Source organism: Mobula birostris, chromosome 7 (genome assembly GCF_030028105.1).
Source record: "Mobula birostris isolate sMobBir1 chromosome 7, sMobBir1.hap1, whole genome shotgun sequence".
NCBI lineage: Eukaryota > Metazoa > Chordata > Chondrichthyes > Myliobatiformes > Myliobatidae > Mobula > Mobula birostris.
This window is the reverse complement of record NC_092376.1, coordinates 56,723,511-56,795,599: the sequence shown is the minus strand read 5'-3', so window position 1 is coordinate 56,795,599 and position 72,089 is coordinate 56,723,511.

Genomic DNA, 72,089 nt, shown 5'->3' with positions numbered 1-72,089 from the left:
ATGGGTGAAATTAACAAGCAATAAGTACATCCATGGGTTCATAAACAGTGAGTACTGGGTGATAATAATAATAAATATTTTTTAAAAAGTAGAATTGGCGCATTTGATTGCACAACAGTTAACTGGATGATGTATACTGAACAAATTGAGCAGTGTTTTCAAGCAAGTGAAATAGCCAATCAAAAGGAGAGACAATTTTGCTAAGTGCAAAGCACGGAAAAGCATACAGTTTACTTAAAAGTTTAACTGTTCCCTCCAACCCAGCCCAAATGGGCTTTTCTAATATGGTGAATGTAATGTAAGACATTTAGAACCAAAACCATTGTTGTCTGCAGAACACTTTAGGTTTGATAAGCAGAATCAAAAGGAAGGGGAGTCCATTTCACCATGCATGGCTGAATTGAAGAAATTGTCTGAGAATTGTTAGTTCAGTGGTGGGCTTAATGAAACACTGAGAGATCTTTTAGTATGTGGAATCTTACAGGAAAGCATTCAAAAACAACTCCTAACTGAAGAACAATTCACATTATAAAGAGCAGTTGAAATCGCTGCAAGAATGGAAGCAGCAGAGACACAACAGACTTACAGTCAGGAATGAAAGTGACCGTGAAAAAATTGCAACGTCTAGACAGAAAACTGCTTGTCCGAACAAAGTCTGTTACCATTGTGGCAGGGCTCACATACACCAGACCAATGCAGGAACAAAGGCGAAACTTGCAGAAAATGTAACAAAGTAGGATATATACAAAGAGCTTGTCAAGCAGACAAAAATAAATGGACTTCACAAGGAAGAGAAAATGATAAAAAGTCAAGCTGTCGTTTCAAAAAGTGCACTAATCTACATGCTGTTAATGAAAAATCTGATAATGATGAGAGTGATACAGAACTGAGTGGCCTTGAGATTTACAAAGTGAAAACTAAGAAGAGATAAGCAATATGGCTTACACCAGAGGTGAACACCAAATTAATTAAAATGGGATTAGATACTGGCTCAGCTGTTTCAACCATCCACAAAATGAGTTTGAACAGCATTTTAAAGATAGTGAACTGAAGCCTGCAGATATCCAACTAAGAACTCATACTGGAGAAAAGATAACTCCTGTGGGATTGACATTCGTAACAGTGAAACAACCAACAAGCCACATTGGATTTGCGTGTGATAAAAGCAGGAGGGCCAGCATTGTGGAGTCCTGTTTGATCGAGACAACTACAACCGGATTGGAGATCCATCCACAATTTGCATGCTACATCCCCTGCAATAGAGTCAACTGAAAGCAAATTTTAAAAAGTACTGGATGATGCCATAGCAGTGTTCAAGGATGGCGCTGGAACACTCAACTATATCAAGGGTAAAATAGTGTTAAGTTAAAATGCAACACCCAAGCTTTACAAAACCCATCTGTTTCCTTATACTATCTGTGATAACGTAGCCGGTGAGTCAGATCACATGGAGGATGAAGGAATTTTTTTCCAAGGTTGAGTGGAACACATGTGCAATGCTAGTGGTCCCAGGAGCCATGAAGGGTGGGTCTGCCAGGATCTGTGGTGATTTTAATGTCACCATCAACCCAGTACTGAAAGTAAAACAATACTCTCTGCCCAGGATAGCTTTGTGAAATATTCTGGAGGAAACACTTGAACCAGTGGACTTAGCTGAGGCTTACTTACAGATGGAGATGAAAGAAAAGTCCAAAGTGTTTCTCACCATAAACACTCACAAATTGGTTAATCACTATAATAGCTTATTTTTGAAGTGGCACCTGCAGAAAGCAATACAACAGGTGCTGCAAGGCTGCCCATGCATCCAGTGTTATCTGGTGACATTATTGTTACTGGTGAGCATGGCAAGGTACATCTACAAAATTTCAAGATAATCTTTAAAAGATTGGAAGGTTATGAGCTCAGAACATGGCGCTACAAGTGTGAATTCCTTAACCTAAGCATCACTCACTGTGGTCGCTCCATTGACACACAAGTTTACACAACTACCCTGAGCAAATTCAAGCAGTGATGGATGCCCAAAGGCCGAAGGATGTATCACAGTTGGTCGATTTTAGGATTTGTCAAACCTGGCTACTGTGCTTTACCCCTTGAACTCGTTATTACAGATCGGGAGGAAATGACAATGAACAAAGCAGAGTGAGGTGCTTTCTAAAAGGTCAAGGAGATGGTGGTGTCAGACACTGTACTCACACATTACGATTCACTTTATCCAGAGAAGCTTGCCTGTGATGCCTCGCCTTTAAGTATAGGTACAGTCATACCAAATTTTATGAATGATGGAAGTGAACACCCCAAATACTTTGCATCATGTTCCCTTACCGCTGCAGAGGATAATTATGCATAGCTTGATAGAGAGGCCTTGAGTCTAGTTTGGGTGTAAAACATTTCAACCAGTACTTGTATGGGAGAGCATTAACCCTCATTACTGATCATCCACCATTAGTGTCCATTTTCAATCCACAGAAAGGTGCTCCACTAACAAAAGCACCATGAATACAGAGATGGTCTCAGTTTCTTGGAGGACACAATTACAAGATCAAATTCAAGAGGATGATTCATCATGGAAATTCTTATGGATTGTCCCATTTACCCTTTGCAAAGGAAATACCTGAAAAAAATCACAAAGAAGACACTTCCTTGACACATTCTCCCTAATGCAAATTAAAAGTCTTGCTATTAGGGCAGAGATGATCCAAAGGGAAATCAGGGAAGACCTACATTGTCTCAGGTCTACATGGCCACTCAAAATGTCTGGAATGTGCTACAGAAATTCTAGCTGCCCTTTTTTTACCAGTGTTCAGAATGAACTTGCCCTTGATGGGATATGCCTATGTGGGGATTGTGAATTGTTGTACAATCCAAGCTGACAGCTAAGGTGTTGGAGGAGTCACATGCCAGTCATCTAGGCATTGTCAAAATGAAAGCAATGGCTTGAAGCTTTGTCTGGTGTCCTGGGATAGATCAGCAGGTCAAACAGCTTGCTATGCAATGTTTAGGATGCCAGCATGTCACGTCCAGAAGATGCCTAGAGTAGGATCTCTCCATTCCTGGGAATGGCCTGCATTGCCCTGGAATAGGATTCATGTGCATTTTGCCGGACCATACATGGGTACAAATTTCTTGGTAGTAGTGGAAGCAGCTACAAAGTAGCCAAAGTATTCCCAGTGGCCTCTGCTGCAGCCTTGCCCTTGTTGATGTGTTGAGAACCCTCTTCTCAAGAACTGGTGTTGCATAATACTTTGTCAATGACAATGGACCACAATTTGTTGTTCAACAGTTTCAGTCACTCCTGAAAATGAATGGAATAACACATATTACATCTGTACTCTACCACCCTGATATAAATGGTTCGGTGGAAACTATCCCGGCTTCTGTGTTTTTCTTTCAATTATGTTTTGAATTTACAAAACATAACAGTTAGCTCCCTTCCAGACAGGATATTATTGACCACACATATGGCTATCACAAAACCAAAAGATAATCAGACATAAGTGTTACTTAATTGGAAACCTTACCCTGGCTATCATTGCACAAACAAACAGCCATCTATAATTTGCACCAATTTCACTGGTCTTTTCGCATGAGACACCTATTCTTTCTCTCATTCTTCTACGTTGGAGAGACTGCTTCTTTTCTCCAACATGCCTGCAGAAAAGGTCTTGAGGTCACTAACAACAATGTTGAAGCAAAGTTACTGATGAACTTTTGGCTCTCTGCAATGTGTCCCTGACACACTGGGTCATATTTTGTGTTGTGCTGTGCACTGCTGATCATGATTGTGCAATGTGAAGAGGAGAGATACAGAAAGAGCAAGGAGCATCAATGTATGAGAAAGAAGTGGATGAAAGTGAAGGAGGACCAAAAGTAGGGAGGGGCTGACAATACTTAGAAGCTAGAGTAGCTAGGGAACAATTGAGCTGTCCAACCAAATGGAAAAATAGGTGAAAAGTTTATTTTTAAACTGAGCAGTCATATTTTTAACTCATGGTACTTTACTTAGCAGTGGGATTTCTCACTTCAGTGCTCCTAGAACATGTTCCCCTAGTAATTTTAGCTGATCTGGTGGGAAGAAAGAATGACTTTAAATAATATATGCAAAAATTGTAGAATTACTTGACAGAGGTGGACTATACACATCTATATATACGTCATTCTACAAATGTACAGTAAAGAGCTGCATTACTGCATGGTACGGAATCTGCTCAGTGGTGGACAGGGAGGCTCTGCAAGAAGGTAAACTGCCGAATGCATCACAAACACCAGCCTACCTGCGATCATAGAGATATATATACAGAGAGGGGCCAGAAACATCATGAAGGATCCCATCCGTACTTCCTCCCATCAGGGAGGAAGCTACATAACATCCACGCTAGGACCACCAGCCTCAAAACAGTTACTTTTCCCAACCAGTAAAGCTGATCAACACCTTCACCCAGTAACCCACCCCTCCACACACCCTGCCACCACTACTTTATCATTTCCTGTCAGCCACCTTATGTACAGACGTTCCTGTGTCTAGCGTCACTTTGTGGACATACAATCAATCTACATACATAAGCTATCATATGTATTTATATTTATTGTGTTTTCTTTTATTATTGTATTCTTTATCTATGTTTTTTGTACTGCGTCACATCCGTAGTAACAATTATTTTGTTCTCCTTTACACTTGTGTGCTGAAAATGACATTAAACAATCTTGAATATTGAAAAACTGTTATTTTAGTGAATAATGGGAACAAATGTCCATCTCTTTAGCAAGAGATTTAAGGTTTGAGAAGGAAATAGAAGGTAGAATCAGAGTTCAATCTGGTATAGAAAGATATATAGATTGATGGCAAGATTGGATTAAGAATGAGGAAGAAAAGTCATAAATAAATCTAAGATAGATTTTAATATGTTTATTTAAATGTTTAAAAATTTTATCCATACATCAAAGAGTCTCAAAAATTAAGTAGCTCCTTTTCTGGGCCAGAATGGTTAATTGCCATTGCATTAATAATTATTGTATCATTAAAAGGTTGCTCACACAGTTAAATACTAGAAATAGCATTTTACAGGAATATTTAATTTGAGTTAAGTGTGTAACTCCAAGAAGATCTTAAAAACAACTAGTAAATTAAGTCAAGCAGCTAGCCAACATCCAGATGGCATAAAATGACTTGTAGGTTGTTCCAACTTGTAACTTGCTTGTTGATGTAATTGTATGCATTGTAATCTTGCAACTATTTTTCTAGCCCATTTAGATTCATTGACTTTTGAAAATAATATTGGATAGACATGTTAATTCAAGAGTGTATGTGTCCATTAAAAGGGTAAATATGAGACTGCAAAAGTACAGAGTGAAAAATTGACTTGTGTTAGATATGGAAATATTTTTAAGAAATCAATGTAAAGCATGCTTTACGCAAGAGAAAATGATTTGAACTATCCTTAATGAAAGAGGTAAGGTTCAGAAAGGCAAAGTAAATTTGAAAGGTGGAGATAAGGGTTAGAGCAAAAGCTTGAAGAAGGTAGGTGCATCCAAGTGATGAGGGGGTCATGGGCATATGAAATGGTGCCAGAAGCTACCCAGTTTCTGATGTTATTCTGTGTTCAACTTACAGCAAACTATTTCCCACCATCCCTCTTCTCTTACCTCCTGATCTACCCAACTCTTCTTACACTATCACCTGGTTCTGTCTCTTTATCTGCCCACACTTATACACACCTCTGGTTCTTCTCATCTTCCTTCATCTTCCACCTGTTGCTTTCCTGACTGCTGGCACTATTCACACCAGGAGCATCGATACAATTTATCAGTAGCTTCTTCTCATATCAAACTGGCAGGTAACACTTTCTTTCTTTATTGGAAGGCGTGCAAGTCAGCATTACAACTGATGGGCTAGTCAGACGGAAGGGGCAAATAGATTAGCATCTTACCAGTTTACCACAGGTGCAGTGGTGAGGAGATGGGAAAACAGTAATCGATAATGATCTTTGTGATGACAAAGAGGCCATGGTCCAGCCTGGAGTAGCAATCAGTTGGAATTGATTCCACTCCATTAATGTGCAACTTGTCTTCAGCCACGGGAAGATACTTTCTTGGTGCGTGCAAGGGTAATTCTCATGATTGCTTCATCCTGTGGCACATCATTGGCATGTATTATTTAGTCATCCAAGCAGAGAATAGCACAGCAGTACAATTAATACAGCAGCTATCTCACAGTTTCAGCAGCCTGCATTCAGCAACCCAAGGTGCTCCCTGTGTGGAGTCTGCATGCTCTCCCTGTGATTACATCCAGGAGCTATTATTTCTTCCCATATGCTAATGAAATTTGAAATAGTAGGTTAACTGGCCACCATAAAATGCCTCTTAAGTATCGGTGAATAGCAAATTATGATATGGGATTGATGCGAATGTGCAAATAAAACAGGAGTAATACCTGATTAGTGCAACTGGGTTGCTTAATGGTTAGTGTTTCTGGCCTGTATTTCTCTATCATTCCACTCAAAGATGGAGCCACTGTATCTGGCTAATTGGGAATAAAGGATGTTTGATGAAAATATGGCTGCCCCACTAAGATCTGAAATAGCAAGACACAGGCTCATAACAGTCAGAACCATTTGTCCAGCAGGAATGTTATGCCATGAAATTGTTTAATGGTGTTTTAAGAGTTGGAGAAAACCTTTCATGCAGAGTTTGCTGATGCTGCAATGTTATGAGCATACTTTATGACAGCGTTGAGCAACATACATGAGCTAATGGAACTCTGCATGGAGGGAAATAAACAGTTGATATTTTGGTCCATGGCCCTTCATCAAGACTGCAGAGATGCTATGTGACCTGCTGAGTTCCTCCAGAATTTTGTGTGTGTTGCTCAAGATTTCCAATATCTGTAGAATCTCTTGTGTTTCTATGACAATCTTGATGTACATGTTACATTCTTAACTACAGGTTGCAGCACCTGTCTTGCCAAACCCAGCAAAGAATGCATTTATTTATTTGTTTCTTCCCCACCATTGACTACATTTACATGGAGTGCCACTGCAAAAAAGCATCCATCATCAAAAACCCACCATCCAGGTTATGCCTCCTTCTGTCTACTACCATTGGGCAGGAGATTCAGAAACCTTACATTCCACAACACAATGTTCAGGAGCAGTTATTACTCTACAAACATTAGACTCCTGAACTGGAATGGATAACTTCACTGAAATGATTCTACCACCTACAGACTCACATCCAAGCACCGTTTACCACTAATGTCCTCAATATTACATTTTTTTATTTGTGCAGTTTGTCTTCTTTTGCACATTGGTTGCTTAACAGTCTTTGTCTGTTTATGTATAGATTTTCATAATTTCTGTTGTATTTCTTTTTTCCAGTAAATGCCTGCAAGAAAATGAATCTCAAGGTAGTATACAATAAACCCATTTCCTAATGAGCTTGGGTGAGACTAGAATTAGAAATCATAGGTTGGGGGTGAAAGGTGAAATATTTGAGGGGAACCTCTTCACTCAGGGGTTGGTGAGAGTGTGGAACGAGCTGTCATGGCCTCCTTGGAGATATTTATTGTTCTCACACTGGTGAACGTTGCACGGGCGAATGAAGGTCCTGTGCAACATTAATACCTAACATAGAACTTTCAAGGTACAAGTTGGTAAGATTTGCTCATGTGCATGATTACTTTTCACTTTTCAATCACAGCTCTTATCCAAGTAATTAGATTTTGCAAAGTCGAATTCTGACACCAGGAAGCCTTGAAGCCCCATCCCACCATCATTCATTATGATATTCTGGATACATGCAGGGCCAGCTCTTCAGAATCTATTCGCTGGGTGATGGTCTAAGTCCACCTGATTTATTTTTGCCCCCTTGTTTTAATGGATAAAAAGAGACGTGGTGAGAGTATTATCTTATGCTGAACAACAGTAGTGAATGTTTGTGCTAATAATGAGGGGGAAGCATGAAACATCTTCATGGTGAGGTTCAGTGTCGGTGGTGACTGTATAAGTGGAGATGTAAGAAAATGATATGCTGCAGTAAAAATACCGAGGTCTTTAATTTAAGGGTGGCATCAGTATCTATCTGAATGTGCCCTTGTACTCAACTTTACTGAGGGTAATATAAGGGATAATTATCTATCCATTTTCTTCAATATATCAACTCCAAAGTCCATCAAATGTAGGTAGAGGTCTTTAAATACCAGAGCTGAAACTGAGCATATGCATCATCATCACACCCACACTCCCTAATTATTCAGGAAACCTAGAATGAATATGACATGAAGTGCCTGAGATAAAACAGATTTACAAACTGTGCTGCTGGGTAAAAATGGCCTACTGGAGAGCCCTTTCCAGCACTATCAGTCCCACACTACCTACCCCCACATTTCATAACTCTCAATGCTCAGAGCACAGATAGACACTGAAATGCAAACTTTAATATGTACTTAATAGAGGAAAAGAGAGCAAGCCAAGATGTAAAAATGTTTATATAAGTCTGGCCTTTAATTTTGAGGATATTTTTAATCATTTTATTATGTAAACCAATAAATCAGTAATCTGTTTATACATTTGGAGAGTGCAATACTAGATCTCCTATTAGGGAATGAGATAGGGCAGGTGATAGAAGTTTGTGTAGGGGAACACTTGGCATCTGGTGATCATAATGCCATTATTTTCAAGGTAATTATGGAAAAGGATAGGTCTGGCCCTCAGGATGAGATTCTAAATTGGAGAAAGGCCAATATTGATGGTATCAGAAAGCATTTGGCTAGTGTGGATTGGGACAGGTTCCTTAATGATAAAAGTGTCCTTGGTAACTGGGAGGCCATCAGAAGTGAAATTTTGAGAGCACAGAATTTGTATTTTCCTGTCAGAATAAATGGCAAGGATAACAAGTTTAGTGAAACTTGGTTTTCAAGAGATATTAAGGCCCGGGCTAAGAGAAAGAAGAGGTGCATAGCAGGTACAGGCAGGTAGGAGTAAATGAGGTACTTGATGAGCACATGAAATACAAGAGGACACTTAAAAGTAAATCAAGAGGGCTAAAAGAAGGCTTGAGGTTGCTCTGGGAGACAAGATAAAAGAGAATCCTTCGAGCTTCTACAGATGCATTAAGAGCAAGAGGATAGTAAGGGACAAAATAGGCCTTCTGGAAGATCAGGGTGGTAATCTATGTGTGAAGCTGAAAGGGAAGGGGGAGATCCTAGATGAATTTATTTGAATCTGTATTTACTCAGGAGATGGACATAATTCCTATAGATGAGATGTAGCAGTGAGGTAATGGACTCTAAAAAGATCAACGAGGAGGAGGTGTATACTCACAACACGCTGGAGGAACTCAGCAGGTCGGGCAGCATCCGTGGAAAAGATCGATCGACATTTCGTCGACCGATCTTTTCCACTGATGCTGCCCAACCTGCTGAGTTCCTCTAGCGTGTTGTGTGTTGCTTTAACCCCAGCATTTGCAGATTATTTTGTGTTGAGGAGGTGTATACTGTCTTGAGGCAAATTAGGGTGGATAAATTAGCAGGACCTGAGAAGATGTTCCCTTGACCACGTTGGAGGCTAGTGCAGAAATTTCAGGGGCCCTAGCAGAAATATTTAACACATCTTTATGCAGGGGTAAGGTGTCAGAGAATTGGAGGATAACCAATGTTGTTCCACTGTTTAAGAAAGGTTCTAAAAATAAAACAGGAAATTATAGACTGGTGAGTCTGACATCAATAGTTGGAAAGTTATTGGAAAGTATTCTAAGGAACCAGATGTATAAGTATTTGGATGGACAGGGTCTGATTAGGAATAGTCAGCATGGCGTTGTGTATGACGAGTTGTGTCTAACTAATCTTATAGAGTTTTTTCAAGGAAGATACCAGAAAATTTGATGAAGGGAAGGCAGTGGATGCTTTCTACAAAGACCTTAGGAAGGTTTTAGACAAAATCCCGCATGGGAGGTTGGTCAAGAAAGTTCAGTCACTTGGCATTCAAGATGAGGCAGTAAATTGGATTAGATATTGGCTTCATGGGACAGGTCAGAGAGTGGCAGTAGATGGTTGCGTCTCTGACTGGAGGCTTGCGACTAGTGGTGTACTGCAGGAATCAGTGCTAGGTCTGTTGGTTTTTGTCATCTGTATCAATGATCTGGATAATAATGTGATAAAATGGATCAGAAAATTTGCAGATGACACCACATTTGGTGTGGTGTGGTGGACGATGAGAAAGACTATCAAAGCTTCCAGCAGGATCTGGACCAGCTGAAAAAACGGGGTGAAAATGGTAAAAGGAATTTAATGCAGAATGTGTGAGGTGCAGAACCAAGGTAGGTCTTACACGGTGAGTGGTAGGGCACCGAGGAGTGTGGTAGAACAGAGCCATCTGGGAATACAGATCCAGAATTCCTTGAACGTGGCATCACAGGTAGAGAGGGTCATAAAAAAAACCTTTTGGCACATTGACCTTCAGAAGTCAATGTATTGAGCCTAATTTGGAGTGTTGTGTGCAGTTTTGGATACCTACCTCCAGGAAAGATGTAAATAAGATTGAAAGCGTACAGAGAAAATTTACAAGGATGTTGCCAGAACTTGAAGACCTGAGTTATATGGAAAGATCGAATTGGTTAGAACTTTATTTCCTAGAACATGGAAAATTGAGGGGGAGATTTAATAGAAGTATACAACATTATCAGTGGTATAGATAAGATAAATACAAGCAGGCTTTTTCCACTGAAATTGGATGAGGCTACAACTAGAGGTCATGAATTAAAGGTGAAAGGTGAAATGCTTAAGGGGATCAGGAGGGAGATCTTCTCATTCAGAGGCTGGTGAGTTGTGAAATGAACTGCCAGTGCAAGTGGTGGATGGAGGTTCTATTTCAACATTTAAGAGAAATTTGGATAGGTATATGGATGGGAGGGGCATGGAGAGCTGTGGCCAGATGCAGGCAGATGAGGCTAGGCAGATTAATAGTTTGGCACAGAATAGATGGGCAGAAGGGCCTGTACTATGACTCTATGAACAAAAATTAATTTATGCAGTAAATCTAGTTAGCATTCATTAAGCATAGTAAAGAGATAAAAGTTATGGTTGTGTCTACAATAATTTTGTTAGTAAAAGATTTTCTAACAGATTCCTTAAGGTTGTTACAGCCAGGTGTGGTAGTGGCGATAAATACCCACCACCTATTAAATACTCCCATTAGCATGCATCTCAAATTGCCTCTGACAACCTGGCCTTCACCAGTGGCTTAGCTACTAATCCTGAAGGAACAGTTTCTACTGACAGGAGAAAGGGAAAAGGCAGGTTACTGGCTCCTTAAATCCAGTCGCTTCAGGCAGAGGGGGCTCACCAGCCATAGTTGGCAGCTCAGCTAGGAGAAGGAAAACTCTGATCTTAAACCTCCACTGCTTTGCAGCTATGCCCACTCATGGGGAAGGCTCTAGGAGTAAACCCCTCAAAAAGATCCAGAGCTGGAGTCCCTAAGGCAGTCCTACATTGAGTTCAACACAGACTGGCAATTCCTACGACGGTGCTGATGCCAAACTGTATCACTCTCTGCTGTTCCTTTGGATTCATCAGCTCCATGGAGAGGGTGAGCCTGCTGCATGGGCAAAAACTTGCTCTCCATGTCTTACTGCTCTGGCTTGCATATCACACCGACAGCGGAGATGCAACATCCATGGTCGACCACGACCAATGGGGGGCTTCAAGAAGATCTTATTTTGTGTCAAAGGAGCTTGATTAAGGATTTATAATGAGATTGAGTTCAAAAAAGCTGAACCTTCTCAGCCATTGACTCGATAACAAGCTACATAAGGTCATTTCTGTCAGGTCGAGCAGGTCAAAGGAGTCTCAGAAGAAAGATTCTAAATTGGTTCAGCTAATAGGGTATAGTTTCTAACCCTGTCTCAATGAAAACTCCACAGAGGACTGAGCAGAAGACTTCAAGAAGGCAAAAGTGACCTCAGCAAACTTGCAAAGCAATGGTGTCCAAGGGCAGAGTATACTTATCTATATTGTCAATTGGTAGAAGATCCATAGAAATGCAGTGTCTAAATACAGTGCACTGAACAAGCATTTTGCCAGATGGAGTGAACATGTCACCAGTCTTGTTGTGTCTCAGATTCAAAATACACCTTCTGCTGTTTGCTGTTTGCTCCTTCCTTCATCATAGCTTGCCAAGTCACGACCTGGAACATTTACACAGCAACTACAAAAAAAAATGAGGACAGGGAATATAACCATCTTAATCTCTTCCAGTCAGATAAAATACTAACTCAAAATGCATAGCATCATTTGAAACAAGAATGACAGCTGAAATACTGTCAAGAAGAGAACTGAACACGGCCCCAAGAAATGTAAATGGAATAGCTCAAAGAAAGCATCATTTTTTTTTTGCATTCTGCATCGCTCATGAGTGAGTTTACTAAATGATAAACAGGCTTCTGTTTTAGAAGCAGCAGACAATTTCAGAAATTATTTAAGTGCAGAAAAAGTTATGGATTAATAAATTTACTTTTATTAAGCACAATTATCAAAATACATCTTATTTGCAATATCATAAAATGTACATATTAAAATCATTGTAAATGAATATAGCCACAGAGTAGATTGATATTCTTAAACTTTAATATATTAATACCAGGAATTGGCAAAGGGAAAATACCATCCACTGAGATTTTTTTTAAAGCATCATTGCTTTCACTGGATTTCGTAACATCTGGCTTTTTTTTTATCAGTGTTATAAGTCCATCAGTGTTTATCAGTGTAATTAGCATTCTTTTCAATCCTGGAGGTAGATCGAGAGGGATCGGCAATTTTAAAACTCAGTGCCGGCAAAGTATAAAGGAATACACAGCTGGCACTGAATTTTTAAAGTGCTGACACCTCCTGATCGAATATTCAGCTCTGAAAAGGATGATGGTTCTCATTAACCCTGTGGAGTACTCACTGACAGACCTGTCACTGTTGAAATGAGGGGCCCTTTACCGATCTCAGTGTAAAATATTGTATCTCTCTAGAACAGTTGAAAAAGGATTAAAACTAAGATTTCCTCCATCAGGTAGGAGTAGGCTTAAGTAAAAAGCCTAATTTGTTTAGACTCCTTATATGAAAAATACAATAATAAGGTTAAGATTTTTATGTTATATATTAATCCAAAGAATTTGTCGGACGTTTTAAAACTGTTTTTAACAAATAGTGAAATCTGACCCTATGTAGGTGTTAGTTTTGAACTGATCAGTATCCGCCTGCACTTCTAATCTCAGAATGTTCTTCCCCTTTGAGGAAAGAGAAGGGTGAGAGCAACATGGGCAAAACCCTAAAGGACCATTGAATGCACAATCATTGATTAAGATACTATTGGTTGTAATATCCTGATATGCTAAGATGGAGAGAAATTACTTAGCTTGGATCAGTCCTTTCTAATTAATTCAGTGCTTATTGGGACCATAAACTGAAAGCTAATAATTTTGGTGAGACCTGAAATAAAGCCAGAAGCTTGAATTCCTGCCATCAGCCCTTCATGATGAATAGGGCTAATGAATACAAGTGAGTGGTAGGAATCTGTGACCAGCTGCATCAAGGCAGGTAATACAGCTCAGATTTAATTGGGAGCAGGTATTGGTAGGCTGTATTACTTTAATTGGTAAGGAGGATTTCTAAATGGAAAGGACAAAGTATAATGGCCAAATTGTGCTGTACAATAGCACTTGGGCTGGGATTGTATGCATTCGTTAATCTGCTGAGGAATGAGGCAATTCTGAGCAATTTTCTCAGTGAAACCAACTCCAGAGAGCTTGTCCCTTTTGTTCTCCCTTGGGAAAATGCAAGATTGAAACAGAAAATACCTCTATGGAGGCAATCATTTGCCACGTGTGGAAAGCGGATACAGCTGTAAACTATGAAAAAGGGATCTTTGTAATACAATAAAGGATGGAAAAGGAGATAAAGCCAGGGATAAGAGTGGGCCTGTCACTGCTTTAGTGAAGGTATAAAGTGATGACATTTACAGTGACAATTGAGACTGTATAAAGAACTCAGTACAATTTAAAGACAGAAATTTGATATTCAAAAGACAGCCTGCCATAATTAAAAGTGGACTTAAACTGTTAAGCAAGTCATTAATGACAGAAGGGTTGTAGGAACCTCTTAAAAAGTTAATGATGCAGTTGCTATTACACTAGGAACCATATTTTCTGTTGCAATCAACTACACCTCATTATTAGATGATAGCATAACTGTATACTTAAATAACATGTTGGTTTGTAAATAAGAGTGGTCTTTAAATGCCAGACCATTAATCCCAAGGGATCATTTAAGAAGCTTACACTGTGATGAAATCAACATGGTAATAGTTTTTATTTAAATCTCAGAAATAATGCATTGAGCTGAATCTAAATATATTGAATTTCTTAAAGTGATGTCATTTTACTTAATTTGCAAATGTATGAAAAATGATTTTTTATTTAAGTTTATATCCACTACTGAGATGCCTACAACTGAAAAATTATATTGTAAAAAAAACATGATTTTCTTAATTCCATCTGTATTACTTAAGCCTTTTTAATATACAGTACTAGAATGTTAATATTGCTTAGACTTATAACAAAATTGATTTTTCTGCTGCAATTATAATATCACAATAGTAAATATACAATTGATGGCTATGAAAAGTAAATGGCACAAAAATGAATCTGTTTTTTCTAGGGCCCAAATGCAGCTACGTAGGGACAACATGCAGTCGAAAACAGCAATATCTAGGACCAGTAAAAACTGGTCCTCAGTTCTCAGAAAATGTACCCAAAAGAAACCAAATGCAACACTTTTGTCTTACTAATCTTCAGTTACACAACAAGAGGTCGCAACCGAGGCGGCGGTGGAATCAGGAAAGCGACCACTTAGCCCCCAGTGCCAGCCCCAGACACAAGATAATTATTTTTTAGAAAGGGCTATTGAAATTCCAATGAACATATTCAGGGAATCTCACACCTGCCTTAAGTCAAGAAGCTTAAAAAGAAAATCCTCTATTTTGACATGACATGTGCATTACTAAATTGGTCCTCCTCATACATCAAAATTCGATACGGTTTATATTTTACTTTCCAGAAAGAATTGAGTAGATTCAGTATCTCACCTGCAGCTCCCGGACACTGGTAATCATCTCTTCTCTGATTTTCTTTCTCCATACCCACACAACCACCCCCCCCCCCGTCCGCCAATGCACCAACATAAAGATCACCAACCCCTATCAGAACATTGCACAGTGCCTAAACTGCCATCATGTGATATTTTTTAAATTCCCATTGGACCTTGAAGTTGCAAGTGTTTCACTTAATCTAAAGATAATGTGGTCTGAGGTATACTTAGGAGAGTGGGCTATAGCTTTGGCAAGGGTACAGCATGTCAGTATCATCTGTGTTGTAATAGTGTTCATGGTAGTCAATACCATGGTTCAATAATTCTATAATCTTCTTTACTTTGTGGTGATGTAGGTTGGAAATCTAAAAGGGTTCCATATCTTGAAGATTCAAAATCAACAAATCAGAAAGAGAATCTCAAAAAGGAACAGAAAGCAGTTGCTGAAACAACTTTCCCAGGATCACCAGGTGGGTTTCAAATGTTGGTAAATGCTAAAATGTGAAATGGATACCTCTGCTAACAGCTAAGTTCACATTTTCAAAACAATCCTGCCTGATGCACAGCAGAGTCTTGGTGTGTTAAATGAGATTCAGCTAAAGTTCTGAATCATTTTCAATCTACAAATGGCAGATTACATGATTACAAACTAATTATCTTTTTCTTGTGCATTAAACCAATACACATCAAATCTGATCATTTTCTCTACTGTTAAAATTCTATTAAGTAATGAAATATATGACTTTTTAAATTATACTCAGAAACAAAAAAAGCATGTTATCCTACAGAGACAATGAATTGTCACATCCTTATTGTGAAAATGTAATTTGATATTTTCTTTTAACGATTTAAAGTCTACAAGATTTTAAGAATTGCCCTAAATCTTGAAAATGATACAATAATTTTGTACAAACAATTCAAATCGCACAACAATTTTAGAAATAATTTTGTTTTAATGTACAAGTTTAAGTAACATGAATCAGTGGATTTATAACTAACCAGTATATTTACTTATTTTTCCTAGTTAATCTTTGTAAATTAATACGAAAGTAATGCAGCATTCTGAGAAAAATGACATTAACATGAAATCTTAACCATTTTTGAGCAGGTATCCTGTGATATACAAAGTTTTGAAAGCATTTTATGCTTTGTAAGAAGTCAACCTCAAAGTATGTAATAATAATTAAACAAATGATCACATGGCAATTTTAGCTGAGCACCAACACAAATCATGCAGTGTAGTATAGGTAAGCTTTTATGTGTAAGGTCTCCACACACTCAGGATATCCAAAGGAAAGGTTACACTTTTTTTCCCAAGGAAGTTTGTGTATTTAATTTTGAATCCACCTTCAATGAAGGGCATATGATAGAACTAGCATTTTTTGTCATGGGGAAAACCGGTTACTCAATTTTATAATGAGAATGCAATTTGTCATTTGAGATTGAAGTTCTGGAGTTATTATAATTGTTCAACCCTTTTGTTTTTATTTTGTAAGACAAATAATATCAGTAACTGTATTAATAATATTGACTGCCATATCCTTTTGTTAGTCTTGATGAAAGAAATGAAGTGTGTCCTGGGGTGGGTCACAAATTATGGACCAAGTTAAAATGAAATGTATGACACTGAAAAACAAACAATTTACGGAGCAAAGTGCACTTAAATCTCAGTGCAAACAGATCAAAACAACATTTTTTATCATTGAAATATTTCACTAAATATTTCCAAAATTGCAGGGGCAAGTTGACAAATGCCTGATACCAGAGGGCATGTATTTAAGGTGGGTTGGTGTAATTTCAAAGGAGATCTGAGGGGGCAAAAATTATCCACAGAGACTGGTGGGTGCCTGGAATGAACTGCGTGGGGTGGTTATAGAGGCAAATACATGGGAGGCTTCTAAGAGACATTCAGATAGACTCATGAATCTGAGGAAAATGGAAGGATATGGTCATTGTGTAGGCAGAGGGGATTAGTTTAGTTAGACACTTGATTACTAATTTAATTGGTTCGGCAATTACTAATTGTGAGCCGAAGGGCCTGTTCCTGTGCTATACTGTTCGATGTTCTATATTCTATGTAATTAATCTTCACCAATCTAATTGGCTCATGGAATCACAGAAGACAAGCATTATATGCATTTTTCTTTGAATGTTGAATAAATATAAGCAGCTGGATAAGCAGTTTTAATTTTGTTGCTTCATAAATCTATGAACATTTTCTTAGGAGGAGCAATAGAAAAGTGCCTTCTTATTTTTAAATAAAGGTTATTATGTGAGTTAATATAAAGGGATTTCAATGAATGAATATTGTGAATGTAAGAATAATCATTGGCACAAATAATTTTATTTAAGACTAACAATGATCTTGGAGGTAAATTCTAAATTAGAGTTTGTTGGTATAATTTTGGTCAAGAAACACATGTGGCAGTTTTAAGTAGAAGGACTCCTGTGTTTCAAACAGCTTTGAAGCCCAAAAGGGAAGGTGCTGTCTGTGACGTTCAAATTCTCCACTTTCTGTGCTGGCACTTGAGGGCTAGTCATGATTCCACCAACTACTTAAAATTCTTCCAAAACTTCCTTTCCTTTGAGATAAATCCACTACTGATAGTAAGTGCCTCCAGTAAAGTTGAAATTCATCCCCACTGGTTCCTGTGTTACTGCACTGAGGGAATGGAACTGTGGAGATAGACTGATATTTTGTAAGTTTTTTTCCATAATTATCTTTTATTGTTTGGGGACTGTATCATGCAGACCTCTCTTTCAAGAGATTAAATGGATTTGGGTACAATCCAAGGTGAAGTGATTTTTCATAGTCTCTGGATGCAGCAATTTTAATGGTTATTTGTGTTTTTGCTATTTCCTGTTTCCTATTTTTCTTCTAAAAAATGCATGATAGTAAAGAGCAAAGGGTAGTATTATTTATTAGAACTTCTTCAAAAATTGTTTTGTGTACCTTCAAATGTGACAGCAAGCAGTGTTCATGAAAACTGGCTCAAAGGGGGAAAAATGACATATGAAAACAAACTACTGAAATAAGACCTGGATCAGTGCTGGTGTACAAATGCTTTTGTGGGACTGTGTGTGTGCAAATGTGAATCTATGGATATGTGATCTGAAGGTTGAGATGACAGGCAGCAAAATTCATCCCAGGACTTTGTGTTTTATTATTGGCTTCTATGGGTGCTGATTCAGTTCTGATAAGGCATCTAATGTGCACGCTTGCTTTTGTGGTGTGAGTCACGCTGGATGTCAAATTGATGAAGAAGGCATTATCACATGTGCAGCAAATGGCAGTCTTATACAATAACTGCACAGATTTACCATTAGTACTATTATTTTGAAGTTTCATCTTCCAGCCGACACTGTTTCCATAAGCTGCCATGTTGAGCACATGGACAGCAACTGGAATGAGATCCTACTAATGCTGTTTAAAGGACTCACAACTACATGCAGGTAAGTTACTAATTACTTCTATGGGTATTGTTATTGCTTTGCAGAGCTTGATGCTTTTTAGATCTGAAGTTGACAGAGTGTTTTTCCAGGTGGTTGAGAACTTTGTCTTGAATTCAAGGATTATGTTCAGATTAGTTGCTTCCATACATTTGTAATAATGTAGATGTGGTAATGTATAAAGTACTATACATCTCCTTGGAGTAAGACATATTTGGGACGCAATGGGCTATGGTGCATTGATTCATGTCTAAGGCTGGTATTCCAGATTATCTAGAATTTGGAGATGGATGTGTATGCGATTTATTGAACTTTCCAGTCTGCTGCACTGGGGCCCGTGGACTTGTCTCATCCCATTGTCCTGCACAGTTACCACCTCTCATTGCCTTTGTAGAGGACATCTGCAGGGCTTCCTGGTCACTGTGGATAGATAATTTCTCTCCTTCCCTGAGGTTTGCAATTTGCATATCCAGCAGCCATAAGTTGAACCTGACCTTGGTGCTGCCTGTGTCGAATTCGCATATTCTTCCTGAGACTGGGGCTACGTCTACACTATGCCGGATAATTTTGAAAATGCCAGTTGTGAGTAAAAACGACAGGCGTCCACACTAAGCGTTTTTCAAAATATCTCTGTCCACATTAGACGGATATTTGGGCGAATCTCCTCTTACTGGGCATGCACAGGGGGCAGTTACAGAGTAGAAAAACTTAAAGGGAATTACTCTTGGTTCTCGTTCAGGAGGACTTAAAACTAAAAAAAACAAATACTGGAGTGTATGGAGGCAACCGACAGGGAGTTCACGGACAGTATGACCCGGCTGACAACAAACATTGAAATACTGACTAACTCTGTTGCATTAATAAAGCACCTTGTTAAATGTATAAAACATGTCTGCATCTGTGTTATCTTGTATTTCCATACAATGTTACATTAAGCTGTTACACATCTATTGTCAGAGAGGTACTTGCATAAATAGCTAAACCACCTTCATACAAGCAAGGACAGAAAACAGGGCGAAGTGAGAATACTTATTTATTCAGTAAGCTATGGGTCAAAGTATTTGGTGAGTACATTTCTAACTCTTCCGGCTTCAGTCTCAATGCCGTCTGTTCTGAAATTGTTAGGTTCTACAAAGCACAGAATCAAATATCGCTGTGATGATTGTACTCTCTAGTATCAATTGTTTGGCGACAATAAAGTAGAAATAAGAAGAAGAAGAAGAAGAAAACAATGAAATGCCGCGCTGTCGCCATCTGTTCCGGCAAGTCATGACAGCGGTTTTAAAAATCTCCGGTTACCCCATAGACGCTACAATGGATATTAGGCGTTTTCAGATTTATTCACTCTAGAGACCATTTCTGAAAATCTCCGTTTTGGGGGGATGAAAACGCCGTTTTAGTGTGGACAGTGGGTCAAAACAAAGAGAAAAAGCTTCATTTTCAAAATTATCCGGCGTACTGTGGGCGTAGCCTGGATGGGCTTCCTCCCACATCTCAATGATGTACTAATGGATAAGTGATTACTGTAATCTAACCCTATTTAAAGGTGCATAGCAAAAGAAAGCAGAGGAATTGATCAGTAAAGTGAGAACAAAGGTTGCAGGGTTAGAGGGGAAACAGTTGGGAAAGACTCCTGCCATTGCTCTGTTGCAAGCTGGCATTGACTGTATGATGAAAATTGCCTCTTTCTATGTCATAATAATTGAGAAAACTTAGCATTCAAAATTGGAAAAATGTTTATATTTGAACATGATGCCCATTTCCTAGATCAACTCCTATTGTCAAATGTCTGCCAACATCAGCATCAAAAACAAATCGCCCCTCCTTTCAGTTGTGCACAGGTACTGTAGCCTAGCTTTTAGTAGTATCAGCCACTGAGATGTTGGGCTGCTGTTGAGGCATGAACAATGAACAGAAAAACAATAAAATTTCAGATGCTAAAGATCTGAACCAAAACCTGGAAATACTCAGTACTCGGATGACAGGAACAATCTTAATCTTTCAGGTCAATTATCTTTCACTAGAACAATGAGCACCACAGTTAAACGTAGAACTTAGAGCAGAACAGGCACTTTGGATCACAATGTTGTGCTGAACCAATTAAATTAGTAATCAAATGGCCAATCAAACTAATCTCTTCCACCTACATAATGTCCATATCCATCTATTTTCCTCACAGTCATGTGTCTTTTAAAAGTTCCTATGTGTTTGCTTCTACCACTACCTCAGGCAGAACATTCCAGGCACCCAGCACTCTCTGTGTAAAGAAACTTATCCCACTCTCACCTTAAGTGCATGCCCTCTAGTATAGACATTTCAACCTTGTCAAAGATGCTGTCTGCCTACTTTACTTATGCCTCTCATATCTTATAAACCTCTATCAGATCTCAGCTTCCACTGTTCCAGAGAAAACAATTCAAGTTTGTCCAACCTCTTGTTGTAGCATATGTCCCCTAATGAAGGTAAATTTCTTCTGCAACCTCATCAAAACCTCAGCATCCTTCCTATAGTGGAGCAATCAGAACTGAAGGTAACACTGCATATGTAGCTTAACTAGAATTTTATAAAGCTGCAACATAAACTTTTGACTTTTGAACTCACTATCTTGACTAATAAAGATAAGCATGCCATATGCCTTCTTAAGAACCTGTGTGGCCACTTTCAGGGAACTATGAACATGGACCCCAAGATCCCTCCCCCCACCATCATCCTTAGCAGTACACTAATAAAGAGCTTGCCCTCAACATTGTAATGTCCCTTCATATTTGATTTACTAATGTGCAACACTTCAAAGGTGGCTGAGTTAAACTCCATCTGCCACTTCTCTGCCCATATCTGGAATGGACCCTAATCATGCTGTAACTTTGCCAATCATCTATGCTATGCACAACACCACCAAGTTTCATATCATCTGCAAACCTACTAATCTACCCATCTATAATTTCATCCAGATCATTTATTACATCACAAAGAGCAGAGGACCCGGTACAGATCTCCGTGAAACACCACTAATCACAAACTTCCAGCTAAAATAATTCCCTTCAACCACAACCCCCTATCTTCTATGGGCAAACCAGTTTTGAATCCAAAAGGTCAACTCATCATGGAGTCCATGCATCTTAATATTCTGAATGAGCCTTCCAAGAATCACTTTATTAAGCACCTTACTAAAATCTATGTAGACAAACATCCACAGTTTTTCCTTCAATAAATACTCCTGTCATGCTGTCAGATAACTCAATCAAGTTAGTAAAACATGACGTGACCCGCTCAGAGCCATGCTGACTCTCTCTAATTAGGTCATGGTTTTCCAGATGCTCATAAATCCTATCCCTAAGAATTCTCTCCAGTAATCTTAGTAGTTTGCAACAATTGTTCTAATGAACAGGTATTACCAGGTTGGTCTATTGCCTAGGTTAGTAAACTAGATGTATTAGTTTTAATGTGTTGTGATCTTGACAGGTATATTTCAAGACTCTATTTTATCTTCCAATTAAATATCAAGGTCACTAGAGTTTGTTTTTCTTCTTTCCTTTACCATGACACTAAACTTGAGTATCTGTTAAGTATAGAAAATATTTTAAAAAGTAAATTTTCATACTGTCACAAAAGTTTTCTTTGTATTAAATGTTATATAATGTCAAATCTAATTCTTATGATTTGTATTTTGTTGTTCCTTACTTGACAACCAAGCTCCTTGTCAAAGTCAGACTTGACTATGATAAATGTATTACTTACATCATTATAAGATTGAGTTGTAAATATAAGAGCCATCAGATCCTGGTACCACTGTCATCAGTTTTTTTTTACAGTTTGTGTAGGCTATTGCAATGGTGTTCACATCATTATCACAAGCATTCTGTAAGACATGTTATTATGGCAGTTGGTGTAGGCTTTTATTGTTGCTGTCTGACATGGAGTAAACAAAAGCCTGTTGGACTGAATGCCTCCTTCAAACAAATGCAAGTTACCTGGAGAGCAGAGAACATCTGTTGTTCTGGAGATATATTAGGGTTACTTTGAGGCAACAATGCTTCTTTGGGCTTCACAGGTAAACCTGACCCAGGGTATTAACTTGGAAAGTGAGTTTTCACCTTCTCTGAGTTATCTATCTAACACTTATATCATGAGGATTCTACATTTTCCTCCAGTGGAATATATCCTCAAAACATCTCCATAATCATCCCTCATTCTTCTAAATTCCAGGCAGTAGAGACCTGTTCTAGTCAACTTTTTCCACAGGGTAGCCCTCTCTACCAGGTGCATCCCTACCTTCCCCAAGGTAAACTTCTAAATGAGGAAACCTAAATTACCCTAACAATGAGGAGGATCCCATTGTTACCACCTATCTTCCCTATATTTCCACGGTTTCTGTAAGGGTCGACAGGATCCTGAAGAAATACTAGATTAATAGCATCCATAAATCTGTAAGGAAGTTCAGATTACAGTCTATGCAGGTCAAAGAAAACCTGAGACTCGGGTTGGCTGGTATTTACGGGATTCTCTGTAAATGAGGAGCACCATATATTGGCCAGACGGAATGCACAGTGGAAAGCTGCATCAAAGAGCACGGGAGGTGTAACCCACACAAGATACTGGAGGGACTCAGCAGGCCAGTCAGCATCTATGGAAAAAAGTACAGTTAGCATTCCGAGTCAAAATCCTTTGGCAGGGCTGGAGAAAAAAAAAGCTGAGAAATAGATTTGAAAGATGCAGGGAGGGAAGAGAGAAACGCCAAGCGATAGGTGAAACTTGGAGGGGGAGATGTGAAGCAAAGGGCTAGGAAGTTAATTGGTGAAAGAGACAGAAAGCCATGGAAGAAAGAAAAAGGGGTGTTGGGGGTGGGGGGGGTAGGAGCACCAGAGGGAGGCTATGGGTGGGCAAGGAGATAACATGAGAGAGGGACAAGGGGATGGGAAATGGTGAAAAGGGTGGGGTGGTGAGACATTACTGGAAGTTTGAGAAATTGATGTTCATGCCATCAGGTTGGAGGCTACCCAAACAGAATATAAGGTGTTGTTCCTCAAACTGAAGTGTGGCCTTATCCCGACAGTGGAGGAGGCCATGGATGGACATATTGGAATTGGAATGGGAATGGAAAGTAGAATTAAAATGGGTGGCTACTGAGAGATCCCACTTGTTCTGGTGGACGGAGCGTAGATGCACGGCAAAGTGGTCTCCAAATCTACGTTAGATCTCACTGCTGGTCACTGTTTTCATCTCCAACTGTCGCCGAGACATCAACCATCTCAACTTCACCACTCCTCTCTCCTGCTCCAACCTCACTCCCCCTGAATGCACTGCCCTCCACTCTCTCCACACTAATCCCAACCTCACCATCAAACCCACAGACAAAGGTGATGCCGTAGTGGTCTGGTGGATGGACCTCTACCTCACTGAGGCCAAACGGCAGCTCTCTGACAGCTCCTCTTACTTACCCCTGGAACAGGACCCCAACAAAAAACATCAAACCATTGTCTCCTGTACCATCACTGCCCTTATCAACTCTGGAGACCTTCCATCCTCAGCCACTAAACTTATAATTCCCACACCCCGTACTGCTCAGTTTTACCTCCTCCTCAAGATCCAAAAGCCTGACTGTCCCGGCAGACCCATAGTTTCTGCCTGCTCCTGTCCCACCAAACTTGTATCTGCCTATCTGGACTCCATTTTGTCACCCATAGTTCAGTCTCTCCCCACCTACATCCGGGATACATCCCATGCCCTCCACCTCTTCAATAACTTCCAGTTCCCCAGTCCCGACCACTTCATTTTCACTAGAGATGTCCAATCCTTATACACCTCCATTCCCCATCAAGAAGGCCTCAAAGCCCTCCGCTACTTTCTGGACAATAGACCTCACCAGTTCCCCACCACCACTACCCTCCTCCAGTTGATGGAACTGGTACTCACACATAATAACTTCTCTTCTGGCTCTTCCCACTTTCTTCAGAGCAAGGGTGTAGCTATAGGCACTTGCATGGGCCCCAGCTATGCCTGCCTCTTCGTTGGTTATGTGGAACAGTCTGTGCTCCAAACCTAAACTGGTACTGCTCCCCAACTTTTCCTTTGCTACATTGACGACTACATTGGTGCTGCTTCCTGCACCCATGCTGATCTTGTCAATTTAATCAACTTTATTTCAAACTTCCACCCAGCCCTCAAATTCAGTTGGTCCATCTCGGACACTTCTCTCCACTTTCTCCATCTCTCGGTCTCCATCTCTGGAGACAGACTGTCCACTGACATCTTCTACAAGCCCACTGACTCTCATAACTACCTCAACTAAACCTCTTCCCACCCTGCCACATGCAAAAATGCCATTCCCTATTCCCAGTTCCTCCGTCTCCGTCGCATCTGCTCCCAGGATGAGGCTTTCCATTTCAGGATATCTCAAGTGTCCTCTTTCTTTAAGGATTGTGGTTTCCCTTCTGTCGTCATCAATGATGCACTCACCCGCATCTCCTCCATTTCCCGCACTTCGGTCCTCACCCCATCCTCCCGCCACCACAACAGGAACAGAGTTCCCCTTGTCCTCACTTACCACCCCACCAGCGTCCGGATCCAGCACATTACCCTCTGCAACTTCCGCCACCTTCAACAGGACCCCACCACTAAGCACATCTTCCCTCTCCACCCCTCTCCGCTTTCTGCAAGGATCATTCCCTCCGCGACTCCCTGGTCTACACGTCCCTCTCCATGTATCTCCCACCCAGCACTTATCCCTGTAAGCGTAAGTGCTACACCTGTCCCTATACCTCCTCTCTTGCCACCATTCAGGGCCCCAAACAGTCCTCCCAGGTGAGGCAACACTTCACTTGTGAGTCTGTTGGGATCATCTATTGCATACAGTGCTCCCAGTGCGGCCTCTTCTACATCGGTGAGACCCGACGCAGATTGGGGAGCCGCTTCGTCGAGCACCTCCTCTCCGTCCGCCACAACAGACAGGATCTCCCGGTTGCCACCCACTTCAACTCTGCTTCTCAATCCCATTCGGATATGTCCATACATGGCCTCCTCTACTGCCATGATGAGGCTAAACTCAGGTTGGAGGAGCAACATCTCATATATCGTCTAGGTAGTCTCCAGCCATTTGGTATGAACATTGAATCGTCCAACTTCGGTAATTCCCTCCCCCTCCCTTTCCCTATCCCAGTTTCACTCTGCCCCCTCCCTCATGGACATTTCCGCCTCCTTCTACTACCCATTGTGCGTTCCCCCATTCCTTCTTCACTTTTCCTGCCTATCCCCTTCCTGCTTCCTCTCCCCCACCCCTTTATCTTTCCCCTTACAGGTTTTTCACCTGGTACCTACCAGCCTTCTCTTTCCCACCCTCCCCCACCTTCTTTATAGGGCCCCTGCCCCTTCCCTCTTCAGTCCTGACGAAGGGTTCCAGCCCAAAACGTTGACTGATCTTTTCCACGGATGCTGCCCGACCTGCTGAGTTCCCCCAGCGTGTTGTGAGTGTTGCTTTGACCCCAGCATCTGCAGAGTATTTTGTGTTCACTGTTGGTCAGATTTCCAGCATCTGCAGATTTTCTCTTGTTCAGGAGGTGAATCCGTTTGGACTACCTGGAGACATTGCTGGTAGCAGAACATTGCATTTGCAATGGCCATAGGATTGACTTCCATGGCACAGAACTACTGTGCCACACCAATGGCTTTTGAGACTACCTGGTGAAGGATGCCATTGAAATAAAACTAGAGGAAAAGAATTTTTACAAAGACAGAGGTCTCACTCCATGTAAGAACTGGAATTCAATTGTAAACAAAGTCGGAGAGTAGAAACCTGATTGGATGAGGACTTGCCAATCAGGAGAGGTGGACTATGAGAGTATAAATACCATTGAAGTAAACATGCCTGGCCATCATCCCTGGTGAAGATGGCAAAGTTTATCATTGAATCATCGGTTATAATCGATTCCTGTACCCAGCTGGAAGCCTGAGAACATTTTATTCATCTAAGTTACCCTGTTCTTCAACAGTTGTTGTAACAAAACCTTGCCAGGTTGTAGAAAGCCTTCTTTACTCTAGCACACTTTTGCACTTCCAGTAAAGGCCAACATTCTACTCTACTTAACATTTGTTTTGCTGTATCTTCAAGGTAGCATTTAGTACCCTTTTGATAAGGAAATTTAAATCTCTCTGAAGGCAACATGTAAGGAATTTAACACCATTTCGATAACATTCTGGTCTTCTGTTCTACCTAAGTGGATAGCCTACTTCCCCACTTTGTTCTCCGTCTGCCATCCTTTAGAACAATTTAGTCTATCTGTATGCTTTTGTATGTCCTCACAGTTTACCACCTTTTTAGTATCATCAGCAAACATTACACGTCATCCCTTCATCTAAGTCATTAATAAAGGCTATAAATAACTGAGGCACCAGTACTGATCCCAAAACACTTAACTAATTGAACTTTCCAGATTTAAAATGACCTGTTTGCTTCTATCCTCGTTCCTGTCTATTGGCCAATCCACTCTGTACAGTACTAGGTTATCATCTACCCATGAGGACTTATCTTGTGAGTAATTCCTTTATTAGACCTCAAACCCAGCACAAAGATTAAGGTGTGCCAAGCAACACGATTCTTTCCTTCCCCTATGTTTCTAGAAATTATACTACTTACTAGAGGCACCTCAAAGCAGAGGGAAATGCTACTAATGCTGCCCCCACAAGAGCCTCTTTATTCCCGGATGAGTTTAATTTCTTCTCTAATTTAAATTCTATTAGAACAAAGGATTAACATCTAGAGGGAGGAAGAGATTCAAAAATGTTCACAAAAATGTCCACTGACTCCTAGGAATCCCTCATCTATAACCATTCAGGGTGGAGAAGGAGCCTTTCGGTTGCCATTACGAATATGAAGTCCATGTGTCAGAGCACATGGAAGCAAGCATCAAGGGTGAAAGGACCATATTTCCACACCCCTGCCCTGTCAAATCACCATTTGCTCCATCAGTACCAGCGGACATCAGTCCCACTTTGGTCACTTCAGTCTCTCAATCATAGTCCTAAGGGATTGCGTACAAAACTGTACCTCATCAATTTCCATTCAGAACAACAAAAACCTCCTCTGTTAGGTCCTCAAATAATTAATAAATATTGTAAACAAGATTTAGTTCTCACAAAGTTGTGCGCATTCTGACTATCATATTATACTTCTCCATGTGCTGTTAACACTTTAAAATGCTTTCCCTATTTTTTCAACAATTGTAACTTCATCTTTTATCACTCTCTCTCCTTTCCTGCCATTGTATTTGCTGCTTTCCAGTCCACTGAAACACTTCTAAAACCAAAGAAATTGTAAGATATCACAACCAATCCAAACAATATTTTCCATGGCCATGTCTTTAGGTATCCCAATATACAGGTTATCATTTGTCAGCCATCAGTCCCACTACCAGCCTACCAATTTTTTTCTTATGATATTGTTTTACACTCTTAACTCTCTTTTGCCCTCAGTGTGTGACTATTTTAGGCATGCATTTAGTGTCTTCATCTGTGAGCACACATATAAAATATTAGATTGAACATCTCTGCTATTTCTTTTGTCCTCATTATTAATTCCCCTGTCTCATGTGTTACATACTTGTCAAAATTGATTAAATTTTGTTTTTGAATTTCTTTTATAGTTTACTCATTTTATCAATCTTTTAATCATATTTTGTCATTTTCAAGAAATGCATCTTTGTAAGCCTCTTCCTACATTTGACACCATCTTTAACTTGTCTGGTTATCCTATTAAAATGTAAGAATTTGAATGGCTTGACTGACTGGATGCTGGAAAGAAATTTCCTTTCATAAGTGAAATCTTCAAAGAACGATACCTCAAATAGGCAGAGTCCATCTTTAAGGACTCCCATCACCTAGGAGGACATGCCTTCTTCTCATAGCTACCATTAGGGAGGAGGTACAGAAGCCAGAAGGCATACACTGAATGATCTAGGAACAGCTTCTTCTCCCCTGCCATCCGCTTCCTCAATGGATATTCAAACCATGAACTTTACCTCTCTGCATTTTTCTTTCACTTCTGTTTTCTGTACTAAACCTGATTCTGACTCTGATAGCATGGTCTATGAACATTCAATTGATGAATTTTCATATAATGTTATTGCCTTTTTGTACGACTGCATGCTCAAACTACTAAATTATTTTTGCTGCAATAAAGAACATTCTATAAGACCATAAGAAACAGGAGCAAAATAGGCCATTTGGCTCATCAAGTCTGCTCTGCAATTAGATCATAGCAAATATATTATCTTTCTCAAACCCATTCTCCTGCCATTTCCCCGTAACATTTCACACCCTTAGCAATCAAGAACCTGTCAACCTCTGCTTTAAAAATACACAATGACTTAGCTTCCATAGACAATAAATACCACATATTTTCCACCCTCTGGCTAAAGTGTACAGTTCAGTCACAGGAATACGCTGCACCAAAATACCAATAATTAGATTAGATTAGATTAGATTCAACTTTATTGTCATTGTGCCGAGTACAGATACAAAGCCAATGAAATGCAGTTAGCATCTGACCAGAATTGCAAAGAATAGTGTTATTTACAAAATAACTGCGAATAAAAAGTAAGTGCTACAGCACACAAATATAAAAGTACTGAGACAGTACCATATGGTGCAATACTGCTTAGCGCTGTGATGTGAAGTTCAGCAGGGTCACAGCCTCAGGGAAGAAGCTCTTCCTGTGCCTGCTGGTGTGGGAGTGGAGGCTCCTGTAGTGCCTATCGGATGGGAGGAGAGTAAAAAGTCCATGGTTAGGGTGAGATGCATCCTTGATAATGCTCTTCGCCCTGCCCAGGCAGCGTTTATGGTAGATGTTCTCAATGGTGGGCAATTGGGTGCCGATAATCCACTGGGCAGTTTTCACCACAAGCTGGAGTGCTTTGTGGTCCAATATGGGACAATTGCCATACCACACTGAGATGCAGTTGGTGAGTATGCTCTCAATGGTACAGTGGTAAAAGTCCGTCAGTATCCTGGGAAAGAGGTGAGCTTTCTTGATGCTCCACAGGAAATAAAGGCACTGTTGCGCCTTTTTGATCAGGATGGAGGAGTTCAGGGACCAGGTGAGATCCTCAGTAATGTGGATACCAAGGAATTTGAAGCTTGATACACACTCCACTACAGCTCCGTTGATGTAGATGGGGATGTGAGTGTGGCTCCTAGCATGCCTGAAGTCCACAATGATCCCTTTGGTCTTCTGGGTGTTGAGCCAAGTTGTTGTCGGCACACCATGCGGCCAGGTGCTGGACCTCGTCCCTGTAGGCCATCTCATCATTCCCTCTAATGAGGCCAACGACCGTGGTGTTGTCTGCAAACTTGATTATGGAGTTAGAACCATGTACAGGAATGCAGTCATAGGTGAAAAGGGAGTACAGAAAAGGGCTCAGCACACAGCCTTGAGGCACGCCGGTGTTCAGGGTAAGAGTGGAGGAGGAGAGGTTGTGTAACTTAACTGATTGGGGTCTGTTAATCGGAAAGTCCAAGGTCCAATTGCAGAGGGATGATCTGAAACCAAGCTGGCGAAGTTTGGCGATCAGCTTGGAGGGGATCACAGTATTGAATGCTGAACTAAAATCAATGAACAGCATTCTGACATAAGAGTTGGGGTTATCCAGGTGGGTCAGGGCAGAGTGAAGTGCCGTGGAGATGGCGTCCTCTGTTGACCTGCTGGTGCAATAGGCAAAGTTATGGGGGTCCAGCGTACTGGGCAGACAGGATTTCAGATGTGATAGAACCAGTTTCTCAAAGCACTTTGCAATGATGTGGGTGAGTGTAACTGGATGCATGTATTCCATATTCAAGTTCAGTTTATTGTCATTCAACCATATGCCTGTATACTGCCAAATGAAACAAAGTTCCTCCAGACCAAGGTGCACAACACAGTACATATAACTCGCACGCATAACACATAAAGTAATATTGCCACAAGCAAATTAACGAAAAATAAGATGAATTTACAACACAAGCTAAAAGGTAAATAGTATAAAGCTACCGGTGCTTCATGTATCTACGGAAAAGATTAAACAGTTGACATTTCAGGCCGAAACCCTTTACCAGAACTGATGAAGGGTCTCGGCACAAAACATTGACTGTTTACCCTTTTCCATAGGTGCTGCCTGACCTGCTGAGTTCCTCCAGCATTTTGTGTGTGTTGCTTGGATTTCCAGCATCTCCAGGTTTCCTCTTGTTGGTGCTTCATGCATGATGAGATTTTGTTGGTGGCAGGGAGTTCAGTAGTCCTAACAAAAGCTGTTTCCCATCCTAACAGTTCTTGTCCTAATGCTAGGGTATATCCTACCTAATGATGGAGGGGGGTGGTCAAAGATGTTGCTGGATGAATGGGAGGCAACTTCTGCAATGCTGAGGGGCCTGTGTACAGAGCTCCTGATAAATATCTCTGATGGGTGGAAAACAGACCCTAATGATTCCCTCAGCAGTCCTTACAATCCTTTGTAGGGACTGGTGGTCAATTGCCTCTCATTTCCTCTAGTAGATGGTGATGCAGCTGGTCAGGACATTTGCGGTGGTGCTCTTGTAAAAGTTGGTTAAAATAGGGAGGGGAGCCTCAGTTATCTCAGTCTTTTCAAGAAGTGGAACACTGCAGTGTTTTCTTCACCAATGAGGTGGTGTTGAGGGACCAGCTGAGATCGTCCGTTATATGCACTCCCAGAACCTTGGTGTTCCTAACTCTCTCAGCCAGTCTGTTTGATTTACACAATCTCATTCAACAATGCATTTACCAGGAGTGCATCTGTTTTGTAAATTACTGTTGTTAGAACATAGAATAGTACAGCACATTACAGGCCCTTCGGCCCTCATTGTTGTGCCGACCTTCAAACCCTGCCTCCCATATAACCCCCCACCTTTAATTCCTCCATATACCTGTCTAGTAGTCTTCTTAAATTTCACTAGTGCACCTGCCTTACAGATGGTCCAGATTACAGGAGAGGAGGTGATTGCAGCCTTGAGGAAAATCATGGTGGGTAAATCCCTAGGGACTGACAAGCTGTTCCTTCGGACTTTGTGGGAGATTATTGCAGAAATTGCAGGGACCCTGACAGAGCTATTTAAAACACCCTTGGCCAGAGGACTGGAAGGTAGCTAATGTTGTTCTGTTGTTCATGAGAAACCCTAAGAATAAACCAGGAAATTATAGGCCAATGAGCCTGACGTAAGTTAATGGAAGGTATTCTAAGGGCGAGGATATATAAGAATTTGGATAGACAGGACCTGATTAAGGTTAGTCAATATGGCACTGTATGTGGTAGGCTGTGGTTAACCAAACTTCAAGAGCTTCTTTAGAAGGTTACCACAAAAGTTGATGAAGGAAAGGAAGTGGATGTTGTCTACATGGACTATAGTAAGGCCTTTGACAATATCCCACACGGGAGGCCAGTCCAGAAGATTCAGTTGCCTGACGTTCAGGATGAAATAGTAAATTGGTTTCAACATTGGCTTAGTGGGAGAAGCCAGAGAGTAGTAGTAGATGGTTGCCTCTCTACTGGAAGCCTGTGCCTAATTGTGTTCTGCAAGGATCGGGGCTGGCACCATTGCTGTATGTCATTTGTATTAATGATTTTGGATGATAATGTGGTAAACTGGATCAGCAAATTTGTAGAAGACACCAAGATTGTGGGCATACTGGGTAGCTAGAAGGCTATCAAAGCTAGCAGCGGGATCTGGGCCAGCTGGAAAAATGGGCTGAAGAATGGCAGATGATATTTAATGCAGACATGTGAGGTGTTGGCTTTGGGAGGACAAACCAGGGTGGGATGTACACAGTGAATGGTAGGACACTGAGGAGTGTGGTAGAATAGATGGTTCTGGGAATACAGATCTATAATTCCTTGAAAGAGGCATCACAGGTAGATAGGGTCATAAAGAGAGCTTTTGGCACATTGGACTTCATATTCAAAGTATTGAGTACTGAGTTGGATGTTTTGTTGAAGTTGTAAAGCCAAATTTGTAGTATTGTGTGCATTTCTGGTCACCTACCTATAGGAAAGATATCAGTAAGTTTGAAAGAGTATAGAAAATATATTCAAGGGTGTTGCCAGGACTTGTGGACCTGAATGATAAGGAAAGGTTGAATATGTGAGGACTTTATTCCCTGGAGTGAAGGAGAATGGAGGATGATTTGATATGATAAATGCAAGCAGACTTTTCCCACTGGGGTTGAGTGAGACTAAAAGTACATGTTATGGGTGTTAAGGGTGAAAGGTGAAATATTTAAGAAGGACCTGAGGAAGCACTTCATTCAGAGGGCAGTGCAAGTGTGAAATGAGCGGCCTCTGCAAATGGTGGATGTGGGTTCAAATGCAACATTTAAGAGAAGTTTGGATAAATACATGAATGGGAGGGGCACAGAGGGCAATGGTCTGGAGGCAGGTCAATGGGACTAGGCAGAATAACAGTTTAGCATAGACTAGTTTTGCTGAAGGGCCTGTTTCTGTGCTGTAGTGTTCTATGTCTCTATGACGTTGGGTTTGCTTGTTTACTTAGAAAAAATATGATAGAAATTACTTGCTAACTACCCATTTAAAAAAAGGCTCCAAAAGGATTGTTAGCTTTTCTCATGAATTCTATTCACAATAATTTAATTAACTTAATTCTTTACAGTAAAGAACAGTCCTGAAATGATAGCCACATTTAAGCAAACAAGTACTGCAGTATCTAATTCAAGACTATCATTCAGTTTTTTGTCAGCCAGTGTTATATTTGAAATCAAGAGGAAAGTTCTAATTTTTATGTAATGGAGCCCAATGGGAGTATTGGGTAACAATCTGTCCTCACAGTAGTAGTGATGAAACTGATGTTTACCACTTTGTGCTAGTTAGTAGCTGAATGGTTATAGAATATGATTGAAAGTAAGTGTGAAACCAGAGTTTTGCAAAGATATTTACAGAAAGGAAAAATAGGCCCCCTGGGAAAGGCCTCACTACCTGCCAGCTCAGCTTGTTAGCACTTAACCTTAAATGTGTGTTGAAATCACATTGTGTGTTTCCATTGCTATTTACACTTCTTGTTAGTGAGAGTGAATAGTAAAACCATGGAGCAATGACGATGACAACATTTAACACAGATGACTGCAAGTTAAACTGATCCCTGTCAGGTTTCACTGTTGAACCTGTACCAGACACCACAAACACTCAAAGTGCCAGCAAAGCTTCGACTTGCAGAAACAGAAGTTGGCCAGAAAGTAATGTAAGAACAAATCTATTTGAAATTATAATCCCACTTAGGTTTATATCCTGTTTTACTTGTCTGATTGCTGTTTAAATATTTCTGTAAATAAACTACTACTTGAGCATGGGTCTACAGGTTACATGAATCATTTGTTAGTTGATGTTGATCTAACAATATCAGCAAATGGACATGAAATGAAGCTTTGTTAGGGCCACTGACAATTCCTTTCTAAAGGAGGCCAGCACGGAAATATATAATAAGGAAAATCTATTTCCTTATATGGCATTACAATAGATCTATCTTTTGAAATCATCTCTTATTAGGATATAATCCTGCAACTAACTAAGCTTTCATCTCTTCCACAAATACTACAGTATTAAGATACCACTATAATCAATTTAATTTAGAAACCTGAAGAATTAAAACTAGCTTAATCATCAGTAAAACCACTTGGTAGAGCCTTAGTCTTTGTCGAAGCCTTAACAGTGGAACTTTGGGAATGTGTAAGAATAATAGCAACTCCATGTGTACAAAAGTGAGGTATTCATAGGTGGTGGGATGTATCGTTAATGTCACTGTAACAATGAATAATCAGAACTTCATTTGGAAGCATGTGAATTCCTCATTAAATATTTCTATGCAAAATCAAATTATTAATATTCAGCCAGAAAAGAATTAACAATAATTATCAATAATCCTAATGAAGTTTCATCTTTTGAGTCCAAGAGGACAAAAGTATTAAAGCGCATTTTACAGAAAAACCTTCTATTTATTCAGTACCGGCAGCTTCTGTAAAACTATCAGTTTTTATTCCTCCAAAATTATTCAATCACTCATATATCATTGTAGGATGTCTGTTACTAAGCCTCTCGTTCACTCAGTATGACAGAGAGACATTCCTGTGCCAGCTGTAGTCAGGTCAGATACACCTTTTGGTATTGCTTCCAACAATTTTCTTCTCTCTTTCTCCCATTTGTATTGAGTTTTGGACCCAGGTTCTCTGGATCATAACAGCTCTAAACTGGGGTCACAGAAACCACCTACTCTTAGACTTTTCTATATAAATTCTCCAGCACTGAATGATGTTATAATCATCTATACTGTAAGTAAGTCAGAGTGACCACACAAGTAGTAGTAGGTTAGATGTTTGTACATTTTTCACAGCCTAAGTTCAGTATAGATCAAAATTTCAAGACCAATCCCTGCACTTAGGTTCAATATATGAAGGCTGTTGCTGAGTAATACAATTACAGCATGAGATAAAATCACCAGGCCAGATCTTATGTTCTTTTCTTAACTTCCCTCCCAACATACGGGTGTTTCAAAAAGACTCCATGTTTCTCCATCACTTGATCACCACACTCCAAAATCTCCAGTCCCCATCTCTTTCCTCCTCATCTACTATCACCCCCTGTTCTTAGCTCCTTATTTGTTGTAACCATCTCCCTTTACCCCATAGTTTCTTTCATCCTTGTTCAAATGAGTCTTTTACCTGGACCTATTAAATTGTCCTTTCATTTTATTTGTCTTCCAAGCCAAGTCTTTTCAGCTACCAGACTTCCAGAGCATATACATATCATAATAAACCATCACCCAAATGTTTCTCCACCAGCCATTTCTTTCATTTACCCTAAAGGTGAGGTAGATGCTGAAATCTGGAGCAAGACACAAAGCTCCAGAGGGAGCCCATAGTTCAGGCATTATCTGTGCAGGGAAATAGCCAACATTTCAGATCAAGACCAATGAAGAGACTCAACCTGACCACCTGAGTTCCTCTTGTGCGTAGTGTATGACTCTCAAAAGGAACTGGTTATGTATAGGAGGCAGCCAGGGATGTTATGGATCAGGAGGACTGATTCAAAAATTTTTGCAAACAATTTTCATCAAACCTGTCCAGCAAATTATGCTAAGAACAGTCTCACTTTGTCATGGTTGGGGCTACTGACAGGAAAAACTGGAGAAAACTCTTGAAGAAAACTAGTTTGCCTCTTTAACAATATATTGTTCAGATCAGTTCCTTCAACTTACATGGCATAAGCTGTATCTTATAGAAATGAGTTTTCTCATCTTAAAGGAATCAGCTGAAAAGTTTACTCTTGTGAGTTAGTTAATGTCTGTCACCTTTACACATGGTATGACTTTGCTTTGAGATAATGATTCATTTTTATTATAAAAATATATTAGTTTATAGCCTACATCTGATGTAACTCTTGTAAAGATAAAGATAGTAAAATTTAGGAGTTGTGTAATCTCAAAAACATAGCTAAATATGGAAGTACATCACTTCAATATTTCCAGTTTACAAATTTTTATGAAGCACAATGTTTTTTTTCTCTTTCATTTCATTGTGTGCTTAATGAATGCAGGAAAGAATAACAGTTGACAGAACCACTTCTTGTGCAACTCTAAATCACATGTGCAATGACACATATTTTGAGCCTTGTAGGTTCCTGATTGCAACAATGCCAACTTCCATTCATGTGGTTTTCCTTTTCTTCTCTAATTGAAAGCAACCAGCTTGGCTTAATTTTATAGAGGGAAGGACATGAACTGAACCCAAAGGCACTATTTTTCCCCTTTTTTTTGTCATCAAAGTAACAAAAGGATCTGTCAAATATAAAAAAGACGTTAGCAACAAAGCAAAGCAATAAATGTTCTTAAAAGGCTTTCTGAAGTATGAATCACATTTAAACATGGTGAAGTAGTTTGTCTTTTAACAAATGGACCAATATGCAGAAAGTTAGCATCCTATCAGTAAATTAGCACTGATTTAGTTGGCAGTCAAAAATATTTAAACTCATCACTTCAGTGCACAGCAGTTCTATAGTAAACAATTTGTGAAGACTATAATATGAGCATAAACAAAAAGTGGTTTCTTTTATGCAATTATATGTTTGATTATTTATTGTGTACTAATTAATTAATATTTACTGTTTAGATTATGTTTTAGCACTGCAAGCCTCCCCCAGGTAATCCATGTATGTAGTTCTCTACAGATCTGCTCTCAAGAATGTTCTTCAAAATTAAGTTGTTTTGGGATATGGTTATTGGAAGTATGGGACTGGCGTCAAATACAGAACTAATGGGTCTTTGAATAACATTATTAAGTGTTTTACAACAGTCCCAGAACTATGATGTCATTATGTCTCATATCATCACACAAATTAGGTCATTTCTTAAATCAGAATTCTCTGGTTTCCATAGTGAGGTTCTAGCACCCATTCTATGAGTAACTGATGCACACTTACACTAACACACCTGACTTACCAAAATCTTAAAGCTGGAATCACAAAACTTTTGTTGTTTGTCTCACTAGTATTGCTTCATTGATTCGGTTCATAAATTCTAAATATACTGCTTTTGCTGTAGTTGTTACTTCTAGCTTCTTTTGGAGGCTGTATCCACAAATGTGGTTCTTCTGAAGATATCAATAGCTGCACGACACTGCTGTATGAATGATGACACGACATCAACCAATACTTTCTGGTCCTTGAATGAAAAAGTTAAAATTTGTTAGAAGTTTGAAAAACAATGCAGAAAAGGAATAACAAAGTAGTGTTCATAGGGTCATGGCCCATTCTGAAACCTGATGGTGAAGAAGCTATTCCTAAGTCATTCTGAATGGGAATTCAGGCTCTTTTACCTCTTCGCTGTTAATAGTAACAAGAAAAGGGAATATCTCTGATGCCAAGTTGATAATGGATTCTTAAGGCATCACTTCTTCAAGGTGTCCTTGATGGTCGGGACGATTGTGCCTGTGATGGAACTAGCTAAGGTTACAATAATCTGCAGCCTCTTTCGATCCTGTGCATTGGAACTTCCATATCTGGTGGTTATGCAATCAGTCAGAATGTTCTCCACCATATATCTGTACGAAGCTGTAATCAATTCTTTGGTCTATTTGACATTGAGTGCAAGGTGGTTGTTACGACACGACCCACCAGTTGATCTCTCTGTGCTGTACATCTCCTCATTGTCACCTGAGATTCTGCCAGTAACTGATGTGCCATCGGTGAATTTTTGGACGTTTTTGCACTGTGCCAGTGCACATTTATGATTGTAGAGATAATAGAGCTGTGGGCAAGGCACGCATCCTCGAGGGGTGTTTATAATGTTTATCTGTGACGAGATACATAATAACTGTGGTGTCCCATTAAAGAAGTCGAGGATCCATTTGTAGAGGGAGATACAAAGGCCCAGGTTTTGAAGCATGTCGATTTGTAGTAAGGGAATGATGGTGTGGAATGCCAAGCTGTAATCAATAAAGAGCATCTTGACGTAAGTTTTCCTGTTGTCTCGGTGCTCCAAAGTTGAGTGGAGAGCCAGTGAAGTTGCAGACTTCTTGTGGCGGGAGGCAAGTTACACAAGTCCAGGTCCTGTGATAAGATTTCATTCTAGCTGTGACAAACCTCTTACAGTACTTCATCACAGTCATTGTTGGTGCTAATAGGTGATAGCCATTGAAGCAGCTCACTCGCCTCTTCCTCTGTACTGATATAATTGCTGCCCTTTTGAAGCAGGTGGAAACTTCCAACTGCAGCAATGGTAGTTTGAATATGTCCTTGACTCCAGCCAGATGAACAGTCCTAGACCTGAAACATTAGTGTTTTCTCTTTGCACAGATGCTGCTTAATCCGTTGAATTTTTCCAGCATTTTCTGTTTTTATTTTAAAGACTGGAGGGTTTTTCTTGTTACTGGTTAAAATAAATAAAACATTATTTATTGCCAATAATTACATTTGTATTTGATTGTACATCCTATTGAAATAAAATATCTTGCTAAAAATCTATCATAAGTAGACAAGGGGAAACTAATCACTTTATAATCATATTGCAATAGGTGAGAATATTAGTATTAGCAATGAAATTGATGTGGATGGTACTGAACCTAAATCTTTGTTAATACTAATCGAAATAAAGACAGCAGTTCCATATGTAATGGAAAAAATGGTAATAACACAACTCATCTTCTACCACCTTCTCACTGTTCAGTGTTTGTCCAGTTCTTCAACTTAAAAATTCAGAATGGCAAAAGGATAATTCTCAGAGGACAAAAGCACATTCTCAGATAATCATTTAATTGGTGGCAACTTCTATAGAGTGTTCAAGATATGCTAATTAATTAATGTGAACAGGAAGTGATGGTGATTATGCAAGATGTAGTTACTACATCTGATTGACATTTGGATATTAGGAATTTCTTTATCTGAGTCAACTATGTTAATTAGCCAATAAAAGGTTTTATTGTACTTCACCATTCTCAAAATGCATGTGGTTATGCTGATTTATACCCCTCGTAAATTGCATCCAGATTCAGTTCTCTAGGAGATTATTTACTCAAAGAAGTTTGCATCTACTAAGTTATAGTAAGCTTATTTTTGTAAAACAGTATTAAAATTAATATTTTTAAAAATGTGTTTTGATAAATCACATGTATATTTTTAAAATAATTCTTTCTATTATTAATTAAATTAATAACTTAATTACTGTTGCTATAGGCAACCAAAATGAAAACTGAGTACTCAGTGGATAAATCACACATTTATACGATAGGCTTTATTCACCATAATTCTGGTGTACAATACACACCAATGTTGAAGCTGACACTTTAAAATGGTGCAAAGTCCTTTACAATAATGCACAGATTACTTTCCCAAATTTGTAAATGATCAAACTGCAATGCTGTGTAGATGTATGATTTACTTTTACTGAGAAAGTATTAGCTTGACACATTATTTATTTTTTTACTTACCTCATCAAATATCATTGCATTCAATAAAACTTTAAAATTTTGTTGTAAAATAACTAGACTTCAGAAAAGGAAATACTTTATTTAGAGTAGGAGACAGATGATGATCTAAAACAAAGAAACCAGTTAACAAAAGTAGTTAATACAGATTTAGTTAATTGGATGAAGATAATGGAAGTGGTTGTTCTAAACTAATCTACTACATTGTTTCTATAATTCAATGGCAACGAATCAGGAAATAATACTTAACCTATACTGTGAGTTTTTGCAGAGATTAAAGGATGCAAAAACTCCTTAGCTTGCGGAATTGTTCAGCTATGTGCAGAGGATGGAGTCAGTTAGAATCTCTCAGCATTCAACACCTCAATACTAATAGCCAAGTTTCAAAACCTGGGTCTTTGTACCTCCCTCTGCAACTGGATCATCAACTTCTTTATTGAGAACTACAGACAGTGCAGATCAATATTATCATCTCCTCCTCAATGATTATCAACACAGATACACCTCCAGAACGCATGCTTAGCCCACTGCTCTGCTCTGTCTAAATTCCTAATTATGTGGCTAGGCACAGTTCAAATGCCATCTCTAAATTCAGCAATGACTGTCCTGTTGTTGGTGGAATCTCAGACGGCAATGAGGAGCCTTACAGGAGTGAGATAGATCATTTGGTTTAGTGGTGTCAAAACAACAAACTTGCATTAAATGTCAGCAAGTCCAAGGAACTGAATGTAGCCTTCAGGAAGGGGAAATTGGCCCTCACTGAGAGGTCAGCAATGGAAAGGTAAGCAGCTTCACGTTCCTGGGCATCAACATCTCAGAGACTCTATCCTGGGCTCTTCACGTAGATGCAAACACGAATGCGGCATGCCAGCAGCTCTACTTCATTAGTTTGAGGAGATTTGGTATGTCATGAATAGCTGGGGAGTTTTATAGCTGTATGCTGGAGAGCGTTCTAACTGGTTGCATAATAGTTCGCTATGGTGCCTTAAGATTGAAAGAGGCTGCACAGGCTTATAGACTCAGCCACCTGCATCAGGAGAACAACCCTCTTCACCATCAGAGAAATCTTCAAAATGTGGAGTCTCAAGATGGCAGCATCCGTCATTAAGGACCCTCACCATCCAGGCACATCCTCATTACTACTATCGGGGAGGAGGTACAGAAGCCTGAAGACCTATACTCAATGATTTTTGAACAATCTATGAACCCATAAGCACTACCTCATTATTCCTTTTTTCTCACTATTTACTTATTTTTGTAACTTACAGATTTTTGTACCTTTGTACTGCACTACCGTTGCAAACAACAAATTTTATGTCACATGTCACTGATAATAAAACAGATTTTGATTGTCGTGGAGAGTTCTAGGATTCAAAGTCGCACCTGATGTAACATTAGGACTGCTACAGATTTAAAAGGTATTTGTACGTTTACATTACCACTACCATAGATTCTGTATCCTCAGAACAACCATTAGTGGAGTTTCTGGTGTATATGATCTCAATATAATGGTTGAATTTACATCCTGATGGCACTTCTATCAGCTATGTAGTGGGACTGAATTTCTGAGACAGGTTATACTCGCTGTATTATAATTCTGGTAGAAATATCATGAATATTTTGGATAAACGTCACCACTGGCATTAGGCGTTTTTAGGGTCTCTAAAATTCTTTCACTGAAGTGATGGAAAATAAGAAATAAAATTATCTTCCTGGAAATAAAGTCTTTGTGTGTAGCATTTGAAGTTCAAATATCACTCTTTTATTACTTTGGTTCCAAGAAAATCTGTAATTTTTTAAATAATGTTCTAATAGTTTTAGTTAGAAAATAAAAATGGAATGTAGCAATGCAGCAAAAATTTTTAAACAACAGAAATATATCCTTTTACATTCCTTCTTGACCAAACTTTTTTCATTATGATAAATCACACAACACCAATATTTTTTTCAACAACCTTGCACTATGCACGTGCTTCTGTTTGACCCGAGAATGGACTTCTGTAAGTGATTCTTTCGCTCCACAACACATGGATTACACAGCTAACAAGAATCATCATTCAGTAGGCAGATAGTTCCCACATTCTAAAGTGATTGACAAGACTGACATATGGAATAGTTCACAAATTCCCAGGTGACTGACAGATGGAGAATAGAAAGCTGTACAAAGTTGCCTGGAGAGCTGAGGACGATTTCATATTCAGTGGTTTTGATCAAAAACATTCCTGATCTCACACTAATTTTAGCATGAATGGTAATTAGTGCTTGATATACAGTAGTCAGTAATTTTTATTGCTCTTACACTATAATTTAACTTTGCAAAGACTAATGGATAAACTTAAAAGTCTGTAAAAATATTTTAAGATATTTGCATGTATTTCATTAAATATAAAGATATATTATACAGTATCAAAAGTGGGAAGTTTATATCTATTTTTTTTCTGTTTTTACTTTATTGTTTCAGTTCCTAAGAAAAAAAATCAAGAAACTTTGCTTATGTGTGTATTTAACGTTGTCTGATTTATCATAATTAGAGTTCCAATTTGGCGACTCAATGCAAGATGGATTTTCTCATGTGAAAATAAAAGATGACCCACTTTACCTTCTTCCGCTTGCTCCCCTTGATTTTATTCCTCTCACTTTCACTCTCTAATGGGGTTAACCTGTTGGCTGCCTGCATCTTTAAAAGCATTAGCAACTCTCCCTTAAATTTGTGCAGGTGAAAATCACTTCATCTGTGAATCCAGACCGTGTGCACCAGCAGGATATTAAACAATAGGAGTATTATAGTAGAGCTGTAGAGTTAATAACCATGCATGTGTGTACATGTACTTATTTTCAGGCCTTCTTCAGACCTGGATAACTTCACGTATGCAATGAACCTGTGGCACTGACTTTGTGTTTCCCCTTTACTCATTCAACTATTGAAAAATTAGTCTTTTCCCCAGAAATCCTTTTAAATGCCTTTCTGACACATATCTTTTTGGCAACATCTTTAAATAGCTTTGCTGTCCCTCCGATAACTTGGTTACTTTTTATATATCACCAATGTCCTCTGTAAAGTGATGTTAAATACTTTAAATAAATGTAATCTTTTTTATGTGCAGGTGAGGGTAAAGCAAAGTGTAAAATATTATTCGAGCTGTTTTTTGCCTGTTTGGTAGTCACTGAGTACTGAGAAAAATTTGCTTCCTCAACTGTTCTGAGGCTGCTGATAAGGGTAATGTGAGAAAGGGAGTCTTCCAAGGTAGGGGAAGGGGTTAACATGAGGGTGAGCAGGTAATTTATGAAGTGATACACTCTTTCTGCTGTTTACACCAAGCCTTCGTGAGCTGCCAAATGATTCTCAGTACCATCGTCATTTTCTAGTTGGAGCATTCATGGGCCAGAGATTGCTTAGGAGTTAGAGAGGAGGGGGTATGACTCTTTATCAAGGAAACTTTGAATACATCTTTAAAACTTTTACTTTGTGCACTTATAATCTTCAACAACATGTGAATATTTTGGGAGTCTGGTGCCAAGCATGTGAACGTTATGGCCTACCTGGCATAGCTGACTGAGGAGAAACTAAGGCTTTGTTGCTGGAGATGTTGGCCTGAGAAAGGATGGTGGTGTTAGTTTGCTTACCATTCCAGTGAATGGGAGGATGGCTCTGGTGCTACTCCAATGCCTCAAAATTACTTCTGCAGGCATTTCAGATCTCAGAAACAGAAGGGCAAGGATCATGACTGTCTTGGCTGAAGTTTCGATCCTCAAGGTTGTGCCGGCATATTAAAGACAGTGTCGAATTTCATCATCAGTGTTTCCCTTTAGTTTCTAGTCTTTGAATGAAAGCAAGTTTAAGTGAAATTAATATTTAACAGATATTGTTTTACTTCAGTGCCGAGGTTAATTATCTCCAATTTTCTCAGCTTCTCTCAAATTTAATTCTGCTACACACACACACACACACACAAAATGATGGAGTAACTCAGCAGGTCAAGAAGCATCTATGGAGAGGTATAAACAGTTAATGTTTCAGCACAGAGAGCTTTCATGAGTCCCGTTAATGGGTCTTGGCCTGTCATTTCGACTGTTTATTCCTCTCCATAAATGCTGCCTGACCTACTCAGTTCCTCTAGCATTCTGTGTGTATCACTCAGGATTTTCAGCATCTACAAACTCTCTTATGTTTCTAATTTCCTGCTCTTAAGTAAGCTTCTGCATGGAAACTGCTATGCAGGTCAGGATTAAGATATTAAGGACTTTACATCCAGGAGCACTGAAAATAACCACTGGTTTCAGGGGGTTTGCAAGTAACTTCTCCTCATTAATAAAGGACAAATCCACTTCTACATATAGTGCTTTAAGAGGCATGCAGTTTTGCTCTGATTGGAATCTAATACACTGCACAATGCCTTGAGACTTGAAGAATGGCATTCATTAGTAATTAGTCAGCAATATAATATAACGTAACTTCGTTTTTAGCTTTTTTGATTAATTCTGTTCAGCCAGTTAAAGAAAGAAAGATAACCCCATGTACAAATCACCAAACTCTTACACAGTTCACACGTGCATATATGCATACCAATATCATCATTTGATCCCATGAACAGGGGAAGAACAGGGGAATGAGAGATCCCAACCCAGGTAACTTAGCCCAGATGATAAATCCCTCATGGATATTTAGGACAATAGATATAATGAAAAACAGTTGCCTCAAAATTCATACAGTATACTTGAAGGGTTTTGCAGATACATATTCTGCAGTGTCACACATCTGAAAATCATGTTTTTGCCCCAGATTGTACCGTAATAAGCATGTTCCAGACTGTTTCAGGAAGCTTGACCAGATGGGCATCATCCTTGCTCTGTTATGAATGGGACAAATACATTCCCATGTAGTTGTATTTTTATGATGAACAAGTGGTCTTTCCTGGAGGAGGGCACCCATCAAGTCACTTCCTCGATTGTCTTTTATCCTTTGAGCCCCTGCTAAACTGTTCATTTTTCTCCCAGTGTTTATCCTGAGGCCCTCTGGACTTTGTGATTCCCTCATGGACTTAAAATCCTTGTCCTACAATCTGACTTGGCCCATGATAGAGGCCTGGATTTAACCCAGCACTTAACCATATCTTCAACCTGATCTTGCTGCATACTTTTTCCTGATCTTGCAAAAGGAGAACAAGCTTCAATGCCATCCCCTCCTCTGTTAGCTACATGATCCCTCCTCCTATGAGGGCTGGCATTGAAGCTCGTCCTCCTGTTTTTGGAAAAGAAAAGGTTTGCAGCAAGTGATGATACAAGCTTTGATACTTGCTTACCTCTCTTCCTGCTCCTACCTTAAACTTGAAATTGGGTTTGACTGTCAGAGAATAGGTACTCAATGAAGGAAGTGTACAACTGAAATTTCAAGAACAAAATGGCTGTCACCTTCTACTGTGTTGCTCATTGTGCCTTTTGTGTGTGAGGGAATTTCTGGATTCGAAGAACTTACTTAGTCTATTTTGAAGTGTGCTTTGTTCAGCCCTTCGTTATTGGTTATGTAAACAGAAGTATGGGAGAAACATATGGAAGTTTTCTTGTTAGCTTGTATTTAGGAAGCCAAATTCAAATTACAGGCCTGTCACTGATTTGAAACGGGAGTAAATTAGCAACGTGCCTTATGCAGCCCAGACTAGTGCTTGCAAACTAATGCTGTGCACATTGTGTGTGTCGGAATCAGAAATGCCAGTGTGTGCCACAAATATCTGCAGTATTGATACTGATTTGTTACTTTGTCCATTTCAGGGTATCTCTTTGAAGTATTAGTTTTCAGTATGACTTAATAGGTCATTGAAGATAAAGTATTTCAAAATAGCCTTCTCTCTCAATTTTGCATCTTTTTTACAGCTCTTCCACTGGTCCAATGAACTCTTCCAATTGCAACAAAAAGCTCCAGGGCAAATATAACACAGTCAAGGAAAGCATATTAAGCTGTAGTTCCCAATCTCAGAAAGACCATGCTTTGTTCATTTGATGCAGTATATCTATTCCACTAGCCAGTCTATGGCTATGGAGTCTGATATTCGCAATCAGTGCCAGTTTACTGTTGTGCTCCTATGTCATAGCCATGACTACTGCAGTCAGCAGAGGGAGAAGTGAGCAATTTGTCCTGTTGCACCCATTACCTTGGGGGGAAGGCAGAAGTGAAAAAAGACAGATTTTTGCCAAAATGCACCTCAGTTGAACCTGTATTATGCATTCTCTTAAGATTACTTAACAGACATTAAAACCCGAAAGTTTACTTTTGCTGTCTTTGAAAAAAATGGTTTTGATTGCTGGATCCTTGAAAATGTTTTTTTAACTTCCCGTGGAAGTGGAGGAAACAAGAATATTCTGATTCCATGGACCTCATGATCAGTTGCATCCACATATTTGGTCTGAATTTCTCATAGGACTTGCATTCAAGCCTGTCAGGCAGGTAAGCAGCCCAGTGTTCTTTCCTCCTTACTGAGATGCAGCAGGTACAGGTAATAGACATAAAGTTTATTCATAAGGCTTAAATACCAATCTTAGACTTGGCTCAACTGATTTTCCCCCATCAACACCAGTCACAAATGTGAAAGGACAGAGCCTAACACACAGTGGCAACCAACTGCTCACTAAATAAAGCCTAATCAATGTTGCTCACTTGAGAGCATGAAATTTATAATGTTTGTTGCAGTCATGAGATGTCAAACCCGATAATTTTGCAATGCATTTGATGTTTAATTAGGCTTCACTAACTGAATCATCAAGAGCATTTGAATTAAATTACCTTCTATTTTATGCATTTGCAGAGATAGAGAAACAATTGTTAACTGCCCATACAGAAACTTTCAAGGAACTTTTATTAGTTAATGACTCATTCAGTTTACTAATTGCTCTAGGGAAATACCTAGTTTAGCCCTGAGAATGATTAAGCAATATTTCAGTTTGCAGCATTTGGGGCTTGCTGAGATAGATTGGTTTATGTAAAAGGCCAACATTTCATTCTCTGGTTACGTGTCCTGCTATCATTGCCAATGCACATAGTATCAACTATCAATACTAGTTTTTCCTGCTTTATTGACATAATGGATAGTGTAGTATGCACATTGATCAGTAACTGTGTGAATAGCAGTAATGTCAATAGATAATTTATCAAATCTGCTCCTTTAAAAATTACTTAAGGTTCTCAAAATGTAATTATTCAGACCTTTGTAAAACAAATTTACTAGCATTAATTAGGATTCTCCATGTCTAGTTATTTATCATCAGTGAAAGTTGGATTTTGAGACATAAGTTGACCTGAGGAACTATTCAGTGAGGAATTATCCTAACTTATTCTCATAGTTGGAGATGCATGAAGGGGAAACTAGTATCAGCTACATATTCCAATGGTGTTTTTAGTAATAACCGAAAACCTATGGTCTGTTGTTCTCCCCATATCGGGTATTTCAGGGTGATACAAAGCAAATAAGTAAATTAATTCTATACGACAAATTAATGAACAAGAATGATAAGATTATCAAAAAACTCAAGAGATTCTGCAGATACTGGAAAACCAGAGCAATGCACACAAAATAAAATTATAAGACATAGGAGCAGAACTAAGTCATTCAGCCCATCCAATCCAATGGCTGATTGATTATCCCTCTCAACACCTTTCTCCTCCCTTCTTCCCATAACCTTTGATGCCCTGATTAATCAAGAACCTGTCAACCCCTGCCTTAAATATACCCAACGACTTGGCCTGCACAGCCGTCTGTGGCAACGAAATTGGGCAGCGCAGTGGCATCACAGTTAATGCAACGCAATTACTGCTCAGGGTGTCCCTGGGTTCAGAGATGAACTCCGGTGCTGTTCTGTAAGGAATCACTGTACCTCCTACCAATGGAATAAGTGGGTTTTCACCAGGGCCGCCGGATTCCTCCGACAGTCCAAAGGCGTACCAGGTAGGGTAATAGGTTGTTGTAAATGGTCCTGTAATCAAGTTGGGGTTAATCAGGTTTGTCGGTGGTTGCTGGGGCGGTGTGGTTCAAAAGGCTGGAAGTGCCTACTCAGCAGTGTATCAGTAAATAAATAAATCCCACAGATTCACTGCCCTCAGGCTAAACAAATTCCTCCTCATCCCTTATCCAAATGGATAGCCCTCCATTTTGAGGTGTGCCCTTGGTCCTAGGCTACATCCACACTGGACCGGATAATTTTTGAAAACGCTGGGTTCCCGTAAAAACGATAGGCGTCCACACCAGGCGTTTTTGAAAATACTTTCATCCACATTAAAACAGGTATTTGGGTGAATCTCCTCCTACTGGGCATGCGCAGGACACATCTACAGAAAACAAGCGAAGAGGAAACGGTATACTTGGTGCGCATTTGTCCAGTTACAGACTAGAAAAACTTAAAAGGAAATTGCCAAATGACAGACAGCTGTTGGTTCTCACGCAGGAGGAATTAAAACTAAAAAAACAAATACTGGAGCGTATGGAGGCGACCGACCGTGAGTTCACAGACAGTATGACCCGGCTGATGATGAACATTGAAAAACTGACTAACTCTGTTGCAGAGGGATTTGCAATGATGAGGAATATGATGGCTCCCTCCCAGTACCTTTCACCGCCACAATGCCAGCCTTACAGCCACTACAATAGCTACACATACGGACACACAGACCCCCGGGTGGCCCCACCAACATCTTCCCCACTCCCACTCCCACAGAGGATTCATCCTGAAAACATTTCCTACAGCCATAGTCTCTTCACCGATGAAAGGGACGACAGGTTTTTAAAATCCTCCAGTTACCCTGAACACACTACAATGCCCAACCGGCGTTTTCAGACTTAAACACTCTGGAGAGCGTTTTAGAAAAGCTCCGTTTTCAGAGGAGGAAAATGCCATTTTAGTGTGGACGGAGGGTCAAAACAAAGAGAAAAAGCTTTGGTTACAGATTTATCTGGTCTATTGTGGACGTAGCCCTAGACTAAAGGAAACATGCTCTCCACATCCACTCTATCTAGGCATTTCAATATTCAAAATGTGTTAATGAGATTCCGCGCCCCCCCCCTCCATTCTTGTAAATTCCAGTGAGCACAGGCCTAGAGCCCTCAAATGCTCTTTCATTCCTAGGATCATTCTTGTGAACCTCCTCTGGACCCTCTCCATTATGCACGAGGAACTCAGGGCAGGCAGCATCTATGAAAATTAATGAAAAGTAAATGGTTTGGGCTGAGACCCTTCTTCAGGACTGGAAAGGAAGGGGGAGAAGTCAGAATAAGAATGTTGGGGTGAGGGGAAGGAGTATAAACTAGAAGGTGAGTGGGGGAGAGGGAGGAAGTTGGGAGCAGGAGGTTATAAACGGGAAAGGTAAAGGGCTGGAGTAGAAGGAATCTGATAGGAGAAGAGAGTGAACCATTGGAGAAAAGGAAGAAGGAAGGGCATCAGGGAAGAGCAAGGGAAAGAGAGAAGATGAGAGGGGAGCCAGAGTGGGGAATGGAAGAAGAGGGAAAAATTACTGAAAGTTAGAGAAATCAATGTGCATGCCATCAGGTTTGTGGCTACCCAGATGGAATAAAATATGTTGTTCCGCCAACCTGAGAGTGGTCCCATCAAGGCCGTAGAGGTGGTATGGATTGATCACCTGCAAATAGCAGTATTTCCTGGTGGCCAGCCATTTTAATTCCAATGGAAGTAGTATATATTGCCATGATGGTCAGCATAGACACAGTTAGCTGAAGGGCACTCTGTGAGTCTAACACAAGCCTTAAGCATTAACACCAAACTAGGAGACATGCATTGTACAATACTTCCTTCTCAGATTAAATCCCTTTCCAAACATCACAAGATCTTCAACCATGTGAATTACTGATCTCTAATGCCAATCTTGAGTTGTCCTCACCCCAATCTTTCTTGCTGCCTCTGCAGTGTTTTCATACTAGCCTATGTCCCTAATTTATTCCCATAACATGCTAATCCTGCTCTTGAACTCCTGACCATATCCAGACCCCACCTCAGCAAAATTTCTGAATGTCCCCAATCCTCTTTAGAGAACCTCAATGACCATTCTATTCAAAGCTGGTATTAAAGCTTTAAATCATTTATGCTACCATCTTTCCTTGGTCTCTAAAATTGTTCAGCTGTATTCAGGAAAAGTATTATCAAAGCTGATTCTAAAAGCCAAATTTTCACCCAATCCAAATCTAACATCACAAAGTGTGGCTTGATAATTAAGGCTGATTTATACGTGTGTAAGGGCTACGCCATAGCTTACGCAAGTGGCCTACACCGTTGTGAGCATTTATACTTGTGTGTAGTAAGTGCATTTGCGTTGCTCTACAATTCACCGCCAAAACGTTAGTTGGTGGTGGGGTTTCTATGTCACTGTGTTGAGTTTCTTCCTGTACTTCAAACAATGGTGATTGAAACTGAGCGCATCATGTTGGAGTTGGGGCTAATAAACGTTGAACAAGAGTTTCATCTCTCGTGATTCTGAAATGGCGGAGAAGAAGAAGCAACCGAAAATGCATGGGAGGAAAAGCGATGCTACCAAGCAGACGAAACACAGTTGTTGCAGTCTGCGTCACCACGACGCGTAGTTACATTTTGGGAGAGGTGCGCGTTAGGTTATGGTGTAGAGTTCAGCGTAGGGTACACGGCTACGCCGAACCTACGGTGTACATTTGACGCAGAAGTGTAAATTGGGCTTTAGTTTGCTTTCTGGTAAATGTAAACAGAAAATTATGAACAGTACTATGATAGCTTTGTGTCCCTGGTTCAGATAATGGCCAATTAACTCTATATTATCCTCCCGGATCTACTCCTAGAAAATATTGTACATATTGGCAAAAATGAGACATTTATGACAATTTGAACTCAAACTGCAGAGGTTAAAAATGCAACCCAAACCATTACATCACATCTGACATTATTTCTTCAAAATAAGCTTCCCAATTTTTCTTTATTTTATTGGAGGACTTTGACTCAAAGATTGGAGCACAGGTGTAATTATTTAGGTTCAAAGTTGTAAAGGCTTATTTTACCTTAAAAAGCCAAGAAGTCAATCATTCCCATTTGACCTGCTTTCTTCTTTGCAGGAAGAAATTATGAATAAAATATTTGTTAGGGTATTGCATATAATGCTTTGACATCTACATTTACGTTGGTTCTTATAATTGCTTGAGGCCTTGCGATTCCCTGTTTAAAATTAAAATTCCAGATGTTATTCAGTCTTGATACAATGAGCAAAATATCCAGAGGGGAATTTTTCTTCATTAAGCTGATACCTTGAGGATCTGACTTTGATATAAATATCTAGGCATTGCTTGATCACATTTTTCAAAATTCAGAACTTTTTTTTGATATGATAAATGACAACACTTTCATTTCTCCTGGGTTTTAGAGTTCTGACTTACAATGCAGACAATTGATACCAATTGTACGATGCTTTTTAGAGATGGGAATCTCTATTTCAGACATAAAGTTTACATAGGAATATTCTTGTTAAAGTTACCTATTAATATAAAAATGTACATTGTAAAGGTCAGAGCTATTTTATGTATTCAGTAACAGCACAAATTAGGGAGCAGCTGAGCATTTGAATGACAACTTCCATTCACCTGGGTTTTGCTTAACATAATTTAAAACAGATTAGGACCCTGGATTTATCTTAAATGAAATGATTTGAGTTTTTCCGTATCTTGTTAAATGTTGTGCTTTCATTAGCTTTGTAAAGAATAAACAAAGTTCATTACATTCTATGTTGGAATTTCAGATTTTGTTGATTAACATATGTCACAAATATGCTTTTTAATTCCACCAGTCTGATCTTGCAATGCACTCTATTTAAATTACTTATTAAGTACTATATTATCCATTTAATTAACTGCCAAAATAATAGCTTGTGCAATTGTGGAAAGTATGATCAACTATGTTGGTGAATAACGGGAAATTCTCTAGTGAGAGAAGGATGAAGATTAGATTAAATAAGATCACTAGAGGATTTATTCCCAAGGATGATGCAAAACTTTTCATTAATTCACTGAATGCAAAGGACTTTACTACCTGGATTGTGTTCAAGTTCCATTGATGATCAGCTGCTGAAAATTACCTTCTTCTCATATATAGGTATCTTATTTTCATTTTGAAGTGAATGGACTTCTTAATCAGGAACCACACACAAATTTGTGAGAGTCAGGTTTTCTTTTATTCTATGAGAGCCAGAAAGAGAAATGTTTTCTAGAGCTTTTGGGAGAATTGAATCATGCATTTCCTTTCATAGTATAGTATTCAGTCAGCTACACACAGTACATAAGCATGTAGAAACTATTGTAAGTAATACACCATACTTAAAGGAAAGGTTAAAATATGCCAGTGGGGTCATGATACACAGTGGATACAGATTCTTATTCTGTAATCCTTTATAGTTCTATAGTTATCTGCACTTCTATTGTGATGCATGGCAATGAAGAAAAAAATGAATTTGGGGTAGATTCCTTCCTGACTGAAAATACTATTATCAATTATTATTATACGGTAGTCCTAGATGCAGCAGGATTAGCAAAGGGAAAAAATTGAAGGGGAGAATGTTTTTACAATATCCACTGAACATAAAGAGAGTGTTTGTTGGCAGTTGGATATTTATGGGGAACCAAACAACATTGCATGCATTTTCATGGTGCATTTCACTTGGAAAAAAGAAGTCTCAACATACTTTCCAGTGAAGGGGGGATAGATTATTGATGAAACAAGTGAGGGTTATTGGATTAAGTAGTGAAGATTTCTTAGATATATGGATGATGATCTCTCCAGAAAGTAAATGGAAGAGAAAAGTAAATGTTGCTGATCTTCTAAAGAATGCACTCTCACTGCTCCCTCTTTGCACTGGTACCTAAATCAAGGCAATCTGAAGATAGTTTATTCATCCCTTGAGTTTGTTACAGTATTTCATTATGTAGGTGAAGACTGATCAGTACCTGACTTATTTAGTTATTGCGATACAGCTTGGAATGGGCCTTTCTCCACCTTCAAGTTGCGCCACCCAGCAATCCCCCAGTTTAACCCTGACCTAATCACAGGAAAATTTACAATGACTAATTAACCTACCAATCAGTAAGTCTTTGGACTGTAGGAGAAAACTGGAACACCTGAATGAAGCCCATGCAGTCACAGGGAGATCGTACAAACTCCTTATAGATAGTGGCAGGAACTGAACTTGGGTCATGGGTATTGTAATGCGTTGTGCTAACCACTACACAACCATGGCATCCAGATGAATAGATCAGGATCTTTTCAGCCAACTGTGCACCAGATGAGAGATTCTCATATTTTATCGTATTTTATTGAAGATATAGTGTAGAACAGGCCCTTATAGCCTTTCTAGCCGTGCCATTCAGCGACCCATCGATTTAACCTCAGCGTAATCACAGGCAAATTTACAAAGACCTATTAACCTACTAACTGATACGTCTTTGGACTGTGGGAGGAAATCAGAACACCCAGAGGAAATCCACATGCACTTGGGAAGGACATGCAAATTTGCTTACAGAGGAAAGCAGAATTGATCTCTGAACTCTGACATCCTGAGCTATAATGGCGTTGCGCTGACTGTTATGGTCCTTCTAATCGACTCCTTTCTATTTATCCTATGCAAATATAGCCATTTAAATGTTGATATTTTCCATTGATTGAACATCCAAAAATTTTTTAACAGAGAGTGTTCCAAGTTTCTACTCGCCTTTGTGTCAAGTGCATCAAGACATCACTCACAAATATCCTGCCACTAATTTTTAGCCACTTGGTTCTGGATCTCTTACCAGTGAAAATGGTTTCTCACTGTTTATATCGCTCATTTCAAACATCCCAACAAAATCAATCTGTTCCTCACAAGCACATGCAAGACTACTCAATGAAAAACTCTCTTATAATTTAACCCTTTTAGACCCAATTAAAATGGACCTTTGCACAAAGAAGTTCAGAATGCATCCAGGTGCTGTCAATAATTCTCTGTGAAACACAAAGGAGACTGTGTTGCTAAATAATAATTGTCTGCAGACTGTTAGAAACTGATTGGAGATCTTTTTCCTCCTCCTGGTTCTTATTATCTATTTTGGAAGCAGGGAAAATATCCCGGAAGGTTGGTCTTTGGCTAAAAGTCAGCTCAGAAATCTATTTTCACTTTTAGTTAAACATATGTCAAGGAGCAATAAAGGTTGGATTGATCACAGGAAAGTAAATTATTGATCAGTAAACTATGGCTAGCCCTTGCTCCTTCGCAGGTAACTAGGTGTCCTCAGAGTTAACACAACTGCAATATTATGGTAAAGGTGAAGATAAATGGAAATACTCAAACAGCTGATTGAACTTGGTCACCTGAATTAAAGGTACTGTAAACTTTACCCAAATTAAAGGTAAACTTCAAATATTTGACTGTAACTAAACAGTGAAAGTCAAAGCCATTTGTATCATCTACTCTAATGCCAGATATACTCCATCAGCAAACAGTCACTGCACAGCAATAATGGTGACTTGCAAGCCGTCACTTAATTTTAATTAATGTTCTGCACAAATTTGGGATCTTCACTGTGATCGTAAAACAGGTCAAGAACTCTAAGTGTGATGTCTATTCATTGTAGTAGTGGAGAATGCAGAAAATCTAAAGGGTGGCAGTTTAAGATTGACACAGGTAATGTGATGCCTTACAATGATGCAGGGTTTGAAAGGATTTACAAATCAGAAACTTGTGAACTGCACTGTCCACGCTTCGCACAGGAAGACTATAAAGGCAGTAGGTATTTAACTCCTTAGAAGTGACAAAAGACTTCCAAAGTTCCACATTCGTAAGACTACTGAACTCTCTGCTGCCACCCAAGTCTCATTACGTATGAAGTGTCAGTAGTGTTATACTGTTTACTTTTTAACTTGTATCATATATGCACCTCATTATTTGTTAATTTATTTGTGGTATATTACTTTATGTGTTGTGTGTGTGAGTTTTATGTACAGTGCTGTATGCCTTGGCCTGGAAGAACATTGTCTTGTTTAGCAGTACACATGTATATGGATGAATGACAGTAAACTTGAGCTGGAACTTTAAGATGAACCTCAAGACCTTAGAGTGTAGGTTATCAATTCCTTATGGTTTGTTGGTTTTTACTCCCATTGATATCTCCAGTACCTTTTCTGCATTAATATTTGTAAATTTAAGTTCTGCAAAATCATTACCCCCTTAAAACTTAATTAATTCTGGTTCATACATTAGGCAATTAAATATGAATATAAAATCACTCAATAATTTCAAGAGTGCTTCTTAGAATTTCTCCTGCTTTACTATCATACTACTATTTTGACTTTTGCTCCTCTCCACTTCTACAGAAAGTCAGCAGATCTTCTATTGGTATCAACAGCTACAATTCACTTACCATGTCTCAATCTGCTTTGGCTAGTTGGTCCTTCATACCCTTGTAAATGGCTTCATTGTAATTTAAGACTGTGCTTTCAAACTTGTATACAATAAAACAGTATGTTACCTGATGGTGCTGCATTGCATTTTTCTAGAAAATCATTTTGGGATGCATTTCTACAAATTGTTCTGATTTGCCTAATCTGAACAGAAATTAAAATCCCTCCTGTTATTGTAATTTTTAGGGGGCCTATAAACTACTCACAGCAGTATATCTATCTCTTCTTATTTCTTCACATTACAAATACAGATTATACTACCTTTTTTTATTAGATAAGATCTTTCCTTACTGTAGCCTTTGTGACTTGCTTTCTTTCAGATGAAAAATAGGAATGGTTTAGTTTTGGTTGTACAGCAGTGTTAGTGTTATTTTCTTGATTAAGATCTTAAGTAATAGTCTTTGTGAATAATCATTATTTATTGATTGACTCAAAAGGTATTTCATAGCTCTATCATTAAGAGCTGCTTACACAAATTTATGGAAAAGTTATATACTAATCAAAAAAAGGAAAAGATTCCTCCAGTTTATTTGTGATTTACTGTTGAGAAGCACTTTAAAGAAAGGTAAATTAATTATTTTCCAAGATCAGTTATCAACCTATTTTCCCAATAACTTTGCATAACTACATGATGACAGACCAAACAATAGGCCTAAGAAATGACACATTCAGATGGGCTGTACCAACTGTAGAGTTGTTTGAAATGTTGTATTGTTGTTATCTACTCATCTTAAACTTTAGCACATTTAATTATGTGGCTTTTTATTTGGATTGCTATTGTAGTCATTAATTAAGAGGGTGATGAAATTTGGAACCTGACTTCAACTGTTCAGCTTCTTTAATGAGGAAGATACATTTCATAATTTAGACAGTTGCTTTCAGAACAGAGTCTATTGAAGTTTTCTCATGTAGACTGTAAATATCAAAGGAAATAGATGTCATGTGTGAACAGAAGCTGTTGAATTTACTATATTAGCTGTGAAAGAAGCTGAGACATTTCTCCACAGTGGTGGGTGGAGGATACTAAAAACTGACTTTAATGAGAATAGTGTGGAATATCTATCCCAGATAAACTGCCCTTTTACATAACCTTATGATGAGATGATGCATCACAAATTCCATATTGCAATTGTTATACTAAACATCTTTGGTATTGTGTAATAATATAAAGCAAACTCAAAAGTTGTTCTTTCTACTTTAGTATAACTTTTACATCATATTTTCATTTCTCCATAAAAAAACTCTAGAATATCATTGTAATTGAAAGTGTAAAACTGTACATGGTGAATTAGATTAGATTAGATTTAGATTATGAGGACACGCAGTCCTCTTTTATTGTCATTTAGATATGCATGCATTAAGAAATGATACAATGTTTTTCCAGAATGATATCACAGAAACACATGACAAACCGACTTAAAAACTAACAAAAATCACATAATTATAACATATAGTTACAACAGGGCAAAGCAATACCGTAATTTGATAAGAACCATGGCAAGGCAAAAGTCTTAAAGTCTCCCGAAAGTCCCATCATCTCAAGCAGACGGTGAACCTCCAGCACCACCAACTTGCCGATGCAGTATACTGGAAGCATCCGACCATAGTCCGACTCCGAGTCCATCCAAAAAACTCTGTGCCTCCGACCAGCTCTCCGATACTGAGCACCGAGCACCATCTCTGCCGAGTGCTTCGACCCCAGCCCCGGCAACAGGCAAAGCCAAGGATTTGGGGCCTTCGCCTCCAGAGATTCTCGATCGCACAGTAGCAGCAGCAGCGAAGCGGGCATTTCAGAAGTTACTCCAGGTGTTCCTCCATGCTTCTCACGGCTGTCTCCATCAAATCCAGATTGTGCACAGCCCCCAAGTTAACACATACGATATTCATTCAGAATGGCCGCGCGAGCTGCAATCTATTAGCAACCTATTGTACCTTTCCCTAGTTACTTCAGAATTATAGAATGATGTTTTTCAGTTAATATTTTGCAATACCAACCAAGATCGATTTTATTACATGCATTACTGTATTTCTAATGACTTAAGATCAACAGTAATAATCTGAATTGTGTGCGAATTCCCACTAGGAAAATATGATGAAAAATTAAATTATTGGAACAACTGCCTGAAAATTGGATATTCTAGGTTAAAAATATTTAATACACGTCTTGCTTCTACAGATTTACAGAGCAGCTATGCAAGAGAATGGAATGATGTTTACCACTAGTTTAAAAAAAAAGGATAGTTTTCAGACAGAAAACTGTTAGAACATGGAATACTTCATTGAAGTAACTTTTGAATAGCATTCAAAATGGAATCTGTTAAGTTTTTTAAAGAAAGAATATAAAAAGAATGCAATGAAAGAGGAGCTATAGAATCATGGTATTCAGGAAGAGATCCTTCAGCCCATCCCATTCATGCCAACTGTTAAAAACCCATTTATACTCATTTCATTTTCCAGCCATTGGGTCCATTGTCCTGTGCATTGGTGATTCCAGCACTGCTCTAGGTACTTCTTAACTATCGTGCGAGTATTTGCTTTCATGACCCTCTCAGACCATGCATTCCAGACTTCAACCTCGGCCATTTTTTCCTTATCCCCTCTAAACTTCTTACTCTTTATTCCTTAAAACAATGCCCTCTGGCCTTTGGCCCCTCTGCAATGGGAAAAGTTTACGATTGTCTGTCCAGTTAATGAAATTTATAATTATGTCAATGTCTATCAGGTCTCCTCTCAGCCCTCTCTGCTCCAAGGAATACAAACCCAGCCTATTCTAGTCTCTCCTCATAATCGAGACACTCCTTTCTGGGTAATATTCTACTGTGTCTCCTCTATGCTCTATCCGAAACGATTTTCATGCCAAGGCAACCAAAACTGTATCCAATATTCCAGCAGTGGCCTCACCAATGTTTTGTACACCTTTCCTTCTCTCATATTCAATCCATTGTTAGTGAAGGCCAGCATGGCATTCAGAGTTGTAACATCTGTCACTCTAAAAGAAGAAGGGAAGGACTGGGAAAGAGCGAAATAAATCATTGCACAAGCACATACGGATTACCTACTCAGTTAATGTCATTTCTCACTGACTGCCACTAAATGTACAATTCTTCACTCATTAGTAAATCAGATACTTTCTATAATTATTTTAATAGGGTAACTTTGTCTGCATTCATTGTGCCAATTAGTTGACTGCATCTGTTAAGTGAAGCCAACTAGGAAAAAAAATGGATCCATTAACACTTGTCATGTGAAAGACGCGTATTAAAGGATTTTACCCGAGGAAGATCGTACTAGTGATCATGTCTGGGTGAAGGAGCAACTATCTGGAAATCAGTCTACATATATCTGTATGAAATTCACGTTAGTATTGCCAACATTTTTCTGGCATCAGTCTCACAATTAAAGATGTCAAACACTGCACGCTACATATTTCTTCCAATAACGGTATAAACTTTTGGTACATTCCTAAGTAAAAAAGTAGTCATAGATTACGCTGAAGTCAGTAATGACACCTCATCTACTGGATTTGCATTGCGAAACATGACAATACTGACTATGAGTTGCTGCAGACCATCCAGGCCCTCAAATTTAAAGCAAGTTTTCACTCCTTACCTATTAAGTATCAATCTATCTATCCCCTAAGACTCTGGTTCCTCTATCCACTAAGGAAGAAAGTTCCAAATACTCACAACTTTCTGAGAGAGAAAAAGCAATCACCTTGTATCTGTCTCAAGCAACATTCATGTTTAAAGAAACGGGGTCTTTTTGCTGAACAGATACAAATATTTGTAGATCCTGCTAGTAGACCACAAGCAGAAACATCCTCTCAACATTCACACTATCAAAACCATCAGGTTGTTCCATTTACATCAATAGTCTTCTCATTCTTTTAAACTGCAGCAAGTATAAGCCTAATTTATCCATCCTTTTCTCATGAGACAACCTGCTTATTCCATGTATTTGTTTAATAAATCTTCTCTGAACTGCTTACATACTTCCTTAAATAAGGAGACCAATATGTTATGCAATACTCCAAATATGATCTCAACAATATCTCACAAAGCTGAAGCATTACCTTCTTACTTTTGTATTTCTCTCTCCATGAGTAACAATTGCATTGTGTTAGCTCTTCTAATCACTTATTCATTTTCTTGCTAGCCTTTTGCAAAATAGATAGAGCAACACCCAAATCCTTTTGCATCTCAGAGCTCTTTAATCTCTCACAACTGAGATAATATGTTACATTTTATTTTTCCAGCTAAAATGTAATTCTCATATTTCCTCACCTCATACCCCATTCACGAGACTTTTGCCCGCAATCTTCAATATTGCATCGGACAGAATCAATTTCCAATGCTCAGATTAATAGAGATCTCATCGTTAGGGTCCATCATTGAATAAAGCACTTTAATACAATTCACAAAAGCTGCAGGCTCTAACCTCTGCCCTTTTGATCCTTCTGCAACTTGTGGTAGTATGGGGCCAGTCATTACATGGGGCTTTAATAGAACAACTGCATGGAAGGTGTCCATACAGACTGACATACACCCTCCTTTTAGATTTCTCTTTATTTCTATTTTTTTAAGCAGCTCTTCAGTGAATTCATTGAAGGAAGTCCATTTAAAGATAAGTGCTCTTTCTTTTGAACAATGCAGCTAGCCGCAGCAGTTACATACCTTTCCATTCAGGATCTGATGGGAACTGCAGATGTTCTTTTCATTGAATGATTCAGCGTGCCAACTGTCATGACACCATTTTCAAAGTACTGCTTGTTGATTCATGAATTTTGTGTGGAGGGAAGCAACTCAATGCACAAAAGCATGCAGACATGGTCAAGAGTTGTTGCTCAGACCAAACATGAGAATGGGGAAGAGGACTCAACAGGCTGAGTGGCATATTTCTGCTGCTATATCTTATAGTCTTATAGGTATGTGAGGTTGAACGGGAATCAGGATCAGCCATGATGAAATGGCAGAGAGGACTCGATGAGCTAAATTGCCTAATTCTGCTCCTATGTCTTATGGTCTCATGGTCTTATGTGATCTTATGGTGATTGTTGATGCCAGACCAGGTGGTTTGAGTATCTCAGAAACTGCTGATTTTCTGGGATTTTCACACTCAACAGTCTCTAGAGTTTACAGAGGACAGTGTTAAGAGCAAAAATAAATAAATCATACAGTGAGTGGCAGTTCTGAGGGCAAGAATGCCTTGTTAGTAAGAGAGCTCAGAGGAGAATGGCCAGACTGCTTCGAGCTGACAGAACGGCAACACTAATTGAAATAACCACCTGCTACCACAGTGGTTTGCTGAAGAGCATCTTTTAATACACAACATGTCAAATGGGCTGCAGCAGCAGAAGACCGTGAACGTACTCTCAGTGGCCACTTTATTCGGTAAAGGAGGTACCTAATAAAGTGGCCAGTGAGTATATTATACACATCAAAAAGGCTGAAATTAAATTTCAGCATTATTACTCATTAAATTTTTATCAAAGGTATTAAAATGTCTTATATTTCATTTTCTTAAAGATCTATTTTTAGTATCTTGGCTGTCTTCCTGATTTTAGCTCAAGAAATAAAGGATATTTTGAGTGCTTGTCACAGAGGTTATAAAGATAATACTTCAGTTTAATTATGTTTATTCATTGCAATTGGACATAACTGAAAATGTTGGTGTTTATCACATATCTCAAGAAAATTGTTGTGGTTGGAGTGGGGGTGGGGTAGTTTCTTAAAAAGCTAAGTTTCCAAAGGAATGAATACTTTGGGACTGGAAATGCATTTGGCCACATCAGCTAAGAAGTCTTTTTGTTCTGCCTTAAATGGCATTAGTGAACCACAGTCTAACAAAAGGTCACCTTAACTAATGCCAGTTTATTATTTCCAAATATTTTAAAACTGAATTGAAATGTTCAAATTGCCACAACGAGTTAGGGTGAAATAGTAAATTGAATTCAGCATTGGTTTAGTGAGAGAAGACAGGTGATAACAGAATGGGAGTAGATGGATGCCTGACTGAATGGAGGCCTGTGTCTGGTGGTATGCCACAGTGATTCCATTGCTGGTTCCATTTCTGTTTATTATCTATATTAATGATTTGGATGATAATGTGGTAAAATGAATCAGCAAATTTGCAGATTATACTGAGATTGAGGGCAATGTGATCTGGACCATCTGGGAAAATGGGCTGGAAGTTGTCAAGTAATGTAGTCAAGTGTGAGGTGTTGCACCTTGACAGGACAAACCAGGGTAGGACTCACAATGAGCAGTAGGGCACTGAGGTGTGCAGAAGAACAAAGGAATCCGGGAGTACAGATCCATACTTCCTTAAAAGTAGCAGCACAGGTAGATAGGGTCATATAGAGAGCTTTTGGCACATCAGCCTCGTACAGCAGAACATTCAGTACAGGAGTTAGGGTGTTCTGTTGAAGTTGTATAAGATGTTCCTGTGGCTGAATTAGGAGTATTGTGTGCAGTTTTGGTCACCTACTTACAGAAAGATGTCAATAAGCTTGACAGAGTGCAAAGAAGATTTGCAGGACTTTAGCACCTGAGTTATAGGAAAAGGTTGAATAAGTTAGGACTTAATTCCCTGAAGCTTAGGAGACTGAAGGGACAGCTTATAGAGGTATACAAAATTATGAGGGGTATAAATAGGATAAATACTTGCCAGATTTTTTACCTGAAGTTGGATGAGACTAGGATTAGAGGTCATAGGTTTAGGTGAAAAGTGAAATACTTAAGGATAAGCAGAGGGAAACATCTTCGCTCAGAGAGTGGTGTCCAGAATTAGCTGCCAGTGAACTTGGTGGGTGTGGGCTAAACTTCTTTACTGAAGAGAAATTTAGATAGGTAGATAGATGAGAGGGTTATGGAGAGCTATGATCCCATTGGTTAGATGGTACAAGGCAGAAAAATAGGTTGGCATGGACTAGATCGACTGCGGAGCCTGTTTCTGTGCTCTGTTACTCTGAGTTAAACTAATGAGATGTTAGTGTATGCTTCATATTTCTTTGTCCAATAACCACAACACCACAGTACGCTGTACAGCCTTAGTTGTTATAATATATTTCTGGATCTAAGGTATAAGTTCCATTCAAGCATCCACTTGAAATGAAGGAGGAATAACAATTAGGATATATAGTGTAGGCAAAAAGTAAGATTCATCTGAGGACTATAGCTTAGTATCATTGCTGATAGCTTTACCATTGAAATGTTTGATCTGGGGATATAGTAAATCCTGTTAAGGTTCTGTACTGCTCCGTTCTGAGCAGAGTTTGGAAGTTATTATGCTTTTCTCTTCTCTATTGTGAATATACCTATCTGTCTTAAATAATATCCAGTAATACCTAATTGTTCAATGAATATGTTTTACTGACCTTGTCCTCTCCAGCTGGAGTGAAATTTCATAGTTTAAGTGAAGTTTCGTATCATATTAATAATACTACAAGAATTTGATGACACCATTATCTTAGAATCTTTAAGCCAATGTGATTTAAACTAAGTCAAAAGAATCTAGAAAAAGCACTCACAATGATAGATGTTGTGTCTGATCAAGCCCAAAGTTGGCAAGCAGAGTAAATGAAAATCAAATTTTGAAATAGCAGTGAGGAAGGACTGAAGAGGGCAAACTGCTTCGGAACAAAATACAAGGAAAAGGAAAACTGAAAAAAAAAATGTCGGAGCAAATAAATGACAGCTTAAAGCAAAATGGAAAAATAACAGAAAATAGGAAGTAGCTGATCTAATTTTAAAAAAGACAGGGATAAGACAAAATAATGGGGAGAAAAAAAGATTTGTTTCTGTTGGAAACAGAACAAAAGGAAATAAATGGGCCCTGCTGAGGTAAGCCTCACTGTGGACTGGTGCTGATTCAATTTGTTTTAAAATCATTTTGCCTTCATCAAACAACCAGTTTCTGTGCTAAGAGGCCAAGTGCCTCTTTCATCTGGAATACCTCCACGTCCTTGGCTGTTTGAATTGGCAGTCATTCTTCATCAATTATTTCTTCCAATGCTGTTAATATGAATGGGGTTTATTCTTGTACCAAACTGTCCTTTGATTATGGTGCTACAAATGGCTACTGAAAGTGCTTTATTGAATTCTCATTCAGCATTAATTTCCTCGATTTTGCACCATTTTAAGCAATACTCAATTTCTGGATGTTCTGTACTTTAGGCTATTCAAGATTTTCTTTTCTCAAAAATTTGGTTATTTTACAAATCCTGTATTAAATATCCTTACTTAATAAGCAATAAATACGTATTAAGCAGAACCTACTGGCTACTTTTTACCTTTGAGCATACGTTTATTTTCTTTTTCCATCAAACTTCATATTTATTGCATATTTAAACTAATTGTGCATCTTTTCTAAGTAAAATAGTTAAACTTCTAAAAACCCACACATTTGCTATTCTGTCTCATTCTGACTACATTTTCCTTTCATGGCGTCCTCTGCAGACATAATACTAGGATGTTGTCTCGAGGAGGGAGAAGGGTTCAAGAACAATTGGAGACGTGTCTCAGTTAATATCCTAAAAACGAATTCAGAAAGCAGAGGCAAAATTGTAAATTATTGGTAAGGAATCAACAAGTTTGGAAGTCAGAAGAAACAAAAGAGCAATAAAATATAGCTGTGTTTAATAATATATCCATTTGCAGGAATTTAATCAGCTGAGTTGAGAATACTGATAGACAAGTGGAAGTGTTATACCATAATTATTTCTGAATCTTAGCTTGGAATAATAGTTAAAAATCATTTTCAGAGCGTTAAAAGGGCTATCGCAATATTTGATTTAAAAAAAAACAATTGTAAGGCAGATTTCCTGCAGAATGTCATGTGTTTGTAATTGTAAGGAAGAATTATGCTAAATCAAAGAACAAAAAAGTAGTAATCAAACTGCTCATGATTATAGACCCCTAAATATTAATGATGCAAATATAAGGTAAATATCTGAACGGCATAAATGACAAGGTGTTAATATATGGATAATAATACTCCCTATATTAATTGTGATAGAATCAACATATGAATAACTGCATGAGTTGATAGGGTGGTAATGAAGTCGCATGGCCTACTTGGCTTTATTAATCAAAGCATGGAATTCAAGATTCAGGAAGTTATTTTGCAGCTTTTTAAAACTCTAGTTAGACCGAGTATTGCATTCAGTTCTACATTATAGGGAGGTTTTGGGGAAGGTGTAGAAGAGATTTACCATGATGCTGCCTGGATTAAATATCATGTGCTTTAAGGGACATTTGGAAAAACTTGGGTTGTTTTCTCTGAAGTAACAGAGGCTGAGGGGAGACGTGACAGTTTATAAGATTATGAGAGATATAGATAGAGTAGGCAGCAGTTATCTTTTTCCCAGGGTTGAAATACTAGAGAGCATACATTTAAGATGAAAGAGGGGTAAATTCAAAGGAGACGTGTAGGGCAATTTTTTTTACACAGAGATTTGTGTGTGCTTGGAATGTGCTGCGAGGAATGGTAGTGGAAGCAAATATGATAGAAGTGTCTAAGAAGCTCTTAGAGAGTCATGTGCATGCAGAGAATGGGGGGGGTATAGACATTATGTAGGTGCAATTGTTTAGTTTAGTGAGCCACTTAATTTACTAGTTTAATTAGTTCAATATAATATTATAGTGCAAAGGTCCTGTTTTCAAAGTTCAAAGTAAATTTATTATCAAATTACATATATGTCACCAAATATAACCCTGAGATTCATTTTCTTGCGTGCATTCTCAATACATTCAATAACCATAACAGAATCAATGAAGGACTGTACCAACAGAATGGAGAACCAGAGTGCAAAAGACAACAAACTGTGTAAATATAAAAAAGAGAAAAAATTATAATAGATAAGCAATAAATATCAAGAACATGAGATGAAGAGTCCTTGGCAGTGAGTCCATAAGTTGTGGGAACAGTTCAATGATGGGGCAAATAAAGTTGAATGAAGTTATCCCCATTGGTTCCAGAATTTGATGGTTATGGGGTAATAACTGTTCCTGAACCTGGTGGCCTGAATCCTAAGGCTCCTATTCCTTCTTCCTGATGGCAGCAGTGAGAAAGAGAGCATGAACTGGGTGGTGGGGATCTTTGATGATGAATGCTCCTCTCCTATGACAACGCTCCATATAGATGTGCTCAATGGTGGGGTGGGCTTTACTCGTGATGGACTGGGCTGTATCCAGTACCTTTTATAGGATTTTCCATTCAAGGCCATGGAAAAGAGCAAGCAGTCAATGTTTCAGGCTGAGACCCTTCATCAGCACCCTTCAGTGTACTCTTTTCCATGGATGCTGTATGGCCTGCTGAGTTCCTCCAGCTTTTTTTCTGTTGCTTGGAAAGCTGTTTTATTGGGAGAGGGTGAATTATGATGCTAGTAGACAATAACTTGGAGTGTAAATAGGGAACAGATGTACTCAAATAAATACACAACAGAAATGTGGAGGTTGTTTATGGAGCCCTTGCATGGTGTCTCATTGAAGCAAGGAAAGGATGGTAGGGTGGAGGAGATATGATTGACAAGAGATGCAGAACATCTAGACAAGAGGAAGAAAAAAGTAAATGTAAGGTCGGGAAGCAAGGATCAAACAGGCATCTGGAGAGTTGATGAGCCTGAGATGGGGCTTAGAGGAGCTAGAAGAGGGCATGAGAAAACCTTGGTGATTAGGATTAAGGAAAACCCCAGGGTGTTCTACACATATGTAAAGAATAGGAGGATGATTAGAGTGAAGGTAAGACCAAAAAGAGATAAAAGAGAAAACATGTGTCTGGAATCAGAGGGGGTCAAGGAGATCCTTCTTGAATAACTTGCTTCAGTATTTACCAGTGAGATGGACAATGAATGTGGGTCAGTGTAAAGCAAGCTGATATGCTGAAACATATCAACTTTAAAAAAGACAATGTGCTAGAACTTTTGAAAGTCTTTATGATAGATAAGAGCCTGGAGCTGGACAGGATGTACCCCAGGTTACTGTAGGAAGCGAGAGACTGTGGGACTGCTGCGCCTTTGGCAGTGATCTTTGGATTCTCACTGGCAACAGGAATAGTATCAAAAAATTGAAAAGTGTTATTCATTTGTTCAAGAAAGATAATAGGGATCATTTTAGAAATTATAGGCCAATGAGTCTTACATCAGAGGTGGGGAAACTATTAAAGAGGATTCTTAAAGATAGGATTAATCAGCATTTGGAGAAGCATAGTCTGATTAGGGATAGTCAGCATGGCTAGATAAGAGCTAGGTTATGTCTCATGAGCCTGATTGAAATCTTCGAGGAAATGACAAATCAAATTGATGTAGGCAAGCTATAAATTTTAGTAAGGTGCTCAACAACGTTTCCCATGGTAGCCTCATTCAGAAAGTCAGGAAGCATGGGATCAAGGAAACTTGGCTCTGTGAGTAGAGAATTAGTTTGCTCATGGATGACAGAGTGTGGTTGTAGATGGACTGTATTCTGCCTGGAGGTCAGTGACAAATAGTGCTCTGTAGAAATCTGTTCTGGGCCCCCTGTACTTTGTGATTTTTAATAAATGAACTGGTTCATGCAATGGAAGGATGGGTTAGTAAGTTTGCAGATGACACAAAGGTTGGTGGTGCTGTGGATAGTGCAGAAAGTTGTTGTAGGTTACAACAGGACATTGACAGGATGCAGAGCTGGGTTGAGAAAAGGCGGATAGAGTTCAATCTGGGAAAGTATGAGGTGATTCACTTTAGAATGTCGAACTTCAAGGCAAATACACTGTTAATGGAGGAGGGAGATCTTAGAATCCTTGTCTATAGATCCCTTGGAGTTGCCATGCAGGTTGATAGGGTCGTTAGGAAGACATATGCTGTGTTGGCCTTCCCTTCATTATTTGGTTAATGAATTCAAGAGTAGTGACATAATGTTGCACCTCTCTAAAACTCTCATTAGATTACACTTGGAGGATTGTGTTCAGTTCTGGTCAGCTCATTATATGAAAGGTGTAAAGCTTTAGAGAAGTCACAGTGGAGGTTTACCTGGATGCAGGCTGGATCAGAGCGCATGGCTTATGAGGAAAGTTTAAATGAGCTAGGGCTTTACTCCTTAGAACGAAGGAGAATGAAGTGTGACTTTATAGCGGTGTATAGGATGAGTAGAAGCATAGACAGAGTAGACAGCCAGTGACATTTTTGAAGAATGGACATGGTTAATTACATAGAAAGCGGTAGGTACATAAAATGCATGGCTAACGATTGTGGTAGAAGCAGATACTTTTCGGACTCTTACATGGATGAAGGAAAATTTGAGGACAATGAAGGGGTTAGATTGATCTTGGTGTAGGTTAAAAGACCTATACCGCGCTGAACTGTTCTATGTTTTATGAATAGTTTTAAGTGGATATTGACAGGTTAGGAAAACTTTAGCTATGAAGACAAACATATTAACCAAAGGTTGTTTCCCTTGCAACAGAGGAGACTGAAGGAAAATTTAATTGGTGTATAAATGTAGAAATCTAAATAAGGTGCTTAAGAAAAGTTTATTTTACCAAGAAGCAAGGTCAATAATTTAGAGACGAAGATTAAAAGTAATTGGTGTGCGAATCGAAGAGAAGTTGAGACTATTTCCATCAGGATATTAGTGAGGTCAGAAGCTCACTGTGCAAGGGGCATTAGAAGTAGAAGACCACAACACATTTAATGTGTACTTCGATGTGCACTTGAAGTCCTATAATTAATAATGCTATGGTTCAACGGCTGCAAAATGGAATTGAGTAGATCAGCTCCTTCGTAATTTGCATAGAAATAATGGGTTAATTGGTTTTGTTCTCTGTGATTATTTTTTTAAAATTCTGCAATCCTTTATATATGCACTAATTATATGAGCATCTTGCCCTGCTTAAATTGAGACATTGTGGAAATTACAAAATATTGAACTCCTACTACTGGTTCATCCAGCCCACCAAAGTTCAACGTTATCTATCAAAGAACATATACAACCATATACAACAGCTGGCATACTTAGCAAATCTATAGAATAGTAACTATAACAGGATCAATGAAAGATCAGCCAGAGTGCAGAAGACAACAAACTGTGCAACTGCAAATATAAGTAATAAATAGCGAGAACATGAGATTATGAGATAAAGTGAGATCAGTGGTTGTGGAACATCTTAACAGATGGACAAGTGAGTGTAGTTAATCCCTTTTGTTCAAGAGCTAGATGGTTGAAGGGTAGTAATTGTTCTTGAATCTGGTGGTGCAAATGTATTTCAGTGAATCTGTATTTCAGGAGGTCACCAGTGCTCCAATTCCTGCAATCTCTGGCTTCCCTTTATTCTGATTCCAGGGTCTTCAGCCTCCTTGCTAGACTGATACACTAAGTTATATTCTTTCTCTCTAATTCCAGTTCACAGAGCCTGCATTCTTATAGAAGACAACCACAAACTAAGCTTATTCCATCTCTAGCAATGCAGTGCAATGCACTAACAGATGCATCAATTTTTAATGCTTGTTAACACAATAGAATAAATATTTCTTTTCAGAAATTAATTTGTTTCAGAAAATGCTTTCTGCAACATTTTGCTTTTGAGTTTCATCGCACTTCTTAAGCAAAGCCTTATACTGTATGTAATATTAAAATCACTTTAAACCCCAGCAGATTTTGATCAAATGTTGTCCATAAATTACTGCTATCCCTTAATATAGATTTAATTTTGATAGCCAATTCTGAAAAAAATTCAGGTATTTTCAGACTGCAGATGCAAAGTCCTTGAGGCTGATTTCAAAGGTCATCTGTCTCTCACAAATTAGATTAATTGTTTGAATTTTTTTAATATTTTGAAATCTCAATGCCACAAAGCCACTTCTAAGTAATTATCTGCTTTTCTTACTTCATTCCTTTAAACGTATCTGCATAAATTCTGCTAGGGTCCCACTCTTCTGAGTTATTTCTTCCATTGCATAAAAAAGCATGAACCAGTGGTCTGTTCAGTTTTATAGAACCAATCCACTTCAGCCATGGCGCACTACAAAACTGTTAATATCATGCATCAGCATTTCCATCATATCAAATTGTCTATTTGGACCAATTCCACTAAAATTGCTCATTTCAAAACCAAATTAGTCCTCAGTCAGGGAATTAGGACCAATACAATGATGGTTTACCTTGTTTAAACCAAATGATTGCTCCATTCTAGAAAAAACTTATTTTACCAAGAAGCAAGGTCAAGGTGGTGCCAGCGTACATCAGTGACTCTCTGTGGGCTGTAGGAAATTGTACCAGATGTCCTCTTAAATATACTCCTTTTGACCACTTTCACTGCAATCTGCAGCATATAAGTTTCTTCTTAACATCTGACTAGGAAATTACATCAATGATCTTCAGATACTGCATTCGATGGTTAAATACAGAGCAGTTTACAGTCAATGTCATGGCTGAAAATGCAGCAAGAGAGGTTCTATTCGAACCGGGCTGGAGTGCGGGGGGATGAGGCCTCCTCTACCAAACATCTTGTTGGCTAATGTACAGTCACTTGAAAACAAGATGGACAATCTCAGAGCAAGGCTGCTGCATCAAGGCAGATGAGGCAGATCTCAATTGTTCGTTGCACTGAGACTTGGTTAATAGCTAACACGCCGGACACGGTGATCTGACCAGAAGATTTTATGGTTTTCAGAATGGATCGAATCTTGAATTCAGGTAAGGAAAAGGTGATGGCATATGCTTTCAGTTAATTCACTTTTGTGCACAGACTTTGGGATTATGTCAGTTTCTTGTTCCCCTAACTTAGAACAACTGAAGATTAAAGGCAGATCATTCTACTTGCCCTGGGAGTTCTCATCCATGATCCTGACCGTAGTTTACATACCACCAGTGGCCAATTATAAACAAGCACTTGTGAAATTGCACGATGCTCTGTGAAAACAGGGAACAGCCTATCCTGATGCATTTCAAGTTATAGTCAGGGACTTTAATTAGGCCTAATTGAAGAAAACACTGCCTAATTATCACCAGCACGTAACCTGTTGCACTAGAGGTTCCAACACACTGGACCATTGGATAAGGAATGCCAATCATTCCTTCCCGAGACCACATTTTGGCAAGTCGGATCATTTGGCTGTACTCCTGCTACCTGCGTACAGACAGAGCATAAAGAGCAAGGCTCCAGAGATCGAGACAACTAAGAGGAGGTCGTAGGAGGCTAAGGAACGGTTACAGGATTGTCTTGAATCAGTGGACTGGGCCACGTTCAAGAATTCATCTGAGGACCTGACTACACCTGGGTCGTTATGGACTTTATTAAAACAGCTGTGGATGAATGTGTCCCTGTGAAATCGTTCAAGGTTTTTCCCAGTCAGATGCCCTGGATGAACAATGGAAATCCAGATCCTGCTGAGAGCCAGATCAGAGGCATTCAAGTCTGGAGATCAAGAAAGCTACAAGAATGCAGGTGTGATCTCTGGAAAGCCATCTCTCGAGCAAAGTAGAGATTCCAGACTAGACTGGAATCAACGAGGGATGCTCGACAGTTGTGGCAGGGTTTGACTGCCATACCCTCCTATTAAGTTAAATCTTGTGACCAAGGGAACAGCAGAGCTTCACTTCCAGATGAGCTCAATGCCTTCTATGCTCATTTTGACCACCAGAACAGGGAGAAAACATCACACACCCCCATGTCTCCCAATGATCCTTTGGTCGCAGTATCTGAAGATGCTGTGTGGGCTGCCTTCAAGAGAGTGAATCCAAGGAAAGCATCAGGTCCACGCAGAGCACCTGGCCAAGGACTGACACCTGTGCTAACCAACTGACTGATGTATTCACAGATATCTTCAAACTGTCACTTCAGCAATATGTGTACCCACGTGCAGGTCTAAAGCAGATGCTATCTTCTTGGCTCTTCATACAACCCTGAAACATCTGGACAGTAAAGATGCATACATCAGGATGCTCTTTATTGATTGCAGTTCAGCATTTAACACCATCATACACTCAAGACCTGGGCCTCAATACCTCCTTGTGCAATTGGATCCTGGATTTCCTCACTTGTAGACACCAGTCAGTTTGGATTGGCAAAAACATCTCCTCCACAATCTCCATCAGCACAGGAGAACTGCAGGGATGTGTACTTAGCCCCCTGCTCTACTCGCTTTACACCTATGACTGTGTGGCTAAGTACAGTTCCAACACCATATACAAATTTGCTGATCACACCATTGTCATGGGTTGTATCAAAGGGGGTGATAAATCAGCATACAGGAGGGAGATTATATACTTTACTGAGTGGTGTAATAATAACAACCTCTTGCTCAGTATCCATAAGACCAAGAAACTGATTGTAGATTTCTGGAGAGGGAAACCAGAGGTCCGTGAGCCAGTAATCATCAGAGGATCAGAGGTGGAGAGGGTCAGTAACATTAAATTCCTGGGTGTCGCTATCTCAGATGTCCTGGACCCATCATATAAATATTATTGCAAAGAAAACACAACTACTTCCTCAGGAGTATCTGGAGGTTCAACACATCATTGAAACCCTTGGCAAACTGTTATAGATGTGTGGTGGAACGTGTGCTGACTGACTACATTACAGTTTGGTATGGGAACACCAATGCCTTTGAGTGGAAAATCCTACAGAAGGTAATGGATTCAGCCCAGTACATCAAGGGTAGAACCCTCCCAACCATTAAGCACATCTGCATGAAACGTTGCTGTAGAAAAGCAGCATCCATCATCAAAGGTCGTCATCACCCAGGCCAGCCTCTTTTCTCACTGCTGACATCAGGTAGAAGGTATAGGCTCTTCAGGACTCACACCACCGGGTTCAAGAACAGTTACTGTTCCTCAACCATCAGGCTCTTGAACAAAAGGGGATAACTATGCTAACCTAAGGACTCCGTTCTATTGCTATTTCATGCCCATTATTTATTGCTACTTATTTATATCTGCATTTTCACAGTTTGTTTACAGTTTACAGTTCTTGATATTTACAGTTACTATTCCATAGGTTTGCTAATTATGCACGCAGAAAAAGAATCTCAGGTTTGTACGGGGTGACATGTATATACTCTGATAATAAATTTTGCTTTGAACTTTGACTTTGAATAATTAAGAGGTGAAGGTTAAAAATAATTGACTTGAGAATTAAAGAGAAATTGAGACT